This window comes from Oncorhynchus clarkii, chromosome 20 (assembly GCF_045791955.1).
Source record: "Oncorhynchus clarkii lewisi isolate Uvic-CL-2024 chromosome 20, UVic_Ocla_1.0, whole genome shotgun sequence".
Classification (NCBI taxonomy): Eukaryota; Metazoa; Chordata; class Actinopteri; order Salmoniformes; family Salmonidae; genus Oncorhynchus; species Oncorhynchus clarkii.
Window position 1 is genome coordinate 35,429,472 of NC_092166.1, and position 70,570 is coordinate 35,500,041.

The window sequence follows — 70,570 nt, forward strand, 5'->3', positions numbered from 1 at the left end:
TGAATGATTTGATTTATTTCGGTGTAGATATAAGCTAATTAGGCTATATAATTTTGCCAATTTAATTCAATTCGCTTTAGGGAAGGCTTAGCTTCAACTAACATTATGGTCACGCCACCTATGCCTTTTAATGTGGCATAAACACAACCAGCCAGATGATTTAATCTGATTGCCAAACAATCACTTAACAAATGCGCTCCTGTAGGCTACCCGCGCACGTTAGTCCGCTCACAAAATAATTTCAGCATCCAAACCAACTGTGCACCAGCGGAAGAGACATCTGTTACAAAACACCTACGTGTATTGTAATGCCATTCTGCGATTGTCATTAGGCTTACACTTGTAGTCTGAATTGCCGCATTCACTGTTGTCCTCGCACGCCTCGGTCTCCGCCACTAATCTCAGCCTTGTCCGCCACTCATCACGGCCTTGACTGAATATAAGCGTTCTCCTCAAACCACAACGCAATATGGACAGTATAACACCCAGTTTCCAGTCAATTCGAAAATGCTCATGGGGCTGACATGCAGAATTGTTAAATAATTGTGTAATAGCCTATAGTTGTTTGGGCATATATTACTTATGATAGGCTCACGTTTTACCGGTACGGCGTACCCCCACTATTGTTTTTGCTGGGACGCCGCACCTGACCGCCTTACTTTCACCCCTGCGTAGTAGTAAACAATGAAAGTTAGCTAGCTACTGCCGTGGGTAACCCGCAGCACTGCACCCACAATAATGTAGTACAACGTCCACATAATCGGAATCAATTTACACAAATCTAAACAAAGACTTGTAACAGAAAGCTATTGATGCTAACGTTACTTGCTAATTTGTTGTCAAATGTGCGGGGAGCTGACGTTTGCTAGCAAGCTAACGTTAGCAATCAATGACTTATCGTTCGCTATCTAATGGTTACTTATCAAATTTGACGTAATCTGTAGACACTGATCATTTGCAATTTTGGTACACAGTTACCTAAGTGGGTGATGTTTTACTTTAGTGGCTAGCTAACGTCTCGGCTACTCCATCGAGAAACAATGTTAGCTAGCTAGAGACATGCTTTCCCTACTGCAGACCAGCTAACATTAGCTAGCTACCGTCTTTTACTTAGCTACTTATCCTTCTTACAACTCATTCGAGCAAGTCGTACAACCCCACCTTTTCCTCTCCATGCTTCTTGCAGGTTATGATTGCTCGATTTATGTTGATTCGGGAATCTGCATGGGGTTTTAAATATTTGGCTATATTTTTTTTGATGTGGATCTGCTTTCCTTTTCGATGTCAGCTGTCCTCCCTGCTTTCTCTTGTCAAGACACTCAGAAGATCACTCCGCAACGCTAGACCACTGTTACATAAAGTGGACAGCAAGTCATCCGCTGGTCCACAAACTAGTCCCAACTGAAGTCCTGTCTTTGTTGGGATCAGTTGAGTGTTTTAATGTTGTTTAATCTAGCTACATTTGCTAGTCTTTTTCTCATCAGTTTAGCTGTATGTTTGTACAAAATTATTTAGATTTCACACTAAACACTTTAAAACTTGCATTTATTCAGAATAGCCCAATTGAGACCAGGGTCGCATTCCCAATGGTGCCCTTAGTACAAACATTGTCTCACAACAGGAAGAACACTTTACGTTACAATTAAAACAATAACAAAATATAAAAATCAACCAAGCTGGATGAAATAACCCAATACCAACTTTTTCCAGAAAACAACTATCCATCATGTCAGGTTTGCCAGAAGATACCGACCCTACCTTTGCGATTGTTGACACTTTCGTCTGAACGCAATCATGGTTACAATAAGACACTGTGGAGCCGGTGCGACACATGGGTCGGAAAACATACCTCAATGCAGGGATGCGATATGCCACTGTCCTCCAAATTGTACCTTTATCCACACTGCTCCGTCAAGAAGATTGAAATATTGCTTGTTTCTAGGGATGCATATCGAAACGGACGATATTAGCTATAAAAAAAACACCTGCATCGGCCCAACAGTGACAGTGCGCACCGAGGAAGAGACCACAGACAGACAGAGCTGAAACTTCACTGCTTGACATGCATGATGAAATCCTGGTTGAGAATGAAACAACTGAACAACGAAACAGCACAGCAAGTGAAATAAATATGTTTCGATTATGTTTTACTGGTAATGGGGACATACGTAAATGCCAACAAAATAACTTTTTGGTCAGTGTGGTGTGTGGCCTTTCTTTAAACTAGGCAAGTCAGTTAAGAACAAATTATTATTTACAATGACGCCCTATGGGACTCCCAATCACAGCAGGATGTGATACAGCCTGGATTCGAACCAGGGACTGTAGTGACACCTCTTGCATTGAGATGCAGTGCCTTAGAATGCTGCGTCCATGTGTGTGTGTTAACTATACTAGAAAGCTTAAAAGATAGCTAAAATGTAAAATTTCGGTATCGGATTCCTTCTGGAAAGGAAAATATCAGATATCGGCCAAAAATGTCAAATCGGTGCATCCCTACTAACTTCCCCAGAAAACTGACGTTTTCGTCCTCATGTTAACTAGCAGTAGTCACAGCAGCCATTATTGAAAACGGACCATGAAAAGCCGACATTTTTTACTTTAAAAATAACATAAATCAGACTTCAAACTAACAAAGGAATAACAATGGTATATAAGAGAAATGTTAATTTCTCATGCCTGCATTTCCCATTCCTCCACCTGATTCCTTGGCTGAGCAATTCCCCCCCCAAAATACATAAAATGCACAACAGTTATTCAAAAAAATATGTCAAAGATCAGGATGAAAAGTCCAGTTAAGTTTATTGAAAAAGGTGAAAGCATGTTGTTTCTCTTGTCATTGCCCTGGTGTGGAGTTGTCTGATGACATCTGCAGCTCTGGTCACACTGTCCCCATTTATCTTGGCCTGTCTCTGACAGCACAGACTGACCTACAGGCAAACATAATTGATTTCAGGGGGTGAAGGGGAGTCCAAGGTGAGAATTTATATTTGAGAAGCTCAGTTCTGCTGACATTTTAAAACGGATATTCTACTCCAAAATGAATGGAAATAAAATTCTAAAATGTAATTTCCACCAGGAAATGAGCCCAATAACATACATATTTTAACATTTTGGACAATGCATATAGCCTATGCATGGTCCATATTATCAGGTATGCTATTAGCAAGATGCATTATCACCTGTAGCCCAACTGATGATGCAGCAGAATAGTGCATGGGGTTGCTCATCTGCATTTACCCTATTGGGCCAATCATTAGCTAAAAGTGATATTTTAACTTGTTAGCATCCTATTGATATATTTTATGTCCCAAAAAACTTGCATAAACACAGTGAATATAAATTCGGCCTACCTGTTAGGGTAACTTGGTAGTATGCCACCAGCCAGGGTAACATGTCCCTTGCCTGTACCTCTCACAGAAACCACAATTCTTCCAAACACTTTTCCTGGTTGCCACTACTCTTGCTCAAATAAAAATGTGATCAGTCTCACCATTTTTTAAGTCCCCCAGAAATATTTTGTAGGTAGGGTGGCGTTTTACCCCAAGGTACTGTGTTACATTTAGCCCCAGTCTCCTTAACCATGACACTGTTAAACACTTTAAAACGCTGCAGATCCTCATCTTTTTAACAAAGGCTAATAAAAAACTGCTGTTTTCTCGAGATTGCATTAAGAATTGTTGTGCATTGACTGCTTGGATGTTTCTGCAACATGAATATGTCTCATATCCAACACACAAGCCGGATAGGTAAATAGATAAACTACTCTACTATGGGGTTGTCGGATTATTCTATTCATTAGTAAATGTGAACTGTTATAGCATCTTCAAAGTGCGCTTCGGCAGAAATATTATTCCAGGGTCCATGTTTTTAGGGCCTGGCGGCAATAATTTTTGCAAGGCTAAATGACTGCAGCGGAAACACTGGTCCCCAAATCGACCCCTAAACCCAATATATTGTGAAGATCTGAGAACTTACTGTGGCGATTTCACATTGTATAAAGTATACCGAGATAATACCGCATATCCGGGTATGAAATCAGGAAGGTATAAAATATTGTGTTTCACGAATGTTGAATAAAATTACATTTGAATTTCAGCATGAAATACACTGATAATCTCACTAACGATAGACTGCTGCTTGATACTTATCACAGTGTGAGGCCGTTTTGTCATTGCTAGAACAAATGCTGTACCTGCTACGTGTAGACACCATAGCGACGATCCTGTCTTATCTACTTGTCAGAATCTCAATGCTCGTCAGTGGACAATGACTTGACTTTGAGCCAACCAGAGAGCATGAACCCCCACGTGGGGAGCCAACATGAGTGACAACAAAATTGAAAAAATGACATTCTCCATACATACACGGTTAAATGTCATGAGCCAGTCACACTTCATATGCAATATGGGATATTAAGTAGCTAAGTGCACAGACGCAATGCACACTAAATACTTCCAAGGAAGCTAACCACTGTAGCTAGTAATGACATAATTAAATCACATTGGATTGCTTTCCAAGAAACAGCTGCCGAGTTGGTGCATCTTTTAAATTGTACCTTTATTTAATTAGGCAAGTCAGGTTAACAACAAATTCTTATTTACAATGACGCCCTACACCGGCCAAAACCGGGCGACGCTAGGCCAATTGTGCGCCGCCCTTATGGAACTTCCAATCACGGCTAGTTGTGATACAGCCTGGATTCGAACCAGGGTGTCCGTAGTGACGCCTCTAGCACTGAGACGAGTGCCTGCGCCACTCGGGAGCATTGTCCTTAGCCAACTAGCTATGTTGTGCTAGCTAGCGAATATGCTAATGTTAGCTAGCTAGCGATGGGCTGGTAGTGAAATTATGGAGATCGAATTAAAGTGCTTATTCGTCATCTTGCTATGTAGTTATCTAGCTGTGGCCATCTGGATAGTATCAACAACGGCTTTCTACAAAATAACAACAACAGCGGAGCTAGCTAACATTGGAATCTAGACCATGAACTAAACAACACACAGACATGCATTGCCGTACAACGCTACTGCCACCTTCTGGTTTGGAGTATTTTAACATGGCTATGTGTCTGACGACCTCAAGGTCTGTTCAAATCAAATTGTATTGGTTACACATTACACATATTTTGCAGATGTTTTTACGGGTGTAGCGAAATGTTTGTGTTCCTAGCTCCAAGGGTGCAGTACCATCTAACAATTCACAACAATACACAAATCTAAAAGTAAAATAATGGAATTAATGTATAAACATTAGGAATGTTTATAACGTGCAACGTGCAATGTCGGAGTGGCATTGACTAAGTACAGTGGAATAGAATACAGTATATACATATGAGATGATTAAAGCAGTATGTAAACATTATTAAAGTGACTAATGTTCCATTATTAAACTGTTGTGTGAAAACAAAAGAGACTGACTGCCGACACTATTCAGTGTCGGAGATATTACTCTGCCGATTGTTAGGGAGTTTGTTTCTTATACCGCTCGGAATTTGTAACAAAATATCAAAAGGAACATATTATTAAACAGACTTTCCAAATTCGTCAAAATAAAAGTTATCACTTGCTTCTGTACATATGCCACATGTGCAGGACTTATTTTGACATAAGGTAAAGCAGAGAACAAGTGATACCTGCAGCAGACCCACGTTTTTAAAGTCCGTTTTAATAACACATTCCTTTGGATATTTTGTCTCTAATTCCCAGAGGTATACGGAACACGCCATTTGAGACAGGCAGGGAACGTATGTGGTTTCGTCAATACAAATGAACACAACAATGTTTTCCAAGGGACGTCAGAACGTAGCACCCAACCCTGCTGTGGTGCTGCGTCAGCGATGTTTTCTCTCGGTAGCTGTCCATGGTCCTGAAATCAAATCATCTGAGTTTGCTAAAACACCAGACAGATCTCCAGCTCCTTCCACCTCTGGAAACTATCTAGGTGGTCATGTGACTTCTCATGCGAGCTGAGGAGGTGACACTGATTCTTCCAGTCCCTGGTTCCATCCCTGACCAGCGCAGATTTACACTGTGAAAAAAGTTTGCAGCAGAAACAGAAGGCTGCATCGTTTTTGCTTGGAATAGACAAGCCTTGGTCTCTCCACTCTCTCCCCGTTCGCCATCCTCCTATTGTAGTGGGCCACCGAAAACTTTCGTTGCCCCTCATCTCTTGTGAAATTCCCCTCCTTATCCTGATGTGGCCCAGCCTGCACTAACATATCCCGTGAAGATCCATTCATATATTTTGGCCACTCACCGGGATCTTTTATGTTTTTTGTCTGGGAGTCGGATTTAGCAGCAGCACCACGACTGTCATCCGGGACGGGCAACGACGAATCTGAGTCTGGGTTCAAGATAGTAGGGTCTTCGCTGGCATTGTTTGGAGGTGTTGCTAGGCCTGGTGTGACCACCTGTTCTTGTCAGGCCAGAGAGCTGTCATCATCGGTGGAAGTGCATGGCTCTGACTCCTCCGGTTTGCCCTCTTCGCTGCTAGAATCAGCGAACAGGGGCTCGTCGTTCTCGGCGAATGAATGGCCTGCCAACGTAGGCTTGTCATTCTCCACACCGGCTGATGGACATTGCTGCACACTTATACATTTCACCCCGAATTTCTTTGGTTTAAAGATTGTGACTACTTTCTCATTGTTTTTTTTTTTTTTTTTTTAATATTCGCTTCCTGATAGTTCCTGATAGTTTTAGTCTCTTAGACATGGTAGCAAATTGTTTCAAATCTCTATAGATGACTTTTAGCTAAAATTATATCCACTAGTAGTAGCTAACTAACGTTAACAGGCTAGGTTAGGCTAACGCAAACTCGTACATCGCCATGGTCCGTACAATTGCCCTCATTTTAGTGCCCCAAAAACGGAACACAAAATGAACACATTTATGAAGATTTTACACTATTGTGGAGAGATGTACTGTTTGGATTCTTTACATACAATAGAAATAAGCAGAAACATTTTTATGTAATTAATTTCATTATTCTTTTGGCCAAATTTCATATACACAAATGTCAATTTACAAACAGAAAACCACATTTTCGTACCCTACAAAAATAAATTAAACTGTATTTTAAGACGGTTAAATGCTCTACTAACAAAAAAGCTGTTAGAATTGTAAGTATATGCATGTCCCTTAAGGTCCTTGTGTAATTGTAATGTGATATTGTACCCCCTAGCTCGATTGTCTATTGTTTGTAGTCTATGTATGCTTGTGTTCCCTCATGTGCTTTATGTATTGATTTGTTGTTAATAAAAAATAAAATAAAAATAACGTTTTATTTGTAGCCTCGTTTGAATGTTGCTGTTTTACGTTACTGCCTTAATCACTAATCATCGTCGTAACTCACAAACGTAAAAATAAAAAAAAGACAATCATTTATTTGGCAGATTCATTTTGATTAATGTTTCACAATTGGATAACCCCATATAAACACACACATCACCATAGCTACCAAGGACAGTGGGAGTGAACTTCGGGAGAAGCGGGAATGGGGTGGGGGCGGGAACTGTAGCAAAGCTATGGCTGGGGTGCCACCAGTAGCGGATCAGGAGCGCTAGAGGGCGGCAGCCAATTGTCAAAATGCAGCCTCAAATTCAAGTGCCGCCATAGGTGAAGACCTATTCTTGCCGAAAGGGAGGGCCGGACCTGTGCACATGGCTAGTCGAACTCTGCATTGTGACAATGCCGAAACATTAATCCATTTGCAAATCTGTGCCACATATTAATTTTTACCGAAATCAAAACTTGAAAAAAAGTTTACGGCGCGAAATATGCTTTTACTACAAGTGCCACCTTTATTTTATTACTTATCGTTAATGCCGTCTTTGGTGTGCTTATCAATGCATGCGCACCTTTCCCCCCCACTTCTATCGATAACATGATTATCAGAATAATAATTGTATTTGTCATACAAACATTCTACTGTGTGTGAAGTTTGAACTGCATTCTGTCATTACATGATAATGTGATAGGTACTTTAAAATTGAACTTTTTTTTTACACAAAAAAAACATTGATTAATAAAATATTTATCAGTCTTCCTCAAATGAATGGAATTAATCTGATTTTATTGGTCCTCAACTGGCAGCTCAGACACTAATAAGTGATGGGCATTCCGGCTCTTTTTTTTTCTTCTTTTTTTAAATTTTTTTTTAACTTTACCCCTTTTTCTCCCCAATTTCGTGGTATCCAATTGTAGCTACTATCTTGTCTCATCGCTACAACTCCCGTACGGGCTCGGGAGAGACGAAGGTTGAAAGTCATGCGTCCTCCGATACACAACCCAACCAAGCCGCACTGCTTCTTAACACAGCGCACATCCAACCCGGAAGCCAGCCGCACCAATGCGCCGGAGGAAACACCGTGCACCTGGCCACCTTGGTTAGCGTACACTGCGACCAGCCCGCCACAGGAGTCGCTGGTGCGCGATGAGACAAGGACACCCCTACCGACCAAGCCCTCCCTAACCCGCTAGGCGCTAGGCCAATTGTGCGTCGCCCCACGGACCTCCCGGTCGCGCTCTTTTCAGTGAGTTCAGTTCAGCTCACCAAAAAGAGCAGTCTCTTTTGGCTCCCAAACGGCAAAAATATGTTTTGTAATTTTTCAAGTCAAACAGTTAGCGATAGTTTGACTATGATTGATGTTACAACAATTCAAAACAAACTATTAAATGAAATCATACTCTACCTTAACCACAATGTATTTAAAAATGCATTGGTTTGTAATGAAAAATGCTATTAAACATGTGGATTTAAAGTATAACTTTTTATTGTATATAAAACAAAGTGCATATAAATCTAACCATTCAAAACGAATACAATCTGAACAGCATAATAGAATATTGCACCATATCAAAGAAAAATAAATAACAATTTGCAAAACTGCAGCATCCTACAAATTGAAATAAATGTAAAAAAAATGAGGATGCTATTACACATGTGCATTTAAAGTATAACTTTTTTAATGTATATAAACAAAATGCATATAAATGTAACAATTCAAAATGAATACAATCTGAACATAATAGAATATTGCACCATTTTCAAAGAAAAATAAATAACAATGTGCAAAACTGCAGCATCCCACTTAAAACATTTACATTTGCTTCTCTCTGGCGGCTGGCTGTGATACGCTGCAGACCCTTACACAGGAGTAGCATTTTTGAGGCTGTCACAGAGCTGAAAAGAAAGAAACGCAACTTATTAGTTCAGGTTCATGTTTTGTCTACTGATACTACATTCTCATCTACATATCTAATACTAGATTAAATAATGATGTAGTAATAACTGCTTACTGTACCTCTCTCCACTGACCTGCTCAAAGGGTTCCAGGACTCTGCACACCTCCTCCACCACCTCCCATTCCTCTTGGGTCAGAACATCAGCATGTGCATTGACAATGGCCAGGGTAGAGATGATGGCATCCTTTGACTCAAGAAACCGCTTCAACATATAAAATGTTTAATTCCACCTTATAGTGCAGTCTTGTTTTAGGCCTCAGCTCAGGCATCCCCTTCTGGTGTTGTGTAGACTTGAGTTTTTTAGCACCTACTGTGCTCCTGTGGAAGTATTCCACAGCTGCTTTCACTTTGTCCACAGTGAGCTTCATCACTTTCAGAGCATCTCTTACAGTCAGGTTGATTGTGTGGGCAAGATATGGATGATGGGTCCATTTGAATTTTTTGGGGGCTTTTGTTATGTTAGCTGCATTATCGCTAACACAACATACCACTTTTCCATCTACTTGCCATTCTCTGGCCACTCTCAACAGTTCCTCTGCCAAGTTCTCGGAGGTGTGTCTGTCGCTGAACTCACAGTTCACATATGCCGGTGTAGGTTGTGTGTAGAACCGGCTTTATGAGATTTTTGGCAAATTCTACAATGTTCACTAACAGTCTACATTATTAAAATGCATCCAAATGCTACTGTGCTTCTGACTCATTTTCCAGCTGTTGTTTTCACAGCTGTCCTTCCTCGGCTGCTAAGTGCGTGACTGTGAGTGAGTTGGCTCGGCCCTCCCTCACGCATCTTTGGTTCATTGGTTGACACTGGGTGTCTGATTGATAGGAACAGGTGAGGCTGTTAGTCTGAGCAGACAGTCAGAACGAATGTGTGTGCTTGAGCATTTAGGCCTATATTATTATAATTTTTTTTTTTACGTTCTTTGAATTAGTTCATTCTATTCATTTCAATCTTTTGATTATTCATATCTTAATTTTTTTTTAAAATGATAAATAGATTTGGCTCTTCTGATATGCGAGCCGGCTCCCAACGTTCACCTACAAGCCGACTCGTTCGCGAACGACCCATCACTATTAGACACGTCATTCAGGATAAATGGAGTTAGCCTTCCCCGCAACAGGTTAGTTCTGAAGGATTCGTTGCCATAAAAATTTACCTGACTTAAAAAGGTGAGCCACATTCACATGACTGAACTCAGAGTTGACCAAAGTTACCTCACCAACTCCTCAAAGTTGATTCCTAGGATACCAGGCTGTCCTCGAACGAGTGATGTAAACAATATTTATGGTTTCCATGTGTTTTTTGAGTTGTTAGCTTCAACAGCACATACAGTCGTGGCCAAAAGTTTTGAGAATGACACAAATATTAATTTCCACAAAGTTTGCTGCTTCAGTGTCTTTAGATATTTTTGTCAGATGTTACTATGGAATACTGGAGTATAATTACAAGCATTTCATAAGTGTCAAAGGCTTTTATTGACAATTACATGAAGTTGATGCAAAGAGTCAATATTTGCAGTGTTGACCCTTCTTTTTCAAGACCTCTGCAATCCGTCCTGGCATGCGGTCAAATAACTTCTGGGCCACATCCTTACTGATGGCAGCCCATTCTTGTATAATCAATGCTTGGAGTTTCTCAGAATTATTATTATTATTTTTTTCCACCCGCCTCTTGAGGATTGACCACAAATCCTCAATGGGATTAAGGTCTTGGAGGTTTCCTGGCCATGGACCCAAAATATCGATGTTTTGTTCCCCGAGCCACTTAGTTATCACTTTTGCCTTATGGCAAGGTGCTCCATCATGCTGGAAAAGGCATTGTTAGTCATCAAACTGTTCCTGAATGGTTGGGAGAAGTTGCTCCCGGAGGATGTGTTGGTACCATTTTTTATTCATGGCTGGTGTTCATAGGCAAAATTGTGAGTGAGCCCACTCCCTTGGCTGAGAAGCAATCCCACACATGAATGGTCTCAGGATGCTTTACTGTTGGCATGACAGGACTGATGTTAGCGCTCACCTTGTCTTCTCCGGACAAGCTTTTTTCCGGAGGCCCCAAATAATCAGAAAAGGGATTCATCAGAGAAAAGGACTTTACCCCAGTCCCCAGCAGTCTAATCCCTTACCTTTTTCAGAATATCAGTTTGTCCCTGATGTTTTTCCTGGAGAGACATGGATTCTTTGCTGCCCTTCTTGACACCAGGCCATCCTCCAAAAGTCTTTGCCTCACTGTGCATGCAGATGCCATTCATGAGCAAGCGCTGTACTGGTGGTGCCCCGATCCCGCAGATGAATCAACTTTAGGAGACGGTTCTGGCGCTTGCTGGACTTTCTTGGGCACCCTGAAGCCTTCTTCACAACGATTGAACCACTCTCCTTGAAGTTCTTGACGATCCGATAAATGATTGATTTAGGTGCAATCTTACTGGCAGCAATATCCTTGCCTGTGAAGCCCTTGTTGTGCAAAGCAATGATGATAGCACATGTTTCCTTGCAGGTAACCATGATTGACAGAGGAAGAACAATGATTCCAAGCACCACCCTCCTTTTGAAGCTTCCAGTCTGTTATTCGAACTCAATCAGCATGACAGAGTGACGACCCCCGTATCAAAATCCAACACTGAAATGTAGTTGACTGTCTTCTGCAAGTTGTCCTCTAACCAGGTGAGGTAAAAAATATCTCCCTTTTCCCATATGTTTTTTTTGTTATGTTAAATTCGACAGCATGTACAACCAGATTCAATTTATGTTTTGGGAATATAAATAACTTTCAACATTTATTTCCAATGTTATTGTACTTAATCAGGTTAAAAAAAGACTGCTGAATGAGTCCAAAAACGTGCTGCCATTGATTTTGATGATATACCAGAAATCCTAAAAATCGGGTTTGCCCTGCCTACACAGACATCCTGCAAAACAGGACAAGCAGGCCTCTTGGCAGAGAGCATATTCACTTACTGGCAGCATGCACAATGATACTCACCTTCAACTACACAAAAAATACCTCTAGTATAATACCTCTAATACCTCTAGTCCTTGAATTTGCTGCTGACATATGGTACATAATCCAAGATCAGTGTACCAATGCCACCCCTCCAACTGAACCTCACACCGCCAACGTTGGAACCCTGCATTTGGGCGGAAGATTGAAGTCAATTTACAATCTTAACCAGAATCTGGGTTTAAAAGAGACCTGCAAAAAATATTTCCAGACAGGCCTTTTTTTCAGTTGCATGTACCATACAAGGCAGTGATGCAACCAGTCAGTGTACCAATGCTCTCGATGGTGCAGCTGTAGAACCTTTTGAGGATCTGAGGACCCATGCCAAATTTTCAGTCTCCCGAGGGGGAATAGGCTTCGTCATGCCCTCTTCATGACCGTCTTGGTGTGCTTCCACCATGTTAGTATGTTGGTGATGTGGACACCAAGGAACTTGAATCTCTCAACCTGCTCCACTACAGCCCTGTCAATGAGAATGAGGGTGTGCTCGGCCCTCCTTTTCCTGTAGTCCACAATCATCTCCTTTGTCTTGATCACGTTGAGGGAGAGGTTGTTGTCCTGGCACCACACAGCCAGGTCTCTGACATCCTCCTTATAGGCAGTCTCGTCAATGATCGGCAAATTTAATGGTGTTGGAGTCGTGCCTGGCCATACAGTCATGAGTGAACAGGGAGTACAGGAGGGGACTGAGCACGCACCCCTGAGGGGCCCTCCTGTTGAGGATCAGCGTGGCGGATGTGTCGCTACCTACCCTTACCACCTGGGGGTGGCCCGTCAGGAAGCCCAGGATCCAGTTGAAGAGGGAGGTGTTTAGTCCCAGGGTCCTTAGCTTAGTGATTAGCTTTGAGGGCAGTATGGTGTTGAACGCTGAGCTGTAGTCAATGAATAGCATTCTCACATCGGTGTTCCTTTTGTCCAGGTGGGAAAGGGCAGTGTGGAGTGCAATAGAGATTGCATCATCTGTGGATCTGTTGGTGCGGTATGCAAATTGGAGTAGGTCTAGGGTTTCTGGGATAATGGTATCGATGTGAGCCATGACCAGCCTTTCAAAGCATTTCATAGCTACAGACTTGAGTGCTACGGGTCGGTAATAATTTAGGCAGGTTACCTTAGTGTTCTTGGACACAGGGACTATGGTAGTCTGCTTGAAACATGTTGGTATTACATACTCAGTCAGGGAGAAGTTGAAAATGTCAGTGACGACTCTTGCCAGTTGGTCAGCACGTGCTCGGAGTACACGTCCTGGTAATCCGTCTGGCCCAGCGGCCTTGTGAATGTTGACCTGTTTAAAGGTCTTACTCACATTGGCTGCAGTCGTCTGGAACAGCTGATGCTCTCATGCATGTTTCAGTGTTACTTGCTTCGAAGCGAGCATAGAAGTTATTTAGCTCGTCTGTTAGGCTCGTGTCACTGGGCAGCTCGCGGCTGTGCTTCCCATAGTGGTCTGTAATAGTTTGCAAGCCCTACCACATCCGACGAGCTTCGGAGCCGGTGTAGTACGATTCGATCTTAGTCCTGTATTGATGCTTTGCCTGTTTGATGGTTCATCGGAGGGCATAGCAAGATTTCTTATAAGCTTCTGGGTTAGAGTCCCGCTCCTTGTAAGCGGCAGCTCTACCCTTTATCTCAATGCGAATGTTGCCTGTAATCCATGGCTTCTGGTTGGGGTATGTACAGTTGAAGTCATTAAAACTTGTTTTTCAACCACTCCACAAATTTCTTGTTGACAAACTATAGTTTTGGCAAGTCAGTTAGTTCATCTACTTTGTTCATTTTTTCCAATTTTTCCAACAATTGTTGACAGATTATTTCACTTATAATTCACTGTATCACAATTCCAGTGGGCCAGAAGTTTACATGCACTAAGTTGACTGTGCCTTTAAACAGCTTGGAAAATTATGTTACTGCTTTAGAAGCTTCTGATAGGGTAATTGACATCATTTGAGTCAATTGGAGGTTTACCTGTGGGTGTATTTCAAGGCCTACATTCAAAGTCAGTGCCTCTTTGCTTGACATCATGGGAAAATCAAAAGAAATCAGCCAAGACACCAGAAAAAAAATGTAGACCTCAATAAGTCTGGTTCACCCTTGGGAGCAATTTCCAAACGCCTGAAGGTACCATTTTTATCTTTACAAACAATAGCACGCAAGTATAAACACCATGGGACTACACAGCCGTCATACCGCTCAGGAAGGAGACGCGTTCTGTCTCCTAGAGATGAACGTACTTTGGTGCGAAAAGTGCATATGAATCCCAGAACAACAGCAAAAGACCATGTGAAGATGCTGGAGGAAACAGGTACAAAAGTATCTATATCCACAGTAAAACGAGTCCTATATCGACATAACCTAAAAGGCCGCTCAGGAAGGAAGAAGCCTCTGCTCCAAAACGGCCATAAAAAGCCAGACTACGGTTTGCAACTGCACATGGGGACAAAGATCATACTTTTTGGAGAAATGTACTCTGGTCTGATGAAATAAAAATAACACTGTTTGGCCATAATGACCATTGTTATGTTTGGAGGGAAAGGGTTGGAGACTTGCAAGCCAAAGAACACCATCCCAACCATGAAGCACGGGGGTGACAGCATCATGTTGTGGGGGTGCTTTGCTGCAGGAGGGACTGGTACACCTCACAAAATAGATGGCTTCAAATTTGGTGGATATATTGAAGCAACATCTCAAGACATCAGTCAGGAAGTTAAAGCTTGGTCGCAAATGGGTCTTCCAAATGGACAATGACCCCAAACATACTTCCAAAGTTGTGGCAAATTGGCTTAAGGACAACAAAGTCAAGGTATTGGAGTGGCCATCACAAAGCCCTGACATCAATCCCATAGAAAATTTGTGGGAGGATCTGAAAAAGTGTGTGCGAGCAAGGAGGCCAACAAACCCGACTCAGTTACACCAGCTCTGTCAGGAGGAATGGGCCAAAATTCACCCAACTTATTGTGGGAAGCTTGTGGAAGGCTACCCGAAACTTTTGACCCAAGTTTAAAGCAACGCTAGAAAATACTAATTGAGTGTATGTAAGCTGAAATAAGTCACTCTACTTTTATTCCTACATTTTACATTATTAAAATAATGTGGTGATCCTAACTGAACTAAGACAGGTAATGTTTACTACGATTAAATGTCAGAAATTGTGAAAATCTGAGGTTAAATGTATTTGGCTAAGGTGTATGTAAACTTACGACTTCAACTGTATGTACTGTGGGGACGACGTCCTCGATGCACTTATTGATAATGCCAGTATCTGATGGGGTGTACTCCTCAATGCCATCGGAAGAATCCCGGAACATATTCCAGTCTGTGATAGCAAAACAGTCCTGTAAGTTTAGCATCTGCTTCATCTGGTCACTTTTTAATAGACAGAGTCACTGGTGCTTCCTGCTTTAATTTTCGCTTGTAAGCAGGAATCAGGAGGATAGAGTTATGGTCAGATTTGCTATATGGAGGGCAAGGGAGAGCTTTGCGCACGTCTCTGGGTGTGAAGTAAAGGTGGTCTAGAATTTTTCCCCCTCTTGTTGCACATTTAACATGCTGATAGAAATGAGGTAAATCTGATTTAGAGCTCTACAGGGAAACTTGAGACAGGATTTTGTCGAAGCATAGATCTGGGGAAGGGTACTAAAAAATGTCTGAAACATTGAAGGTCCCCAAGAACACAGTGGCCTCCATCATTCTAAAATGTAAGCGGTTTGGAATCCCCAAGGCTCTTCCTAGAGCTGGCAGCCCGGCCAAACTGAGCAATCGGGGGAGAAGGGCCTTGGTCAGGGAGGTGACCATGAACCCAATGGTCCCTCTGACAGAACTCTAGAGTTGCTCTGTGGAGATGAAAAAGAAGCTAATAGATTGCATTTAGTTATCTTATTACAATTGTCTAATTTACTATTTATATGTAAATATTGGTATCCAAAAAATATCAGAATAACCGCAGATTCAATAATGTTATTGAAACGCTATGAAGCTATTTTAGCCTACAGATCACATATGGCAAACAAATAATCTGAACCACACATTTTGGATTTCTGTGCATCTTTCACAATAGCAAATCAATATCCCAAAACAGTACACACGTTTTTTTCCCCCCCGAACCTGCACATCGTCTCTCTTTTGTGGCACCAATGTGAGTACTTATGTTACTGGCAGGGGAAACAGTGTTGCAGTAGTCTTATGTGTAGTGAGTGAATAATAACAAGCAAACCAAACTTCGACCACCTCTCCAGATGGTCTCAGTTCGCTTCAGGGCCTCTTTTGAATAGTCTGATTTCCTTTGGAGCGAACCTCACGGAGTTCACAAAGATTGGCTGAAAGGGAAAACTCCCTAAACCAGCGTATTGGCTGTGGATTGACTGCATTGTTTGAATGGAATGATGATAATGGAATGATAAATTCAAATGTATTATTGTACATAACATCTTATCATAGGAGCTGCACACCATGGTCGACCAACTCCCTGACCTTTATCCCATCATAAGAAGGTTCATGTCCATTCTATTATTCTAATTCCTAACAGTATGGTCGTCACTATCTGGTCAAGTTAGGAAGTTATAAACCCCACCTATTTCTATAATTTGTTCTTAATATGCCTGATGACTTAATAATTAAGCAATAAGGCCCAAGGGGGTGTGGTATATGGCCAATATACCACCGCTAAGAGCTGTTCTTTAGGCACAATGCAACCCGGAGTGCTATATACCCAGCCCTTAGCCGTGGTATATTGGCCATATATTACAAAATCCAGAGGTGCATTATTGCTATTATAAACTGGTTACCAACGTAATTAGAACAGTAAAAACAAATGTTGTCATACCCATGGCATACGGTCTGATATACCGCGGCTGTCAGCCAATCAGCATTCAGGGCTCGAACCACCCAGTTTATAATTATTAATAACACCTAATAGGTGTGTTTAACACGGAAATAGTTTGCAAATGTTGGCTAACACTCCATTTGCTTTGTTTGTGTTAGCCGCAACCATTTGCTAAAACGTTAGCAAACAGTCTGAAGGTAGTGTGCAGCGAGCATGTGTCTGTTTCCAGTCTAAACTGCCGCTGTTGACTGTAAGTAAGTATTTAGCCACATTTTTCCTTCTCATTGAGTCTCTCCTTTCATAGCTCTAGAATCATTGGAAATGGAATAATCAAACTGACATTGTATGGGGTCATTACTCAAAAAAATGCAAAGGACTGGAGAATATCATAATTAGCCTGTAAATGGGAGTATACTTCCAGTAGCCTTCTTTCAGATCTGTCTTTAGTTGCAATGGAGTACATACAGGTATACACTTATAGCCATATTCCCATCCAGCACTTTGTAATTATTCAAAAACATAAAACGCTTGGGGCATTCTCAGCCGCTTCTTTCAGGCTACCTGCAGCACACACCGTCACAAAATATTACGAGGCCTGAGGACTGAAAGGAACAAATGGTTGTATTGATGCTAGGCCAGGCGGCAATTCAACTATATTTCTTAATTCTACCTATTCCTTCTAAACCCATGAAGAGGGCGTGAGCATGCGCATCAGGGAGAAGGGTGGAATCGCACTGTAGTAGACCTTCGCAGAGAGATAATCATGTTTTCAATACACAGTAGCCTACAAACATAAAAGCAAATAATCTAAGTATGTTTTCAACCCTTTATTACAATGTTTTTTTTCTCATTTAGGTATACAAGCTCAAAAAGACAGACATTGAAAAAATGTATATTTCTCTTATTAAAAATGGCACATTTATTGCTACATTACTGTTATATACACGACAGTTCTCAATATCTACTTTATATATAAAAAATAGGAAACTGGAGGCACTTTGAGGACAAATGGATTCTGTCCCCAATGTAAGAGAGACAGTGAGTTTTGTAGCAGTGTGTCCATCTGTTGAACAGGGCAGAGATTGGCAGACCATGAGAGGCCCCTTGGCAAAATACTAGTTGTGCATTTTGACAAGGGAAGTTCTAAGGATACTGTACTCAACATTCAGTTAATATTAACGAAAAAGGAACACACGTCAGCGATGTTGAGTTTTCAAATCTCATTCGAGTAATAAATCAAAAGACAATACATGTCCTCTGTGAAACAGACAAACCAATGGCAGTTGAGGTGGAAACAATACATTACTGATACTAATGCTTAGGGTTTCATCTGGAGGATGGTTATTATGAAAGAAACTGACAAAATCAAGAAAAATACTGTTACAATTCAGTATCACTCCGCACGGGAAAATACTGTTTAGTTGATAAAACAAAAAACTGGTCAAGTCCTGTATCGGTACATACCGGACATGTCAATTTCAGATGTTTGATATGGTAACAAAAAATGAATCTCTGCCCTAATTCAGTAGAAAATAAAGTTCAGACGATTGTTGCAAATAAAAAAATATGGACACCATACTCTATTCCACATGAGTATTGTTTCCAAATCGCCAATGGTTTGTACAGAAGATAAAAGGTCTGGGGACACTTCTATTATAGAAACTTATAATAGGGCTCAGTAAATCAAAGCGGACTCAGTTGTTTGCCAAAATCTGAGATGCCATCACTAACTGACAGAGAAAAGATGTAAAAAAAAAAAGAAGTTTACTTTATAGTTTATTTTACTTTGGGCGCTAATAAGAACAATATTCATAGAGATTTACTGAAGCATTGCCCCACTCTTCCCTCCCATGTCAACATGTCCCTCCCATGTTTATCTGTAAAAGGTTCTCTTGGAAAGCCATTCATGCAGAGACAATCAAAATTCAACAGTGTTCAGGCACTGGTGAGTAACCACTAACAATGATCCCAAAGTCAGGAGAATGACTAAGGTTGCCCTATTCATTAATTCCTCATACATCTTTTTCTGTTTGTTTTGAAATGTTTAACTAGGACCAACAGACATTGACAATACAGCAACTGTAGATTTAGCAAGCCGAAAGGTATTGATATAAAATCTAACTTGTATGAAACACACATACAACTTTGTTCCTTTTTCAATCGTTTGTACTAAATGTTTGCGTGACAAAGCTTGCCAATAGAGCCCCACAGTAGGAGTCATAATACGCATAAAACCTAGCAATCAAACAGGGAAATGGTTCCAATTGTTTTTCCACCATTAATTTTTCACACTGGGGATTTTTGGAAACACTTAAACAAGGGCTGCTGTGTTTCATGTAGGCTTACCCTGGCCTGACGTTTTGACAACCATGTAAATCTCTCTCAGACAAGGGGACTTTTATCAATATATTCGGCTCCATTTACTCTGATTCAAAAATGCAAATTACCATCAAATTAGACCATGCAAAACTACAAATCCCTGCAAGCTCCTGCACACCATCTCAAGCGAACACCTTGAGAAAATGTGTCAATTTACAACTTGCACAAGACAGTTCCCGGAATTGTAAATTGAAAGAAATTTAGCCAATTTATTAATTACAACAATTAGCTAACAGATTGTTAATCCAAAGATTACTGCCTTGATTCGGCAGTCTTGTCCAGATCCTCATGGCATTTGTATTTGTTTATGATCCCACCCCCCAATAAAAAAATGTAATTCAAGCGAATATATTGTTTTAAAAAAATCACCTTGTCCTAAAAAGATACTCGGTTATCAAAACATCACACCAGGGTAAACCTACATCACAGCCCTTATTTTAAGTGTGTCTAAGATCCCTGACGGGAAAAATGAATGGTGGAAAAACAATTGGAAACATCTCTTTGACCGCTCGGTTTTATGGGTATTATGACTCACACTATGGTACTCTATACTCAGACATTTCCATTTTCCTTTGATAGTGAGTAAGTAGTAATAACTGGTTTAAATTACATATACAGACTTTTTGCAGTTTTTTTTTTTAAACAGACCTTCTCCAAATTACAGGTACTTCCAAAAGTTTGGGGATGTGCTAGCCAGATTAGGAGTTGGCATGAACTACTTTTACACCAAAGCAACTGGCACGTCATGCTTTTCCCAAAGAAAAAAAAAAAGAATTAGAAAAAAAAAAGAAAAAAGAAAAAAAGAGATCACTTTGTTTGGGAGGGAAGAGACACTTAAAGTTCGTTCCTGGTATCTTTAAAATGAGTCGTCCTTACATTTCAACAATGTAAATGAAAAGAAAGTAAGCAATCCAAAAGAAAACCCATACAGCTATCTTACAAAGTAAAAAACAAACGAAAAACAAATCACTTCTACAAAAAGGAGGATCCTTACAAACAGGCTTCGTAAATTGTTCAAAACACCCAATGCTTCCTGTAATTTAAGGAACACAAATTGTCCATCGATGGCAGTTGAATGCATTCAAGGGAAGATATCCATGACATTTCAGAATGCACACCACAAAATAAACCCTCTTGAAGTCCAACAGCCATTCCTTCTGTATGGGAGAGGCTATATGGATACGCATGGTGCCAAAATGAATGATGCAGCCGAGGGTCGAGTGGAGACGAATGGCTTCGGCGCAGTCTGTCGTCCAGATGAGCCCTTCACAGCTAGCTAGTTTATGCTGGCTAAAACAGCAGCATGGCGCTAGTTAAAAAAATAAAAACTTGTAAAAGAAAGTAATGTTTATTTCTATGGGCGAGCAACGACAAAACGGTGCGAATGGGCAGCAGTAGAACATATCCCCGGAGGTAGTTAAAAGGGGCCAATTCGTTCCATCCCACTTGATTTTATTTTGAGTAGGATAGCAGCCTACAAGATAAATAACTTGTACTACTGGTAGTAACCATCTGGATGAACAATTACTCTGATTAAAACTGAACGATTCTGAACACTCTTCCAAGTCCCAACTTCGGCAGACAAGTTTTAAATTCTTGCTGAATTTTCTAGCCACGAGCATAAACTAGCTAGCTGGGAAGGTCTCTTCAGCGCGACTGACTGAGCGGAATCTGTTCAGCTCCACTTGACTCTGCGCGACATACGCCATCAATTTGGGCACCAAGTGTGTCCCTATAGCCTCTCCTCTTCAAACTAACTGTAGTCTACTGAAAACTTACATAGTCTTTTAAGTACGCATGACCTGGACATCTAGGTTTGCCTTGCCAACTGACGACACTTGCGCCACAAACGTGAAGAGAAGGCAATGAAGGCAGGTGGTTGACTGAGTTTGGGGCAGAGTATACTGACCACGTGTCCACATGGCCTGGCTGAAATGGAAACAGAATCAGAGGGGCAAAGATGGGTATGGTGGAGGGGGAGAGGCTTTCTCTGGTTCAGAGCACACACACTTCCTGCATGTTTCAGTCCAATCTCCCCAAGACAGAGTGAGGAAGTCTTGAGATGACCATGCCAGTGTGATCCTGTGGAATAGTAGGTGAACGGGGAGTGGTTTTCAGCTAGTAGCGAGTCATGACCTGTCCTGGGTCTCGGTATGTATTGATGAGCTCACCTTCCTCACTGGCAGTCCTTCAACTCCACTCATGGCAGTGACGACAAACAGATGAAGACAAAATGGAAGGATTGTAGGATCCCTGGATCAAAAAAATACACACCATAATAAATCTTCAGACGGGCCTGTGTCTGGGCAGCCCTTACGAGAAGGCATAAACAAAGAAATATGGCCAAAGTTGGCTAGGGTTTCTTTTTTTATCATTGTGCTATATAACAGCACTCTGCCTGCCAATTCAGTAAGTGTCCATTCGTCACTATGACAGTCCAGTCTTTTCAATTCTGGTGGCTGGATACCTCAAACTCTACTTCTGTGTTTGACATTGAGGAAAAAAAAAAAATTATGGTGGGGATGACAACGACGATTGTAACTTGCCCAAGCCTTGGCGTTATGCATGTACATCAGGCACATAGTTACTCATACAGGTTAGATTCTGATATCACCTTTTCTTGTGATGAAAGTAAGACCTACTTTTCAGGTGGGAATGGCAAATGACTATCAAAAGGACACACAATCCTAGGTTGCTCACATGAGCAATTGATCCAAAAATACTATTTGATCCAAACAATTTTTGCTCCCAACACGTAAAGCAACTTCTTCAAAATGTCTTACAAAAACATGACCATTACGCAAAGAAAATCATTGCGTTTAAATTCTCTGCCTGTGATCCAGTCTCTCCTTGGAGTTCAGGGTGTTTACTGTAAGTATTCTTCAAAACTCTGTGTATTGGTGTATGTATTGTGTGTTCATGGTCAGGAATGTGGCCACTGGCGTTTGTCAGTTTTGTGTGTGTGTGTGTGTGTGTGTGTGTGTGAGAGAATGTGCTTCTCCACTATATGTGCGAGCATATATAGAGAGCACCTTTGTGGATTGACGCACACTGAGATGCATGATAAGAGAATAAGGCCACGTCTTCTAAGAGCTGTACAAATCAACAGGATCAGGAGCTGGAAGAGAGAAACAGGGATTGTTATATTATGGTAACACACACGTGCCACAATACATGCGATATGGACAGTCACATGACAGCAGAATGACAACTTACCCGGGTGTTACATATGGCTGACAGAGTTGTGTCCATCGCCCCCTAACCCGGGGTGCCCACCTCCCATCTGCATCTGGGGGTCCACACCCGAAACCTTCTCTTCCTCCCTCCGCTTCAGACACGCTGCCTTGGGGTTCAGGTTACGCTCTTTAGGAAGAGGCCACACAGGTTAGAATCAGAGGGGTGGAGTGGATCTACAGGTTTTGGCTGAAAATTCAGGTAAACCGATGGGGAGGTCAATCAAGAAGATCGTCAAAGAGATGGAAGCAAGAGGCAAAACCATCAGGTTTCACAGTATATTCTAGTAAACGGAGAAGGTTAGGCGTATAGAAGAACGAGAGTTGTTAAAAACAAAAAGGTTAGGATTAGACGGACAAAGAAAGTATGATTAAGGTATAAATGCTGAGAGATTCTAGTTATGAAAGAAATATTTAAAAGTATATAATCGTCAAGCATGGAGGACAGTAGACCAAAATGGTGAACGGAAGACACAGCTGGACAGGACAGAGGAACGACCAGACGGCAGCAGTGGTGAGATCATTAAGTATTTGACAGAGGTGCAGCCCCCATTTTCCCCGCCTCCATCGACATCTCTTTTTGCTCGCACCTTTTCCATTATCCAAGAGGATAGAAGGACAGTCAGAGGCAGGTGAGTGCATATAGAGGTGAGACTGCTGGTTGGGTGGTTGAGTGGAGGTAGAGGGCCTATAGGTGAATCATACTGGATCTGGAATTTTTGGTAAGGAAGCCTTCCACAGCTAAAAGGAAGCCCTAGTCGCACCTGCATCTCCAGGCACAGTATGATCTCTTTAGCCGTCATACTAGTCAAGCATCAGTTGACTGGTTGGAAGCAGACATTACTGGGTTGGTTGGTAAAGGAATCCCTACTTTGTACCTGATTCTCCATGTCCAGTATTAAGAACTAATTGGCTCAGTGAAGGTAATTGGCTGAGTGAAGGTGGTTGAAGGTAATTGGCTGAGTGAAGGTGGTTGGCGGTACTGGATCTATTCGTAAAGAGAGGCCTACCTCGGACCTGCTTCTCCAGACCCATTATGACCTGCGCGGCCTGCTGCAGGATGATGAGTTTGGTTTGGGCCTTGTCGCTGCGCAGGTGCACCTGCACCATCTTGCCCAGCTCCCTGAACGCCTCGTTAATGTCACGCACGCGCACCCTCTCCCGGACGTTGTTGGCCGAGCGCCGCTCCCGATCGCGCTTCTCCTTCTCCTCGGCCGTCAGGTTCTCATCGTTCAGCGAGGCCGTGCTGCAGTTGCTGCTGCTGAGGAGGGAGGAGGGTCGTTATGGTACACCCCAACACCTGCTGCTTTTACCCTCCAAGTTGCCCTTACAGGTTTAAGTTGCCCCTAACTATAGCCCGAAGGACAATTTCTGCAGAAGGTTTCCTTGGATAGCAAATTGCTGTTCCAGGGTCAGTCATTGTTAGATCTGATCCTAGACGAGCATTTAGGAGCAGCCTCTCCCTGGAGTGTGACCTCAGACGGGCTACAGCATTCCCTGCACACTACTCAATTCACATCCTAGAGCAGACGGCCTGGTTGGCTGAAGGTGACAGCAGTCATTATTTAAGTGCCATATTTGGCCAGGAGGCCAGCAGCAGAAAGCTGTGGAAGTCCGGATGGACAATGTATTCCAGCGAGGAGGATGGGGGTCACGGATGGATGATCCCAGTGGAGTGGCGCCAAGGTGCAGGAGAGCGAGAGATCGAGCGGAGGGATGGACCGCCAAGGACATGGTACTAGAATCCTTTTCTTTAATATATGTTTTATTTTTATTTTTTTTACATGGAGGAATCTTAAGGCCAGAGCACTACTGTTACTGTCAACGAAGGCATCGCGTAGGACCTTGCAAATGACACTCACTTCCGAAGAAAGAAAATTGGCATGTAACAAAACCGTATTCGCAAAGCAACTTGATTACTTCTCGGCAGACTTTCACTTGGCCAAAATAGATCATTTTAGGGTTCTTTTGTCAAATTGGGCGTTTTGAATGTTGAGCCATTATGGGCTGACAACTATCAGACCTAATGTTCCAAATGGAATCTGACAAAGCCAAGACAAGTCTGTCTTCTGCTGATCAGGGTCCAAGGTGGGAGTCAGAGGATAATATGAGGCCTTTTGGGAGGGGGGGGTGGGCTGGGGGGCTGTCAGTTAGGAGGTAAGAAGACCAAGGAAGAGAGGGAGAAAGAGAGCGACACACCCTCTGGCAGGTCTAGATCATACACAAGGCCAGAGAGGAAGCCAGGGGGGGAGAGATTGGGAAACAGGACAACAGTAAGCTGAATGCCACTGGTGCCTCATGTTAAATACATCAGCTGCCATAGATGTATTTATCTGAATGAAAGGAAGCTGAAGTCACTGCTGCCATCTGCAAAAGTAAACGACGAAAAGAGAAAGAGGGGATTGAAGAGAGGGAGAGGCGTGGAGATGACCAATGAAATCAGTACATTAAAAAGGTTAACATTTGACAAATAAGGGCATGCAACAAAGACATTGCAATAAGGAAGTGAAGGGTTAAGTTAATACATTGAGGAATGGGATAGGAGCAGAACAGTGAGCCCCTCCATCCAATCACAACCTGTGTCTGCATTTGTATAGCCAATCAGCAAGCAGAATACAGAGTATGCATAGAGCCAGACACAGTAACACATTTGTAGAAACAGAAGTGGTAAGGTCTTGTTTTTAAAACAACGCGAGGGGTAAATGTCAAATGATAGCTGCCTGAATTACTTTCCTTTCTTGTGGATAATAGAGGAGACAAGCCCATATAAGTTAACCCAAGAGAAATAAAACAAGACTAGAACGTACCTTGGGACTTGTATTTTTTTTTATCTGAGGAGGTTTTACATTTTTTCCAAATGTAAAACACTCATAAAGCAATAGATCACATCTTCACACTTCAAAATTGGGCCATTCGCCAAAGCTGATGAAACAAATACAGAAGCCATCATCTGGCCCTGAAATAATTTGAACGTGAAGTGTAAGATAACAATGTTGTTAAAAAGAAAATGTGTGTTGCTAAGGCCTCAGACAAGAAGCACAGTGATTGGACACAGACAGCGATAGAAGCAAATAAAGGAAATCAGTAATGTTAATATAGTGGAGGGTGAGGCAGAGTCACATGAAGCATATTTTACAGTGGAGACAGCCCAGACAGACAGCCCCATGCCATTTAGATCAGGCAACACATACTTCACCAGACATGAGTCCAGTGCTGGCCTGTATGTGTCCACAGCAGCAAAGCCTTGTAGGACTGGAGAAGGGCTAATCCCAAAACAGTTTAAATAGCCTGCTTCCTCATCTCCTTTCCTCCCATCATCACTGATCAACAAACACAACTTGATGGTTGGAAACTAGCCTAAAGGCAGCATGTCAATACTTGAAAGTGGCCTCCCCTCCTTCATCTGCAATGATCTAAAAACACAGAACAGGTGAAAGCAATATGGACTGACACCTTTCCAATTACATCACAACAATGAAGGAAGAGAGCCACAGAGACCAAACCATTCAAGACAATCGAGACACATCCCAGGGCCTTCAACCTGAAGAACAGGAGACTAGAAACTCAGAATTGGGACGCGGCCCTACCCTGGTCTTTTCTCCTGTCTAAACCTGGATCCCCCAGTGACAGCACACTGACCTCGGACTTGCTGCTCCAGGTTGAGTATAACATTAACGGCCTGGTGCAGAATGAGAAGTTTGGTCTGGGGTTTCTCATTAGTCAGGTGGAGCTGACACATGCGGCCCAGCTCCTTAAAGCCCTCGTTGATGTCCCGTACGCGCAGCCGCTCGCGGGCATTATTCGCCACCCGCCGCTCTTTCTCCCGCTCCACCTTCACCTCCGGCGGCAGATCCTCTTCGTCATCGTCCTCCTCATCACGACTGATGAAAAGTCAATGTGGACCAAGGGGGGAAGGATTGGTTGGAAGGGGGGGATAGAAGACATTACATGGGTATGACTGACATATTTACTAACATGGACAAGACTGTCCAAACAAGTATTCTTTTGTCCACGCTAGATAATTACTCAATTTTATCATTCGGGAGAGTGCTGTACTAGTTTGTGGACTATGATTACAAAAAGTACTTAGGGGCAAACTTGTTGCTAGAAATTTTACAACAAAACAGGACTTTATATAAATCAGTTACATATTTCTGCAAACTGACAGAACATAAACAGCTTTTCTTTATAAATGTATAACATTTTCTTAAAGCCAGGTTTATATTCATGAAATAGCTCTGACATGATACCATCTTATTTAACTGAAATGCAAGGCATCAAATTGAACATTCATAATACTTAACCCGAGTTTAATAACTGATGGCGTATCTGCTTCAGAGATTGTATGCTATAAGAATGTGTTATAATTTCAAGATTGTACAAACCATTCTCAAGGCACTAACAGCACGGCTTTTTTTTTATGCTGAAATTCTGCCCACAGTCTAAAATGGTTCTGATATAATCAGTTTTTTAAAATTTATTCTCAAAATAATTAAATAGCTATCTATATTTATGGCCACACCCCCTTAAGTGTGAGGCTCACGTGATTGGATGCAGACTTACTCTGCTCCCGTGTCTGATAGGGAGGAGGAGAAGGTCTGGAAGGAGAACATCTCTCTGAAAACAACGGTAGACACGAGGGCAAAAATGACAACAGTGCTACGGAGAATCACCTCTTTTTGGGTGCTGGGGCGGTGTTAAGTTGAAATAATGATGGCAAACCTGCACTCTCTGAATACATTTAATCATTTTCAAGCAGCAGAATTTAAATCATTAAATAAATCATGATAATGTTCAGTGAGTGAGAGTTCACCCCCTTTATGACAATGGCACAGACCCCACATACGCACGTCTCAAGTTAGGATTTGGCCAAGAGAGACGGACTTCAAATCATATGGACGTGTGTGTTTCTGATATGTTTTATCGCTATCAGAAGGGTTAGTCACCTTGTTCGAGTGCGGGCCTTCGAGTCTTTCTTCTCATCCTCTGACTTGTCAGCCACAGAGGAATTCTCGTCATCCTCCTTGTCCTCCCTTTTGATGTCAGAGCCACTGGATGAGTGTGTGGAGCGAGAGAGGCCTGAGGGAGGGGGAGATAAGTCAATGAAAAACACAGCAGATAATTTGAGAGAGAGAGAGAGAGAGAGAGAGAGAGAGAGAGAGATCGACAAACATTGCGTGTCCTTTCCTGAAATGATGAAAAGAGCGCGAGAGAGAGAAAAAAAAAAACTCACTGGTGAAGCCTTCGGGCTGGCTGCCAGAGGGAGGGCCATGATGACCATGCACACCCCCACTAGTCGAGTCCTCGTGGTGGTTCGACATCTATAGAACAGATGAGAAACATGGTATTAGGCAAGTAGACAGTACTACGGACAAGTAGGTGTTACATTGGTATCACATGAAGGAGGATGTACATAATAGTGTGACACTAATCAATGGACATACCACCCATGTGGCTAGATATGGCCACTACGTATTTATCCCTCCTGTTCTTACCAGGCTGGGCAGTCTGTTGGCCAGTCCCAGGCCAGCGTTGTTGAAGGCCTGGGCGAGCCCTCCTATCCCGGCGCTGAGGAGGCTGTGCATGTCAGCCAGCCCCCCTGGACCCCCTTGTCCCCCGGCGTGACGCTGGAGCACGTGGATGGCCTCCTCCAAACGGTCCTCCATCTTGTTTTGCTTTAGGGGGGAGGGGAAAGGGCGGGGTTAAGTAAAACCAATGAGTAAACACTTAATTTATCGACTTCAATTCATCCAACTTGCTTAGGATCAAGGTGGTATTTTTGATCCGATGTTTTTGATCATTGTAACTAGTGCCACTGCACACATACATGGAGTTGAACATGATAAGTTACTCACCAGAGCCTGCAGTCCACCCTCGAAGTTTGGAGAGGGTGTGGCCTGTCCCGAGCCCCGGGGCCACTGAGAGGCAGAACCTACAGAGGTAGAGACATTGAGCATCTGGACAACAGGGTCTGTGAAAATAGTCGGCGCTAACGGCAAGAGTGGGTCTGTCCAGCTACCAGGTAAACGGTCCATTCTTGACGGCAAAAAAGCAGTCAACCCTAAACCCCATTTCAGACGTCACACTCAAAGCACTGTTGTCAAGCAAGAACCTAATCCTATTACTCAGTTCCACTCTAAACCAATAGATGGAGCCACATTATCATTGTAATTGTGTCATTTAAGCTTCCTCTGCAAAATATATTTTCTTGTCATTTTCCATGTGGCTGTAACCTTACACCCCAGGATAGTGCCCCCTAAGGCCTAAAACAGGTGTGATCTCATAGGTCAGTGATTCACTAATATTTTTGCCCTTTCACTCACCCAAAGACTTAGCGAAATAACACCTTAATCAGTCATGAATGAAGACTGGGCTAGGAACTAGCAGTAGGCTCCAACCCCCCATTTGGGAAACACTATGCTAAATTAGACTACAGGCTAACTAACCCAGGTGCGTTCCTCCTAGCTACAGGTGTATTCTCCCTGCCCACTCACCTGCTATGGCCTGGGGAGAGCCCACTGGAGTAGACGGAGATGATGGGAAGGTGTTGCTGTTGTGGTCTGAGGGATAAATCTACACAGAAACAAAAGACAACATGAAATGGTGGGTGTTTCTCAATATGCATACTACCGTGCTCCACACTCATGTTCCAAGCGCCTTCTTAGAGGACGTTCTTGTGAGGATGAGAACGCATAAACATGGAGAACGCAAAAAACATTACATTGAGAAGCACTCGCACTCCCCCTACTGTATTACCTCACGCTGCACCTCCCAATCACTGAACCTTCTTCCAGCCAGGACAATGGCAACAATAAAGACGAAACAATATGTACACAAAGCAAACATTTTATTTGATAGTTATCAGCTAGATATGTAAATTGTTGTTATCTAGCCAGCTAGGTAAACATGCAAAAATGACCTAAAATGAATGTTATGCAAGGTACAGTAGATTTTAACTCTTCTTCGTGGCTTGCCAGTTAGCACTACAAGCAAAAATGACCTAAAATCAATGTCATCCAAGGTAGATGTAAATTCTTTGTGGATATCTGGCCAACTAACAGTAGTAGCTAGCCAGTTAGCACTACAGACTTACTATGGGCTTTTACAACCAACAGTGGGTATTGTAGGCAAGTAACCATGCCAAAATGTATACAGCATGTATTTATTAATTATTTATTAACGTATCAAGATAAAATATTGTAGTCCGGCAACATATGAGATGTGAATAGGCAACACTTCATTCTAAAGTCGGAGTGTATTTACTCACGTCAGCTCAAATAATTGATTTCAAGAAAATGTGCGTAATTTTTTTATGTGGTCGATTCATATTTCTTTGCATACTAACCATTGAATCCGTCAAAGTACGCATTCAAGAAGTGCCCTCAGTACTCCGTTTCGAATACTTTGATTTGGACTCATGCTCCAATTTGCATGTTAAGAGCACGGTAGTATGCAATTTGAGAAACATTATTCAATAGTAAGATCTGTGACACAGAGAACTACATAAGACTCAGCATTCTCTTATTTGCAGATAGTTTTTTTTTCTAGGGCTGTCCCAAACGAGAAAAAATAATCATGGTCAACCGAAAGTCGGCTGTTCTTTTGACCAAATCGATTGGTCGACATTTTTAAACGTGTATTTTTCCCATATATAGACACACCCAATGTGTTTTAATAAAATCAACTATATGCATTGATCTTGTCTGATGCTTTAAGCTTACGGTTTGATGAAGACAAGTGCCTCAAGAGGGCGCCAGAGATCTAGATAACCAGAAGAAAAAAAAAACTTAATCTGGCCCAACTATTCTCCTCCCACTCCAGCTGGTTTTCGCAGATTCTTCCATTACTCTCCTGAAGGTGCCAGTAAAACGCTACACGAGGAGTAGGCCTTTTTCATGTGGATTGCTAATTTATCAAACTATTTCTACCGATCTGCGTGCCCGTTACGATTTTCGTTAGCACATTTTCTTGAAACAGTTTAAGTTAAATGTATAATTACATCTTCATATCTCAAAATCATTGTCATGGGATTAATCAAAATTCTATCCAACTCTAAATGAAAAGGATACAAACCTAAAAAGTAACTTATATTGTCATCTATGTAAAAATAGTCTACACAAAGCCAAATAAAAACATTGCAGCCTGCAGGTAATAAATATCCTGGTAAAAATAAATATCTGATGAATCACATTGTTACAGACAGACCATGTGTAGCCAAACTTGAAACATTGTATCAACTACTAACTTGGGTTCTGCCCGAAGCATGCGCTAGGGAACGTGCAACATTGTATAAAATATTCTGGGCCCTCAAGAGCTCCGGACAGACACAGTTGTAGGCCATTTGAGCAAGGGATAAAAAGCAGTGCTTGACTTGGGCAGGAGCTCACTGTAGCAGAGTACCCGACACCTCAAATTTGTCTTGATTTGTTTAACACTTCTTTGATTACTACATTATTTCATGTGTTATTTCATAGTTCTAATGTCTTCACTTTTATTCTACAATAGAGTAGGTGTCGTCCAAACTTTTGACTGGTACTGTATGTAATGGGGAATTTATGTACACTAACAATCAAAATGCAAACAATTCACACAATGAAGTTATGAAACAATGAATGTGCACAAATTGGCGGGAGAGACATATTCTGGAGAGAAGTGCATTGTGCATTTGGGTGCATGGTCAATCTGACATCTGCATTGGCCATGCAGCATTTAAGGTGATACGGCCTCAGAAGAAGTTAGGGCATTCATACTTCTAGAGCTTCATGGAGCAGAGCAGAGCAGTTTTCAAGGAAGTAAGTTTGTGTTTATACAGGATGTACCACCCCCACCTACCGTCAACCAGTCATGTCAATGAGGAGCTATACAGAGCCCTCTGCATTGTTGCAAAATTTGGGAGGCGATGCGGTACAGAGCTGGATTTGGCCTCTGCAATTGTGTCACACTTGTGTCCATATGGAGCCTCCAACCACATTTTCGTATCAAGCATAAATTGGCTCTTAGTCTAGGCCTCAACAATGGATTAGTTCACGGAGACGGGCGCATCTATATATCACACACACGTTACTGCTCGACTAAAACAAATTTAGGTCAACCAACAGCCTAACAAAAAAATTCAATAAAAAATAAACAAATCGACCAGTCGACTAATTGGGTTCAGCCCTAGTTTTTTCGGCAAAATGACTGAAGACTATGGTTGATGTGGTCTGTGCGATTCTACTCACCGATGCTAGGGCTTTGCCGATCTCATCTCCTGAGCTTCCTGTCCCCCGGTTGGCTGTGATGAAACAAAGTAGACAGCAAACTATTAGAACTGATATTTCCATTTTATAGAAGTAAAGGGAGAAACAAACAAACAAAGGAAGGGCCAGAAAGTAAGAGAAAAATAGACCGAAACAGGAAGCTATATAGAAAAAGACAGTATACATAGAGTCAGTGGTAGACAGTCATACCCATGATGGTGTCTGTTCCGTTGATGGGGGACGTGTGGTTGGAGACTCCGTAGCCAGTGGATCCTGAGTGGAAGCTCCCGTTCACCTCGCTGCCGTGCAGGGGGTAGTTCTGGGGCGAGAGAGGCAGCGGCTGGCGTTTCTGCACAAAAACAGGCGTAAAAGTCATTCTCTGTGTTTTGGGAGAGAGCGAGATGACAGTGGTGTATACTACCATCTTATGTAACCTTTATTTAAACAGAGAACCTTTTGGTGTATGTGATTGTGACAGAAGTCTCACCAGTCTGTCCTGGGGGTTGATGGCTGTGAAGGGTGTAGGCTGGCCCAGGTGGGGGGAGTTACCCAGCATGGCTGTAGAGTAACCCGGCTGCCCCATCGACCCGCCAGAACTCCACGGGTCAGGGGAGGGGTGCAGGCCTTCTGTCAGGGGGAAACCAGGGGAGGGTAGGGATGGGTGTTTGTGTGTGGAGGGTAGGGGTGTGGACAAAAGAGAGAGAAAGGGTGAGCACCAGAGGGACGAGCAGCATCCAGAGATAAGACAATAAGGGGCCACAACATATGAAGCATGTCACGTACGCCTGATGACTTCATCCTAGTGTACAGATAGACACACAGGGCAGGCGGAGTATCACATTAGCTCGGGGCTTTGACTCACTATCAGTAGGCGTTTCCACAGGCAGAAATTGAGAAAATAAAAGACAGGAATGGGTCATCGCCATAGACGTCACTGGTCAGCTAATGCATTATTCAATTGATTGACCTCACCTAAAATGATGTTTTGTTCCACATTCTCCATATAGCAGAGTTATCACTATGGGCTAACCCACTCTGATAGGTACACTGTGTAGTTTTGGCCCCCAGACACAATCTGGTATAAAAGTAATGACCTTGCATGTAGAAGGAGCCAGGGTAGCCAACATTTCCAGGCTTGGAGGCAGGATACCCTGCACCGTCTCTGTTATATTCCTCTCCTGAGGCCGATGCATACACCTAGAGAACACACACACAGTAGGGAGAGGAGTACGTCAAACGGACTATTTTCTAGTAATAATTCCCAATTGATTGGAGATAGTAGAGAAGGTGTAGCCAAAAAAACATGTATCGATATCTTGATTAGGATACCCATCCCTCCCTTCATACCCTTGTACAATATAGCGTTTATCAATTGTTTTTTTTTCTTCTATTGAGGAGTATGTATTTTTATTTATTAATTCAAATCAACAGCCTCTGACATTTGAGGACACTGGGTCATTGACATATCTCTAGAACTAAGCAGTGTGGAAGGTTTTTTAAGACTGAAAATAACAAGTCCAGACACACTCCCAGTCTTAATACGGCAACCTTTGGGCCACATTAAAAGACTACTACAAGAAAACTCTGGCTGCCTCTGAACTAAATTGTCTCCTTTTGTTTTATGTAATTATTTGGCCTATACACAGTACAGCCCAAACTCTGTACACCTGTATAATCTGCTGGAAAGTATTCACACCCCTCGACTTTTCCCACATTTTGTTAGGTTACATCCTTTTTCAAAAAATGTTAAAGTTGTTATTTCTCCACAATCCACACACAATACCCCCCCCCCCCAAAAAAAACAGTTTTAGAAATGTTAGTACGTTGACAATACATAAAAATAAAAAAAACACTAAAATATCACATTCACATAAGTATTCAGACACTTTACTCTGTTGAAGCACATTTGGAAGCGATTACACAGACAAGTTCTTGGATTTGACGCTACAAGCCTGTATTTGGGGAGTGTCTCCCATTCTTCTCTGCAGATCCTCTCAAGCTCTGTCAAGTTGGATGGGGAGCGTTGCTGCACAGCTATTTTCAGGACTCCAGAGATATTCGGTCGGGTTCAAGTCCGGGCTCTGTCTGGGCCACTCAAGGACGTGTCCCGAAGCTACTCCTGCATTGTCTTGGCTGTATGCCTAGGGTCATTGTCCTATTGGAAGGTGAACCTTCGCCCCAGTCCGAGGTCCTGAGCACTCTGGAGCAGGTTTTCAACAAGGATCTCTATACATTGCTCTGTTCATCTTTCCCTCAATCCTGACTGACTAGTCTCCCAGTCCCTGAAAAACTTCCCCACAGCATGATGCTGCCACCACCACCACCACGTTTCACGGTAGGCATAGTGCCAGGTTTCCTCCAGACGTGACGCTTGGCATTCAGGCCAACGAGTTCAATCTTGAATCTACATTCTCATGGTCTGAGAATCTTTAGGTGCCTTTTGGCAACTCCAAGTGGCCCGTCACATACCTTTTACTGAGGAGTGGCTTCCGTCTGGCCACTCTACCATAAAGGCCTAATTGGTGGAGTGCTGTAGAGATGGTTGTCCTTCTGAAAGGTTCTCCCAACTCCACAGAGGAACTCTGGAGCTCTGTCAGTGACCATCGGGTTCTTGGTCACCTCCCTGACCAAATCCCTTCTCCCCCGATTGCTCAGTTTGGCCGGGCTGCCAGCTCTAGGAAGAGTCTTGGTAGTTTCAAACTTCTTCCATTTAAGAATGATGGAGGCCACTGTGTTCTTTGGGACCTTCAATGCTGCAAAAGTTTTTGGTACCCTTCCCTAGATCTGTGCCTTGACACAATCCTGTCTTGGAGTTCTACGGACAATTGCTTCGACCTCATGGCTTGGTTTTTGCTCTGACATGCACTGTGGGACCTTATATAGCCTTTCCAAATCATGTCCAATCAATTGAATTTAACACAGGTAGATCAATTAAGTTGTAGAAACATCAAGGATGATCGATGGAAACAGGATGCATTGAGCTCAATTCAGAGTCTCATAGCAAAGAGCCTGAATATTTATTTAAATAAGGTATCCGTTTTTATTTGTAGTAAATGTGCAAAAACTTCTAAACCTGTTTCGCTTTGTCATTATGGGGTAGTGTGTGTAGATTGTTAAAGATTTATTTAATCCATTTTAGTTTAAGGCAATGGAAACAGGATGCGTAACAACGTAACAAAATATGGAAAAAGTCAAGGGGTCTGAATACTTTCCGAAGGCGCTGCCTTGAACTAATGACATGGAGGTTTCCATTAACTCAGCACAATGTCTGAACTCCTTATGATCTTAATGCTCTGTTACCAAGACAACAAATGGTTTCTTTAATGGTTGAAAAGGGGGGGATTTTGCCCTCAACTTACTGCTTCTTCTCTGTGATCGCAGGGCCTTACGGCTAGGTTTGCGATATGTGGTGTGTGTGTTACACACATGATCAAGTTAGGTCTGGTTAACACACATGATCCAGTCTCCTCTGTGGCTTACAGAGCATCACCCATAGGATTTATAGTAGTCTCTGGCATGTCACTAAAGAGGTGAAGGTCCTGAGGTTGTGAACTAGCAGAGCCCTCAGAATCAGCTCTACTCTGGCAGGGGTTAGAGAATCAAACTATGCGCCTGACAACTCAGATCTTACAGTGAAGTTTTTTCTGTTATTTGATTGAACAGAGAGAGGAAGAGAGGAGGAGAGGAAGAGAGGAGGAGAGGTACAAAAGGGAATGGAGAGATGCACTACTAATTACTGTGCCATCTGCCCATTCCTGGACTGCAGCCAACTCTACGGGCAGCTGGGATAGAGGGATGGGGGAGGGAGAGAACGAGGGGGATGGAGGGGGGGGCGAGAGAGAAACAGAAAGGAGGGTGGGAGAGGAAGTAGAGCACAAGAGAGAGGGAGAGAAAAAAGATAGGGAGTTGAAAGGAGAGCGACAGAGGGAGAATCGGAAGGAGAACAGGGGAAGAGCAGAAACGGTATAGTGAAGTCAGGTAACGGCCAGGTCTGCATGTCATCAAGCATAATTTTTCCCCTTAAGTAATCTGTGGACGAGGGTGCTAGGCTGGAAGGAATGCAAGCACATCTAGAAAAAAATGGCCTATAAATATGACCCTCTATAAAAACATGTCTAAATAAATGAATGGGTGAATGAGTAGGGCTCTGTTTATTTTTTCACCTCGTCGGCTGTGTAAAGGCACACAGCTGTGGGTCTGGAGGCTCTCTCTCTGCCAGTTAGGCTGCTGCTCTGAACACCAGGGAGAAGCCTGTCATGTGTGTGTGTGTGTGTGTGGGGGGGGGGGGGGGGGGGGCTTAGTCTGGCTATTGGAGTGCACACTCAGTGACGATGAGTGCTGGGAGGCATTTTAAGGATGGGGGATGCAAAAAAAAAAAATGGGAGCATTCCTGATAATGGGTGGGGAAAAGGTGTGGATATGGTTGGGTAGGTGGGCATTTTGGGTTTGGAGAGGGCAAAAGGTCTGAGTGTTCTTGGGTGTGGGTGTGTGTTCTTAAGGGGCAAATAGGCAGACTAGGGTGTGGCAGTCTGGTAAGAGGGGGGGTAACGGTGGGGCTGGAGAGGGGGACAGTTTTACAAGCTTTGGTGTTCCATTTATATTTCAAGTTTGGACATTAGCACAATGGGGGCACCAATTGGTGTCACCTGGTTAGTCAGTATGTTACACCTGCGCTGGCTTGTCATCTTGTTAGTCAGAAGATGTTTCAACTGTGCTGGCACAGGTGATATTTAAGAACGGCTGGCCCAGTGCTCCAGTTGTCTTGATAGACGCGAAAGGTTAACACCTTTAGCGGGCTCTCTCTATTTGATTTCCAGAAAAACATTCCGTTGTCCGATTTCCCTGATTTAGTTTTGCTCCACCGTTTTTTTGGTTTGCTTCCTGTCTAAGTTGTTTTTTTTTTCTTCTTTCGTTTGCCTCTTAGTGGTTAAATTTAGTAGGCGCTCATGGTTAGTGTCTTTTAGGTCCCAGTTGTTGTTGCTATGCAACTTTCAGTGGACACCCCCGTGACTGTCATTTAGAGCCCCTCCTAAAAAAACCACCTGTTTTGTTTTAATGGTCGTTGTCAGTAACTCTGTTAGTTCTCCCTTCTGTTTGAGCGACTTTTGGATTTCATGCTGGGGAATGTAACAGTACTTACCGAAGAGGGCAGGCCAGGGGGAACTTTCCTGATCTTTTTTGGCTGGGCATCTGACACACACACACACACACACACACACACACACACACACACACACGAGATGAAACAAAGTTATGAAAGCAGTTAAGGGCATTCCAAATAATTGTCCATTTGTGCTGGTAGGAATATTTGCCTTTATGGCCCATAACTTCATCAAATGTAATCTAATCTTATACAACCAATATGTTTATGCAGTGGCCTCACACCACCTCTCCTTCCATTGAATCCCCTGCAGGTTTAGCAGAAGTGCGATTTCTCAGGTTCTTATATTAAACCTCAGTAGGAGAAGTGAAGGTAATCACAGTCGGAAATATGAACCAGAATAAAGAGCAACTCCTCTCCTTTGACATAGTAAAAGTGGAGCGGATACGGTCATGAATTCCATGTGATTTTGTACAAAGAGGTAGCAATTATTCAACAGTATACATGTAGAACTAGGGCTGGGCGATTTGGCCTAAAACACATCTAACTTTCCCCCAATATACATCTAGATTCATAAAAATGTTCTCTCTAAATAAGCTTTGTGGTACAAGGTAAAAATGTACTGCATTTAAAACAGCAAAAAATAAAATCAATTCAGAAGTTGGTCAATTATACCTAGGCTGAACATATGCCTTCCACAACCATAAGACTAACACATCATTTCATTATTTTATCAAAATAGTAGTACCTGCTTTTTTTGTTGTTGCAATTCTCACTGATCTAGCTTTCAGGTCGGTCTATAAAAATGACCTGTTTGTAACACATTTAACCAGAACCATGCATAATGCAACCCCACTAATAATGTAGAAAATTACCACCAGTCTCAATCTCTCAAGCCAAGCCCACATGCTAGCAATAAGCCAGCTAATATTCATAATTTAAAAGTTTAGTCAACTTGGATCTAGGTATAATTTCACAAGCTCTGAATTCAGCTACAGTTGTTATGAACACAACCTTATGCCCGTATCCAACTGTTGAAAAACAGCATTCTAGCCTTTCCACTTTGTTCAGATGTTGAAATCAAATGGCCTACCTTATTTCTCAGAATGAGAATGAGTTGCCAATTCCTTATATAATTGTGTTATGATTATTGCACATGTATAATACACAGACTAAACAGCTAGTATAACAATCTTTATTTGACTAAAATGCTGCTAGCGATACGTGGTACAAAAACTGAGCATTCATTTTCCAGAATGTGTTCATTGGTACATCCGTTTTAGTAGTGTTTGATTTGCTCGAAATTTGAGGAGTTGAAACAAAACGGGATGGTTGGAGAGGTTAATGTCTCCCCTATAACAGTAAAATATTGTCTCCATGTGTTGTGGTGTCCATATGACCAATTATGTTGGACCAAACCTTAAATGAAACCATTTGTCAGAGAGGAAGAAGTGATCCCTCATCTTTGTTGTTGTGAGTGGTAGGGGGAAGGGCTTGGGAGAACGAGACAAAGCGAGAGGTTTCACTCTGGCCAAAATCTGTCCAAAATAAGTCTAGTGGGTTTCTACGCGCTTATTTTGAACTTAAGCTTGTCGCATGCCTTCCCCGCCTTTGGGACAACGACTCCCATTGTTAAGGCATGAGCATCTCGTAATTACATACAGATCTCTGGTGTAAATGGGAAGGTGCACAGGACAGACGGAGCAAACAAGACCAAAAAGACAACATGAGAACAAGAGGACAAACGCTCACAAAAACGAGGGAAAAAAATTCTGCAATACTGGCATTTGGAATCACACAAAAACAAATTAGAATTAATTTGATATATCGCCCAGCCCTATGTAGAACGTCCGAGATTTACAACAAATGCATTGCAGTAAGCATTTAAATAGAAATGCCATTCCATGGAAGTAAGCTTAAATTCAACAACATTTTTTTTAAAGACCCTCCAATGTGGCCACCAGGAAAATTGCCACTGCTTTACATTAGTATGTCTATTCTACCCGTTCTAATTCTGTGCATCATCTTCCTTGCATGTATCCATGCTAGGAAATGGGGATAGCATGAGTGTATTATGGGGTAATTTTCAGTGGTTTCTGTCCTTACCCATGCTCTCCTGGGTGGGTCTCCTGCGAGGGTTGAATTGGGAGGGGTAGAACTGGGAGCCAGACTTCAGGCCCGAGGGTGACAGGGCATCAGGACTGGGCATGGGCATCTCACTGGGCATAAAGCCCGGCTACGCAGGAGAGGAATGAGAGAAGACAAGGTCAGACACACAAATACTGCATGGGAGATTATCCCAATGTGGAGAGAGGAAAGAGGATGAGAAGGTTGACGGGAGGAGAAGGGAGAAAACTCAGGGATGAAGGAGAAGATGGGACAAGGTGGGCAGATTCACAAGAACATCAGTCAGAGGAAGAGATGGTAGCTTCAGAGGGGACACAGAAAAAACATTTGACACGTTGGAAGAGAAGCGAGGTCAAGAGAGGAGTCTGATTTTACCTGCGCTCCAAAAGAAGAGTAGGGTCCACGCTCAGCTTTCCCTATAAAAACAAGAGGGACAATCAGGGCAGGCCATTGTAAAGACCTTTTAAGCCACCCTTTACGCATCTCCAGCACATTAACACTCAATCCGGGGTGTTCCCCTTTCTCCAGTTGTTTGTGCTTGGGTGCACCTAAACCCCTAACCCCCTTCCAGCACACAGCCTAAACACCCTGTCCCCGTGTATGCGCCTAGTCACCTCCACACACACACACACACACACATGGAATGCCCCTGAAGGAGGTCTCTCATATACAGTGACAGTGAGGTTCTCTCGCACACAGTCTCTGTCTCCTCTGAGACACACATACAACTGCATCTCCATTCACTTGTATGCATTTCAATTTGCTCCCCTAAAGACGCATCATTATGCAGTCACTTCTCCTGGTCATTTATTGTAAATACAGGGTGGCTTACTGCAGCTCCGAAAGCCACACAAGACCACAGGGACCTGTTAGTGGGTTTACTTGGTCTTGATGGGGCCGTCAAATCAGCTGAGCTTAATTAAAGGGCTGAGGGTTGGGGAGAGAACCCGCTCCTGTTCCAAGGTCTAAACCACAGACCAGGTTGGAGGAAATATATTCAGATTTCCTTACCAACGATCCCCGAGCCGAACAAGGGGGTGGAAGCGAGGCCTTCGTGCTCGTTGTAATGACCCCCTTCGCCATAACCCTGGAGGGAGGGAGAGAGATGAGAGATAATATGAAGACTTAAAATCAATTGCTGTGTCTTAAAATAAAAAAAATAAAAAACGGATTCAGTATGCCAATCTTCAACCAAACGCACTGCGCATGTAGGCTCTTTGGGCTAATCTATGCTTAGGGTTGGGCGATGTCAACCTTTGTACTATCGTGATTATGTACCCGTAAAACATTGTGACATACGATGCTAATCACCCCTATTGGCCAGCCCCATATATATTTTTCTTAATGACAAGAATACAACACAATGCAACTGAACGAATCATAATGAAAGAGAATATTGTTGAAAGCCTGGACAGATGCTAAGTGGAGGCAATGGCAAATGTTTTCTGATATTCCTTTCTGGTGGAGGGGCAGAGCAGGTTTGTGTGTGTCTGTCTGGCGTGCACATGATGGAAGTGTCTGATGAGGAACGGGTTGTCTTACCGTAGTGAGCTAGGTTATAGGCCTACATCATGGGACGGATAAAAATGCTTTATTTGCCGCAAAATAAATAATGTTGTCCGCTGTGATTGAGAAGAGCCTATGCTATAGTGTTTCATTTGTTATTTTTGAAAGCCACAACAACTTTGGGACGACGCCTTCGTATGATAGAATATTTGGGAAATAAGCTACTGTTCATAACTAACTTGTCGTAAAGTTTTTAGGATAGGCCTAGTAGGAAGATAGGTTATTTCTTTTTTCAACCGCGCATTAAGAGATTTTCCTGGTCCGCATGGATAGGTTATTTAAGATAGTCCTCTGTCTAATAATGAGAAAACAAAATCTCAACAGCCTATAGAACATTTTAATGACAAGTTTAAGCTTGTGTTTAGGCTATTCAAATAACTTTAACCTCTTGAAACTAGGGGGCACTATTTTTATTTTTGGAAAAATAACATTCCCAAAGTAAACCGCCTATTTCTCAGGACCTGATGCTAGAATATGCATATAATTGACAGCTTAGGATAGAAAACTCTAAAGTTTCCAAAACTGTCAAAATATTGTCTGGGTATAACAGACCTGATATTGCAGGCGAAAGCCTAAGAAAAATCCAATCAGGAAGTGACTCATGTTTTTAAACCGTTGTGTTCCTATGCATCCCTATTGGCCATTGAAAGGGATAGCAACCAGATTCCTTTTTCTACATATTCCCTAAGGTGTCTACATCATTGTGACGTAGTTTCACGCCTTTATGTTGAAGAATGAGCGTAAACGACTACATTGCGTAAGTGGCCAGCGAAGGGCTCCGAGTGATTCTTGCGTAAAAGACAGAGGTAGTCATTTTTCCTCTCGCTACTACTGAAAAGCTAATTGTCCCGGTTGATATATTATCGAACAGATATTTGAAAAACACCTTGAGGATTGATTATAAAAAACGTTTTCCATGTTTCTATCGATATTATGGATATAATTAGATTTTTTTTCCCCCCCGCGTTGTCGTGACCGCTATTTCCGGTGGATTTCTGAACATAACGTGACAAACAAACGGAGGAATTTTGGGTCTAAAAATAATCTTTATGGAACAAAAGGAACATTTGCTGTCTAACTGGGAGTCTCGTCAGTGAAAACATCCGAAGATCAAAGGTAAACGGTTAATTTGATTGCTTTTCTGATATTCGTGACCAAGCTTCCTGCTGCTAGCTGGACATAATGCTATACATAACGCTTGTCTTGCTTTGGCTGTAAAGCATCATTTCAAAATCTGAGATTACAGGGTGATTAACAAAAGGCTAAACTGTTTCATTAGATTTCACTTGTGATTTCATGAATATTTTTTGACCGTTGCGCTATGCTAATTAGTGTAGTTGATGACAATTCTCCCGGATCCGGGATGGGTAGTTCCAAGAGGTTTTAAGATGGAACTCCGTTACATTCATTGTTTGATCGGGAGAAAGTCACGCATAAAACAAAAAGAGTCGCCTTCAGTCATATTTATAGCCTATGAAATGGAGCAAAAGGAATATAGAGGGGAAAAAATTAAGTATCGGTTATAAAAAAATGTAAATACAAAAATGGTTTAGGCTATAGCCTAACGCCAATGCATCCGACAGAGAAACAATATTGTCTGACTGGAGACTGTGCTGCTTTGATGAAATTCTCCACTCTGTCTGGCCTACATTCCTCTCGTGTTCTGTAGGCGAGAACATTAATTGAAATAGGCTATAACAAATTACCCAGAATGTCACTTGTGTGCTGCGCTGTGAGACTGTTTTTTCCTGAGCGGTGCCAGACAAGTTCAAATAGGCTAAACCATTGTCTGTCACATCACGATGTCGTCATCATTGACGATTGCTGTTAATCAATCATCGACTATAGAACCGCAATATCGCCCAACCCTAGTCCAGATAAGTCATCAGGGCTCTAAAGCGCGACCAAGTTGGTCCCATACACGACTAAATATTTGGCTGTGCGACCCTAAGTTTTATTTAGAGCACCAGTGTGACTAAAATCCAATAAATTAAAAAAAAATACACGAGTAACATTATTTTGCCGCAACACTGCTCGAACAGATTTTTCCGAAACATGAACATTGCTGCTTTCCACATTCCTTCTAAATATGAAAACATGTTCTCTAATTATACTATTAGTTTTTGTATATGGCTCTCTGATTTAGTAGAGCTGGGCGATAGTCAGATTTATCACAATATGACTTGTCTATTTCGCTGGATTAGAAACACATCAAATAAAAACATTGCTATTTGTTTACATTAGCGGCAGTGACCTAGGCAATTTTTACCCACTGCCATGTAAGACAACTGAAACGGTAGCCCATGATTCAAAAAGTAAGCTATTTAAGATTACATATCCAGAGAACACATGATTCATATTTGGATGTGCAACCTGTCAAAATAGGATCCAGAATGATCAGATTTATTTTTGGCTCTTCGGAGAATTTGCCGACATCTTTGTACATATTGGCCTATAAAGACACCTGATGGTACTTGAAACAAAAATGTCCAGTTCTTGGCATCGGCTACTTGATGTAGGCCTATTCACTGCAAAATGGGGCGCTCGACTACGCGGCGCATCAAAACCATAGAAATAGATACTAGAGGGGAAAAGTTGCGATTTTCCCCTCTAAGTGGAACTGTAGTCTCGCTGAAAACTGTATTTTTCCTGCAATTTCATTTTGAGCAAAGGTCATATGCTTGTGCTTCTCGGAACACATCTCTCCCTCGTCCATGCACACATTGGGGAGAGGGAGAGAGTGGCTCGCTCACACAGCAGCCGACAGTGAAACAGGCAGACACTTTCATAGCAGGAATCAACATACTGCAGTGGCTATTACTGTTGACAAAATAATGGTTTTAGAACAATCTACAGAAACGTAGTGTTCAAAGCTGTCATCAAGGCAAAGGGTGGCTACCTTGAGGAATCTCAAATATATTTTGATTTGTTTAACACTTTTGATTATACACATGATTCCATTTGTTTTATTTCATAGTTTATGTCTTCACTATTATTCCACAATGTAGGAAAAAGTAAAAAAATAAAGAAAAACCCCTTGAATAAGTAGGTGCATCCAAACGTTTGACTGGTACTGTATGTACAGTGCCTTGCGAAAGTATTCACCCTATTGGCATTTTTCTTATTTTGTTGCCTTACAACCTGGAATTAAATTAGATTTTTTGGGGGGGGTTAGTATCATTTTATTTACACAACATGCCTTCCACTTTGAAGATGCAAAATGTTTTTTTTAAAAAAGAAAAAAAACTGAAAACTTATGTGCATAACTATTCACCCCCCCAAAGGCAATACTTTGTAGAGCCACCTTTTGCAGAAATTGCAACTACAAGTATTTTGGGATATGTCTCTATAAACTTGGCACATCTAGCCACTGGGATTTTTGTCCATTCTTCAAGGCAAAACTGCTCCAGCTCCTTCAAGTTGGATGGGTTCCTGCTGGTGTACAGCAATCTAAGTCATACCACAAATTCTCAATTGGATTGAGATCTGGGCTCTGTCTAGGCCATTCCAAGACATTTAAAATGTTTCTCCTTAAACCACTCGAGTGTTGCTTTAGCATTATGCTTATGGTCATTGTCCTGCTGGAAGGTGAACCTCATCTCAGTATCAAATCTCTGGAAGACAAACAGGTTTTCCTCAAGAACTTCCCTGTATTTAGCGCCATCCATCATTCCTTCAATTCTGACCAGTTTCCCAGTCCCTGTCGATGAAAAACATCCCCACAGCATGATGCTGCCACCACCAGGCTTCACTGTGGGGATGTGTTCTTGGGGTGATGAGAGGTGTTGGGGTTAGCGCCAGACATAGCGCTTTCCTTGATGGCAAAAAGGCTAGATTTTAGTCTCATCTGACCACGTGGCTTTTTAAAAATCTTTAAGCAATGACTTTTTTATAGCCACTCTTCTGTAAAGCCCAGCTCTGTGGAGTGTACGGCTTAATGTGGTCCTATGGAGTCTGTCCAATCTCCGCTGTGGACCTTTGCAGCTCCTTCAGGATTATCTTTTGTCTCTTTGCTGCCTCTGATTAATGGCGTCCTTGCCTGGTCCACGAGTTTGTGTTCTTTTCCACAACCTTGTCCCGGACCTGTTTGGAGAGCTCCTTGGTCTTTATGGTGCCACTTGCTTGTTGGTGCCCCTTGCTTAGTGGTGTTGCAGACTCTGGGGCCTTTCAGAACAGATATATATATATATACACTGTGATCATGTGACAGCTCGTGACACTTAAAGTCCACCTGTGTGCAATCTATTTGATTAATTATGTAACTTCTGAAGGTAATTGGTTGCACCTGATCTTATTTAGGGGCTTCATAGCAAAGAGGGTGAACTCATATGCACGCACCACTTTCTGTTTTTTATTTTTAAGAATTTATTTAAAGAAGTTCTTTTTTTCATTTCACTTCACAAATTTCAACTATTTTGTTTATGTCCATTACATAATATCCAAATAAAAATTGATTTAAATTACAGGTTGTAATGCAACAAAATAGGAAAAACACCAAGGGGGTAAATACTTTTGCAAGGCACTGTATGCAAGCATTAAAAAATAAAAAATATAATAAAAAAACATATTCCAATGTGATTACGGATCCCTTGGGAAACACTGACCAGCACTTTGGTATGAGTTATGACCGGGTATTAACCAGTCTTTTTAATTTGTTTTCATGACCACCACCAACCGTTGAATAATCATTATCTCTTTGATTCCAATGTTTCACCCGTGTTTTGATCTATAGAGCAAGTAAAATCACAATACTTTTTGCTCCTATCGTGCAGTCCTAACAATGTGGTAACTTTACCAGTATACGCAAACATTTGGTGCCACAGAAAAAAAGGAACAGTGATATCTTCTTAGGAGCTGTTCTTCAAAAGTAAGTAGGATTCATATAGACCCAATGTAAGCTATATTCACAGTTGAAGTCGGAAGTTGACACACACTTAAGTTGGGGTCATTCAAATTAGTTTTTCAACCACTCCACATATTTCTTGTTAACAAACTAAAGTGTTGGCAAGTCGGTTAGGACATCTACTTTGTGCAGGACACAAGTCATTTTCCCAACAACTGTTGACAAATTATTTCACTGTATCACAATTCCACTGGGTCAGAAGTTTACATACACTAAGTTGACTGGGCCTTTAAACAGCTTGGAAAAATCCAGAAAATGATGTCACGGCTTTAGAAGCTTCTAATAGGCCAACTGACATAAGAGTGAATAGGAGGTGTACCCGTGGATGTATTTCAAGACCTACCTTCAAACTCAGTGCCCCTTTGCTTGATATCATGACAAAATCTAAAGAAATCAGCCAAGACCTCAGAAAAAAAAAATTCAGACTTCCACAAGTCGCTATCCTTGGGAGAAATTTCCAAACGCCTGAAGGTACCATAGTACGCAAGTATAAACACCACGGGACCACGCAGCCGTCATACCGCTCAGGAAGGATATGCGTTCAGTCTCCTAGAGATGAACGTACTTTGGTGCGAAAAGAGCAAATCAATCCCAGAACAGCAGCAAAGGATCTTGTGAAGATGCTGGAGAAAACAGGTACAAAAGTATCTATATCCACAGTAAAACGAGTCATATATTGACATAAACTGAAAGGCCGCTCAGCAAGGAAGAAGCCACTGCTCCAAAACCACCATAAAAAGGCCAAACTACGATTTGCAACTGCACATGGGGACAAAGTTCGTACTTTTTCTGGTCTGATGAAAGAAAAAATAGAACTGTTTGGCCATAATGACCATCTTTATGTTTGGAGGAAAAAGGGGAGGCTTGCAAGCCGAAGAACACAATCCCAACCGTGAAGCACGAGGGTGGCAGCATCAAGTTGAGGGTGCTTTGCTGCAGGAGGGACTGGTGCACTATACAAAATAGATGGCACCATGAGGGAGGCAAATTTGGTGAATATATTGAAGCAACATCTCAAGACATCAGTTAATGCTTGGTTGCAAATGGGTCTTCCAAAAGGACAATGACCCCAAGCATACTTCCAAAATTGTGGCAAAATGGCTTAAGGACAACAAAGTCAAGGTATTGGAGTGGCCATCACAAAGCCCTGACCTCAATCCTATAGAAAATGTGTAGGCAGAACTGAAAAAGAGTGTGAGCAAGGAGGCCTACAAACCTGACTCCGTTACATCAGCTCTGTCAGGAGGAATGGTACAAAATTCACCCAACTTATTGTGGGAAGCTTGTTGAAGGCTACCCGAAACGTTTGACCCAATTTAAAGGTAATGCTACCAAATACTAATTGAGTGTACGTAAACTTCTGACCAACCGGGAATGTGATGAAAGAAATGAAAGCTGAAATAAATAATTATCTACTATTATTCCGCCATTTCACATTCTTAAAATAAAGTGGTGATCCTAACTGACCTGAGACAGGGGATTTTTTACTAGGATTAAAATGCCAGGAATTGTGAAAAACTGGGTTTAAATGTATTTGGCTAAAGGTGCATGTAAACTTCCGACTTATACTTTTGTCTACATAAAGGGTTTGGACACCCCTTCAAATTAGTGGATTCGGCTATTTAAGCTACACCCGTTAATGACAGGTGTAGAAAATTGAGCACACAGCAATGCAATGTCCATAGACAAACATTGTCAGTAGAATGGCCTTACTGAAGAGCTTCGTGAATTTCAATGGTGGCACAGTCATAGGATGCCACCTTTCCAACAAGTCAGTTTGTCAAATTTCTTGCCTGCTAGAGCTGCCCCGATCAACTTAAAGTACTGTTATTATGAAGTTGAAACATCTAAGAGCAACAAAGGCTCAGCCGGGAAGGGGTAGGCCACACAAGCTCATGGAACAGGACCGCAGATTGCTAAAATTAATACAAATTGTCTGTCGTCGATTGCAACACTCACTACGAAGTTCTAAACGGCCTCTGGAAGAAACATCAGCACAAGAACTGTGATGGAAGCTTCATGAAATAGATTTATGGCCGAGCAGCCACACAAGATCACCATGCGCAATGACAAGCCTCGGCTGGAGTAGTGTAAAGCTCGCCGCCATTGGACTCTGGAGCAGCGGAAACGTGTTCCCTGGAGTGATATATCACGCTTCACCATCTGGCAGTCCGAAGAACGAATCAGGGTTTGGAGGATGCCAGAAAAACACAACCTGGAGTAATGGATAGTGCCAAATGTAAAGTTTGGTGGAGGAGGAACAATGGTCTGGGGCTGTTTTTCCAATGTTTTGGGCTAGGTCCCTTAGTTCCAGTGAAGGGAAATCTTAACATTACAGCATACAATGATATTCTAGACAATTGTGCTTCCAACTTTGTGGCAACAGTTTTGGGATGGCCCTTTCCTGCTTCAGCATGACAATACCCCCATGCACAAAGCGAGGTCCATACAGAAATGGTTTGTCGAGATTGGTTTGGATGGGCTTGACTGTTCTGCACAGAGCCCAGACCTCAACCCCACCTTTGGGATGAATTGGAACGCTAACTGATCGACCAACATCGGGGCCTGACCTTCCTAATGCTCCTGTGGCTGAATGGAAGCAAGTTCCCGCCGCAATGTTCCTACATCTAGTGGAAAACCTTCCCAGAAAAGTGTCTGTTATAGCAGCAAAGGGGGGACAAACTCCATATTAATGCTCATGATTTTGGAATGAGATGTTCGACAAGCTGGTGTCCACATACTTTGTCATGTACATTATTTTCTGTGCTCTTCAAATTTTATGTGGTGCTCCTAACTTTGTTAAAAGCGGCAGTGATATCAATTATTTTTTAAATTGATAGTCATATACTATTAGTAATATCCTGTGTAAGAAAAACATGTCCATGCTGATCAGTGTGTAGTCACTGTAGTGTACAGTATGAAGTGTGCAGTGTTCCTTTACCCGTCCCTGGTTGAAGGAAGAGCTGTTCTGTTCTCCTGATACCCAGGGGCCAGGGCCGCTCCGCTCATCTATACCTAGAAGATGGAACGCACAGGGTTAGACCTGCTCACTCAGAACCATGTAGGACTGGAAAGGGAAAGGAGATAAGAGAGAGGGAAAGGGACCAAAACTAGCAGTAGACTGGTAGTCTTTCACCAACTCCAAATAAACCCCTAGTTCCTAGTACCCTCCCAGAGCATTTGTAGGTTTGAGAAGTTGGAGATGTGACCAAAATGGAAATAATTCCACCTAGCCAATCAGAGGGCAAGCGGGATCCATTAAGATAATGCCAATACCCATCTTGTCCTTTAAGATCTACACCAGTACCTAGGGAGATAGGCGATATACGCTAGAAGCCAATATGCAATGGAGGGTGACCCAGTTAGGAAGCACTGCTGCTTCCTCACTGGCTAGAAGTGTTCTAAATAACCTTTGGCTGAGCGCTGCTACTTCAGCTCCCCGTGACAGCTCTGCCACCACACTGTCACTTAGTGTAGCTATGAGCTGTAGGAAGTTTGAATAATTAACACCCAGTATGAGCCTCCTACAATCATCCTCAACATTTGTCATTCTCCCACTCTCCCCACTTCTGTCCATGGCAACGCAGTAGTTGTTCGTATCCCCATCCCTTCACACCTCCCTTTGCATGACAGCGGACTAAGGAGTACACAAATGACAGAAGGGACACACGTCATGCATGTTGTCCCTGGTCAAAGGATTTGCATTGAAGAAGGGGAAGTAGGGAGAGCGATTTTAAAGATTGCCGAAGCAAAAATTCCTGCCCCCCTCCACTTCTCTCCTCCCCCTCTGTTTCCTCTCTTACCGCTACCCAGCGTCTCTGGGGAGAAGCTGAGGCTTAATTGTGTGCTGATTTGCATAATTGTGCATATTAATGAGGCTTCGCTCTATGAATATTCATATTTTTGTTTTGTTGTCTAATAAAGAAAAAATGGAAAGGGGCGGAGGGGAGCAGGCTGGAAGCACGACTGGATCAGCCATCAAGGAGAATGATGGGTCCAGAGAGGAAAGAGCTGCTATATCACCGTGACAACTGATCTATAGGAGAGATGGCAGCAGAATCGCAGATGAAGGAGACGAGGGGTTTGTTGGCTCAACCTGACTGTCACTCTCCATGTCAAGCAGTAGAACAGACTCAGAGAGGACATGTACACAGAGGGATATAGACCAGTCCTTTCCTCTGCTGAAAGGACACCAGTGTTTCCCCTAGACATTTCTTAGGTGGATCGCAAAGGCAACGATTAATGAGACAGCGCCCACAAATGATGAAATGTGCCGAATATTGTGGACCGATAAATGAGGTTGGAATGATACTGTGAAAATGAGAATGCCCTTTTAGTTTAAGAGATGTTTGAAAAGAATGGCTGAAATGTCAGTCTTTTGGTGGGATGTAGTTTTGGCCTTACCATGCAGGCCTTACCATGCAGTGACTTGGTTAATAGACCAATAAAAAAATATCTTTAAAAAATACATTTAAAAAAGATTTCCAAACCTCTCTGCCAATAACAGCTAATTCTCAGTTTTCCCCTCCCCACTCAAGACTGTCTGGGAGTGGTCTATCAAAATTATTGCTTGAGAAATTGCCCTTTTCTAAGAAGCCCAGTTTGTTACTTTTTGACCATTTTAATTCAAAACAATCACATTAAGGTACTTATAATTATTAACCAGAAATGATTTGATAGCGATAAAAACGGCTGCAATGGACCATTAAATATCTCCATAACTCTGTCGAGGGCTGCCAATAAACATTATCAGGACATCTTAATCTGGCATCCTGCTACTGAATCAGACTGGACCTTTATAAGCCACTCGCTCCCCCTCACGTCAACACCGTGAATAGGCGGCTAAAAATTGGTCATCTGAAGAATGTGGAAGACTTAGCATAGCCGCTGGGGTAGGAAATGAACATGGTGGGTATCTCTTACTGCTCTTTAGGAAGACTGACAGATGGACAGCAGGGGGATATAGACCTGAACTGACACCCATGGAGATCCACAAAGGCACGGGGATAATAGGGAGCTCTGCAGGTAGCTAGGGCCTCACACCTCGGGCTATTCATGTGTTCTCCTGAGGAGAGCAAGGGTCTACAGGAAGTACAGAGAGAATGGAGAAGAGTGTCTGGAATGCATGGAAGGAAGCACTCTCCTAGACCTTCTGGGGTAAGTAGTAAGTAGCATCACAACTCTTATTGCAAGGTATTTTAAAATGGCAGGTCCAGGGATTTGGACTGCATTGAAATGTATGGACGGGGAGCTGCGTTTCAACCGGGGAGAAAAAAAAGAGAGAGAAAAAGATGAAGAAAGTTTCACACCACACAAATTACTCACATTGAGTGAGGGAGAGGGCAAGTGAGCAACTCTGAAGTAAAACATCATTAAAATTACTTTCATGCATATTCATTAGGACCACATTTTCCTACTAATTAACAGATCTGCTGATTAGTATAAAGGAGAGAATAAGTGAGACTCGTCTAAGTAGACTCGTTTGTTTTCCTCAAAACTTCAAATGGCTTCCTCCTGCAAGTCGTTACCATGACAGCCTGATATATGACAAATAGAACATCAGAGAAAACCACAGAGCTCTTGTCCACAGAACCCTTGTAGAAGAGAGGACCCAGTACTAAACTCCACATTCTAATTATACGGATTAATTTAACCAAGAATCTTGAAAATAGTTGGTCTACTATGTTACCAAGCCATTGCTGATGACAACAACCCTAAAAACATGAGACAGGAACTCCACACCTTAACCTCTTTTATAGGGTTTGCCCCCCCCCCAGGGATACTTCTGTGACTGAGTGAGTTAAGAGTGAGTGAGAGAACGTCTCAGCATGTTCGCTCAGAGAGCGAGAGGGTTGAGTCAGGCCAGACACATTCACTAGCGAGTCCCCTTTAAACCCGGGTCTCACCGCCCCTTCAAGCGAGGTTGGCCTATAATTACATCAGGAAGAGATACTGGAAATGGCCAGTCAGCCTGAGTCACACAAGCTATGAGGCTACAGGACCAATACACAGGGAACATGCAGGCACAAACACTTTGCTTTTATAGGATAATGCCCCGGGCACTGATTGGTGTACTGTCTGGTGTCTACACTTCCTTCCTTCCTTTCATCCCAGCCCTGTATGACAGAAATGTGAGTCAACCAGACATAATACATGATGCCTAATAAGTATAAAGGAGTGTGATTATGATTTAGGGAATGTCTACAATGGATACGCAACAGTATCTTGTGTGTTATAGGATGTGTCTGAAATTATTAATAAGAGCCAGTGTCACGATGCTGGGAGGACAATATTTAACCCCCCACATTGAAATTACAAATTTGAACATGATTAGGCATGTTACTTTCCATATTGAGGTTATTTTATAATCATTCAAGTTCGACGCTACAAGCATATTCTGGACAATGTATCTTATGTTTAAAGCTCTGTTTGATCAAGTCTGACAGACTATGCTTCTATACTGCACAAGGAATCCAATTCATGAGCAAATCTGATCAAGTTACTGAATTACCAAATCCAAATTTCCATTCACATGAAGGAAAGTTCCTAAAGAACGAAAAGTTCATGCAAAATGCATACGTTCCTCTTTTGCATTTCAACCCAAGCCAGAGTTTAAAAATACCAGTTCAGAATCTCAGTTTCTGGTTGCCAGTAAATGAAACTTGGTTGGAAGTTAGTTTACACCTCAAGGGTTTTGCACATAGACACCCAAAGTCAGAGAGAACTAGGGATGCACGACAATGACCGTTCCTACGGGTAAAGATCTCCCAAAGACGCAGATCTGTGATCAGCTTACCCTTCCCCCAAAAATTGACCATTGATCAATATCTTGGGCCAGGCTAAACTCATCCTAATCCATGACAGCACACGTCAAACCTTTTCCACTCTACAGGGACGAGCACCAAAAAAAATACAAATAAACCACAGCTCATCTAAATCAAATCTAGAAAAAAAAAGGCAAGGCAGAGCAGATACTAACCAATGCTACCAAGGAGATGGTAGTGCAGAGAGACTAGGAACCTTCCCTTATAGAGCCTCTTCCTCCCCATTGTGAGAGGATGGGTGGGGGCTTCCTGGGTGAAATCATACACTAGGCCACATATGCTGCCTGCCTATCCACTTCTCTCTGCGGCCTAGGCCCTTTGTTTTGGCCTCTGATGAGCATTGTGGAGACCTGTGCTGAGGGCTGCCACACAATACCAGGAGCAGCCGTTGGATTGAGAACAGTAACGGCCCTTTTCTGTAAGTGTGCACCTTTTGTCGCTACAAAAGAAAATGTAAGTGGCCCTCAAGCTTAGAGAAACACCGTAGTTCGGTTTCCACGCTTCACCTACTCCATCCCTTTCATCTGATTTATGCTACTTCAATATCCTGTTTCTTTTCAGTTACAACCTGAAAATACCTACATCAACGGTTCAGGGATTCGAGGAGGGTGAAAGAAGGTGATTGGAGAAGGGCGGTGAAGGAAAATGATTGGCGGAGAGGAGAGGGTTGAAGAAAAGTGGCTTGAGGCCGAGTGAGAGAGAGGATGCAAGTTGGATGTGGAGCATTTTTTATTTTACCTTTAAAAAGTCAGTTAATAACTAATTCTTATTTTCAATGACGGACTAGCTGGGTTGTTAACTGGGTTGTTCAGGGGCAGAATGACAGATTTGTACCTTGTCAGCTCGGGGATTTGAACTTTTTGGTTACTACTCCAACGCTCTAACCACTAGACTACCCTGCCGCCCCATGGTTCTTGTGTTGATCTTGGATGGTTATCAAAAAGAGGAGATGGGATCTATTGAGGAATGGTAGTTGGTTGGTTGTTTCGGGGTGAGGAGCGAAGAATAACGGAAATAGTTCCCCCATCCCCACAGGGTGAGAGATGGGGAATGTGGGGGTGAATAGGGTCATTTCTCCCCCCCCCCCTCTCCTGTTTTAACACCCTCCGTAGAGTGTGATGGAGAGGCAGCAGCTGAGAAGGTGAGGGTGGGGACACCTGGAGGGGGGGGGGGGGACTGAGGCTGCTTTCTTTTCATTATGAACTTTATTAACAAACATCTGCAAGGAGATGACCGGTGGAATCATATCTAATCAGTGGTAATGAAGAACAGTATGCCATTTCAGCCTATTTGGAGTATTGATACAGCTACTGTGATTTGACCTCACTGACAACACTCCCTTCGGGGCAGTGAGAGGATGGACAGTGGGGAGGGGTGGGGTCAGAGGTGGGACAGTGGGGAGGGTTCTCAGAAGACAAATAAGAAAGTGTTGTTGAAAGGGCTGTAAACAGCCCATCGATGTCATGCTGTTCCTTAAAGACATATATAGGGGACCATTACAAAGCAATAACACCCTTAATGAAACAGCTTCAGATGAGATGTAGGGAAAAGGTGGATGTTGACCATTTTAGATCATATGGTCACATATGAAGACCATGTTGGTCAAAATGTTGTTGTACTATCACCAAGGTGACCTGAAGAAGACCATGTTAACTGAAATACTTAAATGATTGCACCATAATTAGGCTTTATTAAAAATCTATTTGGGAGCTGTAAGCATTCAGTGGGCATTTATTTTTGTATGAAAACCAAGGGCGGGTCTTACCGGAGCCTCCAAACTGGCTGCTGGCGAGAGTGGTGGGCCTGTTCTTCCCATTTGACACCGGTGGTGCAAACATCTGAAACAGAGACAAACACTGAGTCGAAAACATTCAACAAGAAATGGGGTGTACATTTTTTTTTTTTTAAGTCCTGGGGCCATATCCACAAAGCATCTCAGAGTTGGAACGCTTATCTCAGATCAGTTCATACAATCTTCTTCATTATGATGTAAAAGTCCAACCTGATGCTAGAGAAGCACTGTGGATATGGGCCCTAAAGTTCTAAAAAAAACACACAAAAAACCCCACAAAAAACAAGCAGAGGTCTCCTTTTGATATCTATGTCTTGAGAAAAATGGCGAGCCTGTGGCAACCACTTCACTAAACTAGTCATCTTCATTAGACTACAGGAAACCAAAGCCGCTCTTAATAGACACCAAAGTACAATTACAACGGTTACATTACACCTCTGATGTTACATGGTTTGGTGCTAGGCGCTAATTTAATCTATCTGATAGAAGGATTTAGTCGTTCTCAGTTACAACAGACTCCCGCAGCTGTCAACAGTGTGAAGCAATCTAAAAAAACATGCCAATGAGTTAGTCATTGACGCGAGTGACTCACAAAAACAGCCCAATAACAACACTGGCTGATTGATACCGTGCTATTCACTTTATGTACCAACCTTCTATACCAAACAATACAACAACAAAAAACACTTACTTTTATTATAGTTAAGAAACATTTTAGCAAATGGTCTTTGGCATGTCTATCTTGATGGGTTTTGATTTATACACTCTTGTCTTGACAACAAAAGGTGTGTTGAAGTGTTTCTGTGTACATAAACTATTATCTAAAATAATACATTTTACCAGTCTACGTTTTTCCCGTGCCCCTCCCATTATAAGAGACTATGTGTATTTGACTACAAACAACCTATTATATACCCGAAGGAGCTGTTCTGGACAAATATATTCTAGTATTGGGAACAAAAATATTGCAGGGCTGTTGACAGCAAATGTCTTACCGCGCTGAAATCCAGCAGGTCGCTGAGCTCCTTGTCTGTTCCCACTGTAGCCATTCTCTGCTGCTGTTCCTTTGGCCCTCGCAGTCTCAGCAACTGAGGGGAAGAGAGAGAGTGTGAGAGAGAGAGAGAAGTGATCTTTAGTGGGATAACAGACCAACAGGCAAGGTCTAGAGCTGGGTTGTCAAACTCATTACATGGATGGCCAAGTGTTTTCCCCTTTCAATTTGTATCCAATTAAGATCTACACAACCGGGTGAGGGGAGTTCCTAACTAATCAATGACCTTAATTCATCAAGCAAACGCAAGGGGGGAGTGAAAAACCAAGCATTTCGCTACACTCACATTAACATCTGCTAACCATGTGTATGTGACAAATAAAATTTGATTTGAAAACCCGCAGACCCTCTGCCTCAGTGGAATGAGTGACACATGGTCTAGAGCAGGGGTCTCCAGCAGGTCGATCGCCAGCCACCAGCAGCCCACCTATGAGTAGCTCGCCAAACAATTCTGAAAGTACATGCAATTTTCACGTGTTGCAGGGTAAAAAAAACTGTCATAAACAAAACCTCCCAAGTATCAGACACCGTTAGCTTCCAGCCAATATCTAATCAACACGACATCGTCATTATTCCACCCGGAGGGGGGGGGGGGGGGCCAATCCGAACAGAATATCTGCCCGTCTGTCTGTGTGGCGTGTGCATTTGTCTGTGTGTAGACCATTGATGCGATAACCGTCTTGTGGGTTGACAGAAATACCTTCCCCAAAACCTTCTCAATTAAATGTTAACTGCAAAGTAGGCTTACCTGGCAGAAGTATATCATGAGTAAGTACATAAACCTGAATATATTATTTGTTAATTTGCATACTTTGCCATGAAATGAGCAGCAGCAGTAAAGCACCATTGCTAGACCGGCACATTCCTCACTCACTAGATGTAATTAAAGGGGAAGTACACTCAAATCTTCCCAAACTAAAAATAAATGGTCTTCTGATGTGATTTAAGAATTGGCATGGACACAGGACATCCATTTCCATTGTTTCTCTAAGAACAATAGACATTGAGTGGAAAACTAAAAAAATCTAATATCAGGAAAAAAATAAAATTGATAAAAAAAATTTGTGGGGGGGGGTATAAAACTTTCAGTATAAAACTGAATTTGTGTGTGGGCCGGGGCTCTCAAAGTAGCTCTCATGCTAGAAAAGGTTGGAGACTCCTGGTCGAGAGGTACAAATAGTTGAAATACAGAAGACAAGAGAATCAGAGTGACAAAAGTGTGAAGTCAAATCTTAATCAATTGATTCCTGTGTCAAGGGTACATTTTCAGCATCAGGATTCAAATCCACCAACAAATTGCTTATTCAGACACCAAGATTTCTCTACACAAACCATTAACTTGGTTGCAACCACTTTTTACTGTGTGGTTAGACATATCTTTGTAATGGATACTCCACATCACAATTCCCCTTGTAGAACATAAGTTCACATTTGGCAGAGCATGTAGGTGGTCAACGTGATAAGCAACCTTGTCCGAGACCGGAAGACTGAAGTTTGCTCCCTGAGCAAACAAGGGGCTCCCACGCATAGGCTTTAGTTCAGTGGGCTAACAGTCTAGGGAATATAAAAGTAAATCAGGTTTGATACCCGGTCGGCCATCATGGTGAAAATGTCACGAGCATCGAGTCAGCATGATATCACTTGCCTTCTGTATAGAATGACCAACATTAGGGTTGGCAAAACACACAAAGCACCCTTTACACACACTTCAAAAGGCCAATAAGGGAGAGGGATGGCACAAATATAGCCTACTAGTTATTTCACTGCTACAAGTTTCCTGCTCTGTTATTGAGTTAGATGACGCAACTCTTTCCCATTCATTTGGAATTGTGGCCTGCAGATTTGTGCTACATAGCTCAATCTACAAAACAGGTGGTGTGGAATCCCTTAAGGTATGGAAACTACTAGCAAACGTACACTCTGGGATGAACTACTGGTGATGCTTTAATCATTGGGTATTAGAGGTTTTCAGTGCCTTTATCAAAGATCTAGTGTCACAAACTCTGGGCTTTCCCCATTCTAGCCCACATCAGTCAGCTATCTGGAGTATGGCCTCTGGTCTACCACAAAGCCAATACTCGACTCTCTCCTCCTTCCTCAGCCCTGGCTGCCTCTGCAACCTAAGAAACCAACCTGCTTCAAGAGTCGTTGTCAACAACAACAATACCAGCCTACACATCAAAGGCAATATCTGAACTTTACCAGCACAGCAACCCCATGAGTTTATCAAATAAAGGACCTAGTTGTTCTGTTTCACAACATTTACCTGTTTGTACCAGATGAACATAACTCAGGTCTCAAGTGTTTTCCTCAAACTTCAGCCAGAGTAAGGTTTAGGCTACAAAATCTGTGTTCCAAAATCAAACACAATCATCTAAGTAGGCTAATGAACAGCTCAGGGCATCGACAAGCACTGGGTTCTGGTTGTGTGAAAGGATTTCAGACACATCAAGAACAAGAGTAGCCTATGTGTGCTGAGCATCAGTTTTGTTGGTGATGGTGAGTGTGTCTTCCCCCGAGGGCAGCATCTGAAACACTACCAGGCAGGCAGCACCCCATGGCCAAGAGCCAACACACAAGAAAGTGCAAAGATAAGAAGGGGCCTCATGCAAAACTCAGTTTGGTAAACTTGTCACTGTGGGGAATGTAATCATGAATAGGCTGTATGATAGTTATGTAAGCCTTGTAAAAAAAGTATACTATAACCTACTTAGAACCACATAGTCAGGATGTTTTTGATGGACATGACTAGTATAAGGAGGGAGTACACTAACACATGCATTACTACTGAAAAGTAGTATGATCTTGTTGGTACAGAAAATCATGCTGCAGCAGACGTTCAACAGTTGCCTGACAGTTCTCTGCAAGTCCCATTTGCTGCGGAAATCTGCCAACTCCCTAAAATCCATCCAATCCCGAAGATCCATAATGGGCCCCACTGACGAACCCCCCCCCCCCCCCCAATACTTAGGCCTTCCCGGACGGCGAATCTAAATAGTTTTTGTGGATTTCCACGGAATCCCCCAAGTTCAGGTTTTACCATTGTCAGCCCATAAATTACTGTTCAGTCCGTGCGTTTGGGATGGGTGAGAAACCGGTTGTGAATTATCTGTCGAATACACACGACTTCTCCACTAGTCTGTTAGTGTAGAACACAAAGAGAGTCAGGCCCTGATAAAGTTTGTGATAACGGCTAGAACAATGGAGTAACATTTGCTCTCCTTGCCAATTAAATTAAATGTGCATGATGGAAAAACGTTAATAAAATGTGTCGAACCGTGTAAAGAATGTACATTGCTTATGTTCATGTTCACGGGGTTCAACGCGACAGAAGAGGATGGGGGGGGGGGGGGGGTTTACTGCCAAATGCGAAATAAACAGAGTGGAAAATGTTGAGGAGCACATAACTGGGAATTGAGATAAATTAGATCGTACGTGTATTATAAAATAAATGTAAACTATAAAAACTGCCTATTTGACCCAGAAAATAGAGGCATGCATGCGTGCCTTTCTGGGCGCAACTTTCCTCTACACCACAAAGTTTTCCTCTAAATATTTAACCAAATTTCGAACCGTCTAAAAAAAAACATTTCCTTTGTTATTCCAGAAAATATTGATACAGAAATGCCAGTAGCATCACTACAATGATTTGGCCGTTCGAACTGGCATGTTAGTTTACTTTTAAAACTTGACAATGTTGTCCAAAGTGAACAAAGAAGTAACGTTATTTTCCGACAAGCCTGCAAGTAGCTGGTGTTACTGCCCAACTGCTGCATGCTCGCTCCCATGGCCCAGGCCGGACAAAAATTCAAGACCCCGTTTTCTCCGGGACTGCTACTCACACAACTCATTATTATTATTCGCTAAAGTTACACAATGCCCCCGCCAAACATATGCCGGTCAATATCATAATATCGTTCACAAATATACAGTGTGTGATGTGGTGTATTTACCTTTCAGTAACCTCTTTAATTATGTAGCATCCAACAGGGGGGGAAAGAACGCTTGTAGAGAGAAAAACAAAGTTGGGGATAGATTCCCTCTCTGTGCTCCGGACTGTAAATGAAGAGCGAACGACGATATCGTGTTCTCCCAAACCCTTATTGGTTCGTTATAGAGTCCACGTCAGGAAAATGAGACAACGTTTCCAAATAGCTTCATCACTCTTGTGATATCTCAATCGATTATTTTAGTTACGACAATTGTAACCATTTTATCCTCCGAGTAGACATGTTAACAGCCTCCACAATTGTCGGTTCCCAAAGAGTATCCCTCCGCGGCTTACGAGGATCGTAAAAACACCAGTGGTGTCCGATTTCAAACGCCCTACAACTAAAAACTGCCGTTTTCAATAAACATCCAGTAACACATCGATATGGAGATAAACTAAAATGCTATACAGCATCAGTGTTATTGTCGATGCATTAAAATTACATATTTTTTAAATCGCAAACCATGAGAACTACGTCAATTTGCGGAGGGAGACTGCGGAAAACCGAATAGTGGCAGACCAGAAACAGTGTGAGATGGAACGATAATACAGCAGACGCACAACCAATGGTATGCCACGAGAATCTGATTGACAGCAAGAAAGTCCAAATATATATCGACATTGTTCGTTGGGCCTGCCTCCAAGGTTACCCCATCATGGACCCGCTATGGTCCGTGTTATGGACAGCATTTCATTTTAATAATGTGTTTAACTGCAATAACAGTGCATGATGCAGGTATTAGTAAAGGCTGAACTTGAAAACCATTGCAAAATATGTATCCTCATATTAGGTACATCAACAAACCGTACATATATCCTATTTGCACAGGGCCTATACAATTCAGTCACAAATTCTGTAAAAACAACAACAACAAAACGTGAATATAGGCTACTAAGATAATGCGTGAAGGTTACTAGTATCCTAATCCATTTAGACCTAATGTGATCTACCAGCCCACCCTATCCTCCAACAAAAGAGTATTGCAGATTTAAGCACATAGACAGTATCTGTTAATAATAATCTAGCCTACCAGTATTAACATTTATTTTACACAAAATAATTAGAGGGGGCAGATCAGGGGTCAGGATTTCTGCGTGTGTGTGTGTGTGTGTGTACGTGTTTGTGTGTGTGTCACTCCAAAGGCAGCATTGGACAAATGGCTCCACCTCAGTGGTGTGAAAGTGTGGTTAAAGAGGGGGTTTAAAAGTACAGGATACAGCAGCATTTGCCTTTTATATTGATCCTTTGTGAGAACAGCTTGTGAGCTAAGAAGTTTTCATCTAAGTATGCAAAAAAAATCTGTCTTATATAAGGTTCACCCGGAGAGAATAGTGCACAGTGTTTTCTTCTGCAACCGATCTGGACCTGAAACAGAGGACTAACCATCCCTGGTGGCCCTAGCTTATGACTCAATATACATAGGGAGGTGAGGAATTAGTGGACAAGACCACAACAAGAATGTATAGCGTGTGGGCAGGGAAACTGTATGGGCAGCAACATATGCCATGTGTTATAGAGAAAGGGAAAGGAGTGCATATAACAGGAAAATGTGTTATTACTGTTCTATTACACTGTGATTAGTTAGTATAGACAGACACCTTTTCTCCATTTGGGAGGAGGATGATACATTTGTTTGACTGACAAGATTCAGATTATTTTATTTGAAGTGCGTCTCATTTCCTATTTCTTAGGTACTTGGACCCCGTTTGTATCGTTGAGACTTGTGTCACTATAAGCCCACTATGGTAAGCCCACTAATGGTGTTAGCCGTTGGCTTAAATCCAAAATCCCTGTCAACATTATTTGTGTCCATCAGTAGTATAATGAAATGGAAGTTTGGATGATTGTAGCGTTCCCTCCACAGGGGCAAGTAGTCTGTTATGAATTGTCTGAATGAACCAAGGCTTCATCAGTTGAGGGGGGTCGGGCACTGAGTAACAGCTGGGTCTGACATGAAGTGTGTATTGTATAAAGGTGTGTGTGTGTGTGTGTGTGTGTGTGTGTGTGTGTGTGTGTGTGTGTGTGTGTGTGTGTGTGTGTGTGTGTGTGTGTGTGAGAGAGAGAAAAGGGCAAAAGAGCGCCTGGTTTTCCCCTATGGTTTTGTAGAGGGAATGGCAAGTAATACAGACTCTGGACCTGGTTCTCGTGAGACAGGTATTTCAGTGGTAAAATAAACAAGCACAGCATGTGTCTGTGGCTCATGTTAGTTTTTGTGTGTCTGTGTATGTGTGTGTGTTTATGTGTTTCAAAAGAAAGAAAAAAAAATTCAGTGGTATTGAGTTGAGCTACATCTGCCCCAGCCTTCACAAGAGTACAGAGAGCACCACATGTGGTGTGGCTTCACAAACCAAGGGTGAGATGTTCACTTCGTTTCCTGACATGCTCTTTCCTCCCTCACCTCGTTTCTACTATTCTGCTGTTGTAATGATTTTTTATGCCGATTCGAAGTTGATTGCATCTACGTTTCTACGTGTTTTTTCCTCCCCTCTCAGCTATGAGCAGTTTATGACAAAAGGTTACTATGTCCTAGATTTACTAGGCTTTTGCACCTGTGGAAAGGTCTTACCACTTCTTCTGTAAAAGCGTGAAATTCTGTTTTATATAAGTATTGCCATCTTTGCACTGTAGCATTGTACGGTGGTGTGGTTTACCTATAGGCCTACGCAAAGTATGAAAAGCTATTTTAAGCGTGGAACCCCATCCTCCTAACCCTAAAGCACCCTCTCCTCCACCCACGCTTTCCTGGGCTCCCTCTCTCTACAGTTGTACAGCTCCCCTTTCTTAGCAGGTAGGCCCCGTGCAGCCACCCACGCATCAGGTACAGTGTGCAAAACCTGGGGCTTCCTGTTATGACTATGGTTTCCTGTTTCCTGTAACAAATGCAACAAACTCCCAATAGTGCAGATCTGGGACCAGCTTGCCATAATTACTGCCCAAATAAATTATTACAAGAAAAAAACACAAACCTGATCTTAGATCAGTGCAGAAGGGCAACTTAATTCTAAAGCAACAAAATTACTTCTGTGGCGATGTTTGGAAAGAGGTGTTGTTGCCATAATATGCAAGCGAACGATAGAGAGATAGAAAGAGATGAAGATGGGTGGGGGTTGAAGGCTATGTAAGGAGAGAGAGTGAGGGGGGGATTAGGGGTGCCAAGGGAGCACTGAAGCAACAATAACAGCAGTGTGTCTGCCCGTGGGTGAAGTTACTGCTTGCCAAAAATATAAAATAACATCCTTCGTGCTCAATGACACATATGCTGCCATTGCAACCCCCCCGCCAGGCTACCTCTTGCTCTTTTTCTCTCCATACTGCTCTCTTTTTCTCTCCCTCTCTAGCTCAACGGGGGTCATAAGAATCACCGTTAACCAGCATGCATCTCTCTTTGCTCCCCGTAGCGGGTCTGGCTTGCACCATGCTGTGTGTTTGGTGATGATGTACGTTAATCACTGTTTAACAACAACCACACCCTTCACTCTCTGACAGAGACAACATTCTGTCATGAGAATAGACAAAAGCATTCATCTATTTTTCATTTATCCATCTAAGCATTCATGCATAGGCCTATTCACCCTCTAATGATGGACCCCCATTACCCTTTCCTGTTTTCACAGAACGTGATTAGAGGTGCAATATACCTCTCTCTACTCTTCTCTGTCTCTCTTTTACACTTGCTTTTTCCTCATCTTCCCCTCCCCCTTTCTTGCAGATTGGAATTCATTAGCAATCAAAGAGCTACTGACGAACGCAGGATCTTAATTACCCTCTAATTTGCATATTTGCATATTAATGACTGCAGACTTTGCTGTTTTACTGCCGCAGTGGCTTAGAGCAACCCATCTCCCTCATAGCCCCCCTCCTCTCTAAGTTCTAGAATTACCCCCACCACACAAACGTGTGCACACACACACAGACTTATATACAAAAACCTGCACACACTCTGCTAGAATCTGAGCTCTTTAAGCGACTTAGACTTATCCCCAACACACTCATACACACACACGCTCAAGCGTGAGTGTACACACAAAACCTACACAGTCAACATCCTTAGCACATAGGTAAGGTCGGCTGTGGGGATTTTGTTTACTCTACTGAAGTGGCCTTTGAAGGGATATGATACAATTGTTTTTAGACACTAATCTAAGGTCAGGTTTGCTGTTTTCCCTCTTGGTAAGCTGGTCCTAGATCTGTGCTTGAGGGCAACTTCTACCTTGAGCGCCTCTGAATTGCTATACTTCCCCCTAGTGGTATCATGAGTGTTTTACCACAATGTAGCAAACAGTTGCAAAAATATTGCTACCGAAACAAGATTTTATTTTATAGATTCAGGTAGGTCCCTCCCCATTTCATTCCTAGTGAATACACCCCAGGATACCGGTAGTTCATGTCATGCCATGAAAGAAAATCCCTTTAGAATTTGCTTTCAATAGTTTTATAGAAAATAAGGAGACTGTGTTCCGTTGTGACAATACATATAATTTATTGACAATTATGCCATGAAAATAACATTTTTGATGTTTTTGACATGGTACAAAACATCCATAGTTTTAAACCACTGTTGAGAAGAAATACACAAAGAGAAGCAAAGAAATCAGTGAAAGGCCATCGACCACCCCAGGACACAGAAACACACTTATTTTATGGCAGCTCCATGCCCTGCTGTATACATGCTTTTATATACACTAAGTGTACAAAACATGAAGAACTCATGCTCTTTCCATGACAGACTGACCAGGTGAATCCAGGTGAAAGCTATGATCCCTTACTGATGTCACTTGTTAAATCCACTTTAATCCGTGTAGATGACGTTTCAAGTACCTTCGTTTATTGGTGATGTGAACACCATCATGGTCCAAACTCACCAAGAAAGTAATGAAGAGAGCACGACAACACCTTTTCCCCCTCAGGAGACTTGGAAAAGATTTGGCATAGGTCCCGCGATCCTAAAATAGTTCTACAGCTGCACCATCGAGAGCATCCTGACCGCTTGCAACACCGCCTGGTATGGCAACTGCTTGGCAACTGACTAAGGCGCTATAGAGGGTAGTGCATACAGCCCAGTACATCACTGGGTTCCTGCCTCCAGGACCTATATACTAATCGATGTCAGAGGAAGGCCCAAAAAATTGTCAAAGACTCCAGTCATCCAAGTCATAGCCTGTGCTCTCTGCTATCACACGGCAAGCAGTACCGGAGCACCAAGTCTAGGTCCAAAAGTCTCCTTAACAGCTTCAACTCCCAAGCCATAAGACTGCTGAACAATTAATCAAATGGCCACCCGGATTATTTACATTGACACCCCCCACCTTTGTTTTTACAACTGCTGCCACTCACTGTTTATTATCTATGCATAGTCACTTTACCCCTACCTACATGTACAAATTACTTCGACTAAGCTGTACCCCCACACATTGACTCGGTACCGATACCCCCTGTATATAGCCTCATTATTGTTATTTTGTATAACTTATTTTTTATTAACTTTATTTAGTAAACATTTTCTTAAAACTGAATGGTTGGTTAAGGGCTTGTAAAGTAAGCATTTCACGGTAAGGTTGTATTGTTGTATTCAGCGCATGTGCAAATACAATTTGATTGATTTGAAGGGGAGGTGACAGGTTAAAGAAGGATTTTTAAACCTTGAGACAATTGAGACATGGATAGTGTCTGTGTGGCATTCAGAGTGTGAATGGTAATGACAAAAGGTTTGAGAGCCTTTGAACAGGGTATGGTATTAAGTGTCAGATGCACCGGTTTGTGTTAAGAACTGCAACGCTGCTGGGTTTTTCACACTCAACAGTTTGTGTATCAAGAATGGTCCACCACTCAAACATGGGCCAGCATCCTTGTAGAGACCATGCCACAATGAATTGAGGCTGTTCTGAAGGCAAAAGGGGGTGCAACTCAATATTAGGAAGGTGTTCTTAATGTTTTGTACACTCAAGTGTATATTAAGACAGTGTTTCCCAACTCCAGTCATCGAGTACCCACAACCCTCAATAAGTTGAATCAGGTGAGTTTGTCCAGGGCTACAACAAACATCAAATCAAATCAAATTTTATTTGTCACACATACACATGGTTAGCAGATGTTAATGCGAGTGTAGCGAAATGCTTGTGCTTCTAGTTCCGACAATGCAGTAATAACAAGTAATCTAACTAACAATTCCAAAACTACTGTCTTGTACACAGTGTAAGGGGATAAAGAATATGTACATAAGGATATATGAATGAGTGATGGTACAGAGCAGCATAGGCAAGATACAGTAGATGGTATCGGGTACAGTATGTACAAATGAGATGAGTATGTAAACAAAGTGGCATAGTATAGTATAAAGTGGCTAGTGATACATGTATTACATAAGGATACCGTCGATGATATAGAGTACAGTATATACGTATGCGTATGAGATGAATAATGTAGGGTAAGTAACATTTATATAAGGTAGCATTGTTTAAAGTGGCTAGTGATATATTTACATCATTTCCCATCAATTCCCATTATTAAAGTGGCTGGAGTTGAGTCAGTGTCAGTGTGTTGGCAGCAGCCACTCAGTGTTAGTGGTGGCTGTTTAACAGTCTGATGGCCTTGAGGTAGAAGCTGTTTTTCAGTCTCTCGGTCCCAGCTTTGATGCACCTGTACTGACCTCGCCTTCTGGATGATAGCGGGGTGAACAGGCAGTGGCTCGGGTGGTTGATGTCCTTGATGATCTTTATGGCCTTCCTGTGACATCGGGTGGTGTAGGTGTCCTGGAGGGCAGGTAGTTTGCCCCCGGTGATGCGTTGTGCAGACCTCACTACCCTCTGGAGAGCCTTACGGTTGAGGGCGGTGCAGTTGCCATACCAGGCGGTGATACAGCCCGCCAGGATGCTCTCGATTGTGCATCTGTAGAAGTTTGTGAGTGCTTTTGGTGACAAGCCAAATTTCTTCAGCCTCCTGAGGTTGAAGAGGCGCTGCTGCGCCTTCTTCACGATGCTGTCTGTGTGAGTGGACCAATTCAGTTTGTCTGTGATGTGTATGCCGAGGAACTTAAAACTTGCTACCCTCTCCACTACTGTTCCATCGATGTGGATAGGGGGGTGTTCCCTCTGCTGTTTCCTGAAGTCCACAATCATCTCCTTAGTTTTGTTGACGTTGAGTGTGAGGTTGTTTTCCTGACACCACACTCCGAGGGCCCTCACCTCCTCCCTGTAGGCCGTCTCATCGTTGTTGGTAATCAAGCCTACCACTGTTGTGTCGTCCGCAAACTTGATGATTGAGTTGGAGGCGTGCGTGGCCACGCAGTCGTGGGTGAACAGGGAGTACAGGAGAGGGCTCAGAACGCAACCTTGTGGGGCCCCAGTGTTGAGGATCAGCGGGGAGGAGATGTTGTTGCCTACCCTCACCACCTGGGGGCGGCCCGTCAGGAAGTCCAGTACCCAGTTGCACAGGGCGGGGTCGAGACCCAGGGTCTCGAGCTTGATGACGAGCTTGGAGGGTACTATGGTGTTGAATGCCGAGCTGTAGTCGATGAACAGCATTCTCACATAGGTATTCCTCTTGTCCAGATGGGTTAGGGCAGTGTGCAGTGTGGTTGAGATTGCATCGTCTGTGGACCTATTTGGGCGGTAAGCAAATTGGAGTGGGTCTAGGGTGTCAGGTAGGGTGGAGGTGATATGGTCCTTGACTAGTCTCTCAAAGCACTTCATGATGACGGATGTGAGTGCTACGGGGCGGTAGTCATTTAGCTCAGTTACCTTAGCTTTCTTGGGAACAGAAACAATGGTGGCCCTCTTGAAGCATGTGGGAACAGCAGACTGGTATAGGGATTGATTGAATATGTCCGTAAACACACCGGCCAGCTGGTCTGCGCATGCTCTGAGGGCGCGGCTGGGGATGCCATCTGGGCCTGCAGCCTTGCGAGGGTTAACACGTTTAAATGTCTTACTCACCTCGGCTGCAGTGAAGGAGAGACCGCATGTTTTCGTTGCAGGCCGTGTCAGTGGCACTGTATTGTCCTCAAAGCGGGCAAAAAAGTTATTTAGTCTGCCTGGGAGCAAGACATCCTGGTCCGTGACTGGGCTGGGTTTCTTCCTGTAGTCCGTGATTGACTGTAGACCCTGCCACATGCCTCTTGTGTCTGAGCCGTTGAATTGAGATTCTACTTTGTCTCTGTACTGGCGCTTAGCTTGTTTGATAGCCTTGCGGAGGGAATAGCTGCACTGTTTGTATTCGGTCATGTTACCAGACACCTTGCCCTGATTAAAAGCAGTGGTTCGCGCTTTCAGTTTCACACGAATGCTGCCATCAATCCACGGTTTCTGGTTAGGGAATGTTTTAATCGTTGCTATGGGAACGACATCTTCAACGCACGTTCTAATGAACTCGCACACCGAATCAGCGTATTCGTCAATGTTGTTATCTGACGCAATACGAAACATCTCCCAGTCCACGTGATGGAAGCAGTCTTGGAGTGTGGAGTCAGCTTGGTCGGACCAGCGTTGGACAGACCTCAGCGTGGGAGCCTCTTGTTTTAGTTTCTGTCTGTAGGCAGGGATCAACAAAATGGAGTCGTGGTCAGCTTTTCCGAAAGGGGGGCGGGGCAGGGCCTTATATGCGTCGCGGAAGTTAGAGTAACAATGGTCCAAGGTCTTTCCTCCCCTGGTTGCGCAATCGATATGCTGATAAAATTTGGGGAGTCTTGTTTTCAGATTAGCCTTGTTAAAATCCCCAGCTACAATGAATGCAGCCTCCGGATAAATTGTTTCCAGTTTGCAGAGAGTTAAATAAAGTTCGTTCAGAGCCATCGATGTGTCTGCTTGGGGGGGGATATATACGGCTGTGATTATAATCGAAGAGAATTCTCTTGGTAGATAATGCGGTCTACATTTGATTGTGAGGAATTCTAAATCAGGTGAACAGAAGGATTTGAGTTCCTGTATGTTTCTTTCATCGCACCATGTCACGTTAGTCATAAGGCATACGCCCCCGCCCCTCTTTTTACCAGAAAGATGTTTTTTCCTGTCTGCGCGATGCGTGGAGAAACCTGTTGGCTGCACCGCTTCGGATTGCGTCTCTCCAGTAAGCCACGTTTCCGTGAAGCAAAGAACGTTACAGTCTCTGATGTCCCTCTGGAATGCTACCCTTGCTCGGATTTCATCAACCTTGTTGTCAAGAGACTGGACATTGGCAAGAAGAATGCTAGGGAGTGGTGCGCGCTGTGCCCGTCTCCGGAGTCTGACCAGTAGACCGCCTCGTTTCCCTCTCTTTCGGAGTCGTTTTTTTGGGTCGCTGCATAGGATCCACTCTGTTGTCCTGTTTGTAAGGCAGAACACAGGATCCGCGTCGCGAAAAACATATTCTTGGTCGTACTGATGGTGAGTTGATGCTGATCTTATATTCAGTAGTTCTTCTCGACTGTATGTAATGAAACCTAAGATGACCTGGGGTACTAATGTAAGAAATAACACGTAAAAAAACAAAAAACTGCATAGTTTCCTAGGAACGCGAAGCGAGGCGGCCATCTCTGTCGGCGCCGGAAGTACAGGGTCTTGTACATGTGTACTGTTGGGGGTACTTGAGGACAGGACTTGGGAAACACTGTATTAGGAGATATAAATTACTCTGGTTAAGGTGTGTTCATCTCCCAACACTGGTCAGGCATGCATCTCTCCTACAGCCAAAGGGATGGAGGGAGCCTGGCCAGGACGCAGACACTAGGGCTGCGTCTCAATAGTCTAAATGGCATCCTCTTCTAGTATAATTACCTTTAACTTCACTGATGTGAAAGAATTAGACAGGATGCCATCCCACATCTCATTAACACAAATACTACTCAATCTGCCGAAAGAGAAAAATAAAAACTGATGTACAGTATGCAAATAAGCTTAACATATCTGAATATCAGAGGAGGCTGGTTGGAGGAGCTTTAGCAGGACGGGCTCATTGTATTGGCTGGAATTAAATAAATGGAACGGTGTCAAACATGTGGTTCCATATGTTTATTACCGTTCCATTTATTCCATTCCAGACATTACAATGAGCCGATACTCCTATAGCTCCCCCCACCAGCCTCCTCTGCTCAATATGCATACACAGAGATGTGAAGACAATGTACATGTCAATACATATGAGTAACAATACCTATGGCCTGGCAAAAAATTACCAATGTCATACACTGCAGCGGTGGCCCATGTTTGGGTTATTGCTTGTACAGAGTGATTGATACGTGTAATTAAAAAGCAAAATAAGATCTTGGGAAAATAGATGAAGTGCAGTTGTGTTTATAGGTCTCGCTTAGTTTGTGATGTCAAGTATCCCGATTTCTTTATTTGTAAAACAAGGCGTATATTTCTGCGTAACCTCTGTTCAAAGGGTTCTGGTGTTACAGCAATGCAAAATAGTGCCTTCAGAAAGTACCCACACCCCTTGACTTTTTCCACATTGTTACAGTGGGATTAACATAGATTTGTCATTGATCTACACAAAACACTGATGTCAAAGTGGAAGAAATGCATTTTGTTTTGTTGTTGAGTATTCAACCCCGAGTCAATACATGTTAGTCACCTTTGGCAGCATTTACAGCTGTGAGTCTTTCTGGGTAAGTCCAAGAGCTTTGCCACCTGGATTGTACAATACTTTCCCATTATTAAATAAAAGTGGGTTAATCACCACGAGACAGCCATTTAATTCTTGCCATAGAGTTAAGCTGAGTCAAGTCAAAACTAGGACACCCAGGAACATTCAATGTCATCTTGGTATGCAGCTCCAGTGTAGATTTTGCCGTGTTTTAGGTTACTGTCCTGCCTAAAGGTGAATTTGTCTCCCAATGTCTGTTTGAAAGCAGACCAGGGTTTCCTTTAGGATTTGTACGTGCTTAGCTATATTTTGTTTCTTTTTAGCCTAAATATTTTTAAAAAAAGGCCTTGCTGACAACAAGCATCCTATAGATACAGCCACCACCATGCTTGAATGATGAAGTTGCACTCCGTGATGTGGTTTCCCCCAAACATAACACTTTGTACATTCTTTGCCACTTTAGTGCCTCACTGATAATAGGATGCATGTTTGGAATATTTAATTCTGTAGAGGCTTTGCTCTCATTTGTTAATCTCAGTTCTTTGATCGTCATTTTTAAAAATCACCATTGGCCTCATGGTGAAATTCCTCTCCAGCAACTGATTTAGGAAGGGTGCCTGTATCTTTGAAGTGACTGGATGTATTGATCCCATCCAAAGCGTAAAATTAACTGCACCATGCTCACAGGGTTATTTAATGTCAGCTTTTATTTTTACCCATCTACCAATAGGTGTCCTTTAAACCATA

The 70,570-nt window shown here is 42.6% G+C and overlaps 2 protein-coding genes across 3 annotated transcripts in view; both read right to left on the reverse strand.

The window, feature by feature from the left end:
* Window positions 1-1,339, reverse strand: part of LOC139376302 (methyl-CpG-binding domain protein 3-like) — a 5,546-nt gene extending 4,207 nt beyond the window's left edge. Inside the window, exon 1 of the mRNA XM_071118681.1 lies at window positions 1,162-1,339. Within this exon, the coding sequence (XP_070974782.1) occupies window positions 1,162-1,175 (14 nt within the window). The 5' untranslated portion in view covers window positions 1,176-1,339. The remainder of the gene's footprint in view (window positions 1-1,161) is intronic.
* Window positions 1,340-17,873: 16,534 nt separating this feature from the next.
* On the reverse strand, window positions 17,874-59,797 carry LOC139376303 (transcription factor E2-alpha-like). 2 transcript variants are annotated; one of them, XM_071118683.1, is made up of 21 exons: window positions 59,228-59,797; window positions 55,219-55,311; window positions 54,197-54,269; window positions 48,549-48,622; window positions 40,150-40,225; window positions 39,514-39,554; window positions 39,118-39,247; window positions 37,051-37,100; window positions 33,005-33,107; window positions 32,398-32,537; window positions 32,121-32,259; window positions 31,893-31,945; window positions 29,166-29,244; window positions 28,527-28,603; window positions 28,167-28,346; window positions 27,905-27,992; window positions 27,618-27,750; window positions 27,235-27,288; window positions 26,311-26,552; window positions 22,655-22,801; window positions 17,874-22,556 (listed from the first exon to the last, which is right to left on the reverse strand). In XM_071118683.1, the coding sequence occupies exons 2-20, from the start codon at window positions 55,270-55,272 to the stop codon at window positions 22,662-22,664; spliced, it is 1,926 nt and encodes a 641-aa protein (XP_070974784.1). In that variant the 5' UTR covers window positions 55,273-55,311; window positions 59,228-59,797; the 3' UTR covers window positions 17,874-22,556; window positions 22,655-22,661. The 2 variants fall into 2 exon arrangements, with proteins under 2 accessions (XP_070974784.1, XP_070974783.1); XM_071118682.1 differs by lacking the exon at window positions 26,311-26,552 and adding an exon at window positions 23,682-23,932 and having other exon boundaries at window positions 22,319-22,556; window positions 59,228-59,542.
* Between the last annotated feature and the right edge of the window lie 10,773 nt (window positions 59,798-70,570).

What these genes read in the sequence shown, in the direction of transcription:
- LOC139376303 (XM_071118682.1), bottom strand. Translation starts at nt 55,272, where the DNA reads ATGGCTACAGTGGGAACAGACAAGGAGCTCAGCGACCTGCTGGATTTC. An exon ending in GTTCGGCTCGGGGATCGTTG is followed by an intron (nt 39,555 to 40,149) that starts GTAAGGAAATCT and finishes TTGTTTTTATAG; the next exon opens with GGAAAGCTGAGCGTGGACCC. An exon ending in CCAGCCCGAAGGCTTCACCA is followed by an intron (nt 27,751 to 27,904) that starts GTGAGTTTTTTT and finishes CCCCTCCCTCAG; the next exon opens with GCCTCTCTCGCTCCACACAC.